Source organism: Plecotus auritus (assembly GCF_963455305.1).
Source record: "Plecotus auritus genome assembly, chromosome: 1".
NCBI classification, from domain to species: Eukaryota; Metazoa; Chordata; class Mammalia; order Chiroptera; family Vespertilionidae; genus Plecotus; species Plecotus auritus.
Window position 1 is genome coordinate 10,001,586 of NC_137770.1, and position 71,637 is coordinate 10,073,222.

The 71,637-nt window shown below is 50.2% G+C and overlaps 1 long non-coding RNA gene across 3 annotated transcripts; it reads left to right on the top strand.

Annotated features, from left to right (window-relative positions):
• Nucleotides 1–18,322: 18,322 nt before the first annotated feature.
• On the top strand, nucleotides 18,323–54,134 carry LOC308246615. 3 transcript variants are annotated; one of them, XR_013960427.1, is made up of 10 exons: nucleotides 18,323–18,469; nucleotides 18,571–18,641; nucleotides 18,908–19,110; nucleotides 21,736–21,840; nucleotides 22,054–22,760; nucleotides 24,364–24,476; nucleotides 28,254–28,415; nucleotides 28,496–28,626; nucleotides 36,990–37,065; nucleotides 53,760–54,134. It is a non-coding gene; the product is annotated as an uncharacterized lncRNA (long non-coding RNA). The 3 variants fall into 3 exon arrangements; XR_013960428.1 differs by lacking the exon at nucleotides 28,254–28,415; XR_013960429.1 differs by lacking the exons at nucleotides 18,323–18,469; nucleotides 18,571–18,641 and having other exon boundaries at nucleotides 18,993–19,110; nucleotides 28,251–28,415.
• Nucleotides 54,135–71,637: the final 17,503 nt, after the last annotated feature.

Here is a 71,637-nt window from a genome sequence, read left to right on the forward strand (position 1 = left end):
TCATCAAATCCTGGCTACTGCCATCCTCCACAAGACAGATTCTCTCAGGGGGTCTCCAGGGAGAACTTCCATCCTAATGGCACATTTAAGTCTTTGAGTGGAATTTTTAGTCATAAAGAACTTTGGCGTATGATTCTTACTACAGGATTCAACCTCGCCAGACCTGTCCCCATCCAGAGCTCGAACATCCCCTTCACCCCACCACCCAATGTCAGCCTCCAGCAACCCCCAACCCTACCCCCGCCGCTCCACCGCTCACCCCCCTTCTCTGTCTCCAGGATTCCGTGCAGGAAGGTTGGGGAGCTGCATACTCCACTTCACCTTGTCGGTGGCACAAAGGCCTGGGGCAGGAACAACGTTGGGGTCACTCTTACCATGGCCACTGCGGGAAGTCAGGTGCCTCCGCTTTTCTGGTTTCGGCGCCTATGATGCTGAAGAACAACAACCAAGCACACCTCTGGGGACTGTGGTGAGGATTCGGTGAAATAAATCCCAAGTGAAGACCCCAGAGATCACAGTGAATTGAAGAGCTGGCAACTGCCAGGCGCCTGGGGTCCCGGAGGGGCTCCTCCGGTGGCTTCCCGTGGAGTGTGGCGGCCCGGATCCGGAGCCTGGAGAGCTGGTGGGGGTGGGGGTGGATCTCCCAGCCAGGGGTGAGGGCTGGTGGGTTAGCCCAGAAAGTCAATGGAAGCAAACGCCCCAGGGAAGGGTGGTCTTTGGACCCAGAAGCTGCTCCAGGGCTATTCCTTTAAGAAGGGGAAGAACTCACTGGGGCTTCAGACCAACAGAATTCACATTTCCCAGAGCCTACCTGGTTGAGCTACCTTGAAAATGGCTACAGCCGAAACCGGTTTGGCTCAGTGGATAGAGCGTCAGCCTGTGGACTGAAGGGTCCCAGGTTCGATTCCGGTCAAGGGCACGTACCTTGGTTGCGGGCACATCCCCAGTGGGGGGTGTGCAGGAGGCAGCTGATCGATGTTTCTCTCTCATCGATGTTTCTCTCTCTCTATCCCTCTCCCATCCTCTCTGTAAAAACTCAATAAAATATATTTTAAAAAAAGAAAAAAGAAAGAAAATGGCTACAGTTGGGAGCTGGCAAGGTTGGAGAGGGGTGTATGACTGAGGCTGGCAGAGCTGTGAGGACTGGGAAATTGGGCCTATGGTACCCTCTGGGGCCACGTGGGTGATGTTTGCCCACTACACTTCCCCTTTGAGCGGAGGGCGTCTTGATGCCCAAATAAATGCCTGGTGGGGCTGCCTGGCGACACTGAAGGCCCCAGACCCCAAATTGGTAGGCAGGGCGTGAGAAGTGACTCGACCTGGCAGAGCCAAGGACTGCTGTGCGCACAGGGTGCTGCGGAGTGTTGGGCACGGTCCTGCCCCTGCTCGTGGTGCCACCGTTGCCTGGCTCCTCATCGCTAACTGGGCTCTGGTACCCACAGGCGCTCGCGGCTACCCGCGCCACTGTGGCCTTGAACTGCCATGTGATGCAGTCCACCGCGTGGGGCTTGGTGCCCCCCACATTTGCTAAAAGGCTGGGTGGGGGGTGGGGGAAAGGCCATGGCTGCAGCCCTTTGCCTTGTGATCATTCCCAGCGGAGGACGTGGCTGCCGCCGCTGCTGCTGCTGGTTTTCCCCAGGTTGGCTCAGCTCAGCCCTCTCCTCTCCCTGCGCTAGATGGACCGGTCTGGGATTCGGCAAAACAGGAGAACTAGAAGACCTACTTCCTAGGTCTGTGTTCAATTAAAGCTGTGGCCCACGAAGAACTATACATGGGGAGAGTGCACAGGAAATCGGCCTCTCCCCAGGTCTGAGGGAAAGACGATTCAGCCGGAATGACTTAGCCAAAGGCGCTCCAGAAATCTGGGGACCCTACTCTGTGGGCCCCCATCAGGGAAGGCGTGGGATGAGTAAGTGCTGGCTCCCAAGAGGATTTGGTAAATTTCAACCTGACACTGCCCCTTTAAGCCTGCTGGGAGAGCCTCTGCCCCTTTAAGAGAAAACCCACCGAGTTGGGAAAGAATTACCATTTTCCCCGAATTACCATTTTCCTGAATTACTAAACTGCCCTCCTGCTGCTTTGTAAATGGCTGTCTGCCAGTGACTGAGCACTGGGAGGGGCAAAGTGTCCCCAAAGAATGAGAGCAGGCCCACCCCTTGGTCAAAGAGCGTGCATTCTCCTTTCAGCCCTGGGGACTATAGAATTGAGCTTTGGGATTCCTGACAACGTTCAGCACCTGCAAGATTTCCCCAAAACACTGAGCCCAGGTGCAAGATTGGGCTGCTGGTGGCTAGAGGGAGAAAGGTTTTTCACGCCTCAGGCCCTAAACGGGAATTACAGAGTGTGCTGGCCTGGGAGAGGTGACTTCCCAGGGGCCGCGGTTCACCCGTGGCCCGCGGTTCTCGAGTGGCCCACGGTTCACAAATGGCACGCGGTTTGCCGGTGACCCACGGTTCACCAATGGCCCGTGGTTCACTAGTGGCCCGCAGCTTGCCGGCGACCCGCAGTTCAATGGAGGCTCGCGGCTTACCAATGGCCCGCGGTTCAACGGCGGCTCGCGGCTTGCCAGTGGCCTGTGGTTTGCCAATGGCCGCGGTTCACCAGTGGTCCGTGGTTCAATGGCGGCTCGCGGTCGCTGGTGGCCCGCGGTTCACCAGTGGCCGCAGTTCACCAGTGGTCTATGGTTCAACGGCGGCTCGCGGTCGCTGGTGGCCTGCGGTTCAACAGAGGCTCGCGGCTTGTCAGAGACCACAGTTCACCAATGGCCCGTGGTTCACTAGTGACCCGCAGCTTGCCGGTGATCCACGGTTCACCAATGGTCCAAGATTCAATAGCAGCTTGTGGGTCACTGGTGGCCCGCAGCTCGCCAGTGGTCCGCGGTTCGCCAGTGGCCCGCGGTTCACCAGTGCCGCAGTTCGCCAATGGCCCGCGGTTCGCCAGTGGCCCGCGGTTCACCAGTGGCCCGCGGTTCACCAGTGGCCCGTGGTTCACCAGTGCCGCAGTTTGCCAGTGGCCCACGGTTCACCAGTGCCGCAGTTTGCCAGTGGCCCGCGGTTCGCCAGTGGCCCACAGTTCACCAGTGGCCGCAGTTCGCCAATGGCCCGCGGTTCGCCAGTGGCCCACGGTTCACCAGTGCCACGCGGTTCACCAGTGGCCCACGGTTCACCAGTGCTGCAGTTTGCCAGTGGCCCACGGTTCACCAGTGCCTCCGTTTGCCGGTGGCCCGCGGTTCACCAGTGGCCCGCGGTTCACCAGTGGCCGCGGTTTGCCAGTGGCCCGCGGTTCGCCAGTGGCCCGCGGTTCGCCAGTGGCCGCGGTTCGCCAGTGGCCCGCGGTTCGCCAGTGGCCCACAGTTCACTAGTGGCCTGCGGTCAGCAGCACCAGCACCGTAATCCTGAACAGATGCTGAGGTTCACCACAGCTCCTCTGGACTCCCTGCTCCACCCCTGACAGACTGCGGTTTGTGCCCATGGTTCACCATGATGCCAGGTTTCACTGGTGTTTGCTCAAATTTCTGATTCTTGGAGTGACGCATGGCCATTCTCCAGATCTGGGGCAAGAGCAGTAGTACACGCAACGCCGCTCCAGGGTGACTTTTGACTTTGGTAAATGTCATCCTGGCGGCAGCTCCTAAAGCTCGTAGAGTATGCTCTGTTCCTTTAAGAAGAGAAAACTCAAAAGTCAAAGAATTCCGGAGGAGGCTTGCACTCCCCTTACTGTTTTGCAAATGACTCTCCTTGCCCGAGGCTGGCCCGCCCGGAAAGGGAGAATGTCCTTGAGTATTAGGGTCAAAGAAATGGAGATAGGGGTCTTAGGGGGAAATTTGGCACCCGCAGCTTCCTCCAAAACCATTAACTACCACTTTGGCCAGAAAGAGCACAGCCAGGTGTGCGGTTGGGGTTCGCCCGTTGCCGCGGTCCGTGGTACCGTCATCCTGCTGCGTTGTGATTGCGACATTGGGTCTGCCGAGCCCTGGCTTCCTGGACCTTCTTTGTTTGGAGGCCGTTCTCTACATAACAGCGCACTGTGATTCACCCACATGCACCCCATTTGCAGCTTCACGGGTCCCCGCAGTTCTCAGATCCACTGGTTCTCAGGGTGAGGCACCGGCCCACAATCATGTGCACCACTCAATGATTTCCTGAAATTCTCCAGTGAGAAGTGTCCCAGGCCTTTGCCCTAACTTAGGAAAATTGTTCACGGGTTTCTCAAAGATCCAGTTCTCCTGCTGAGATCCCATCTGTACCCCCAATTCTTTTCCTGTATGGTTTGTGTGGACCAAGTACCTGGTCAGTTTGTGAGAGAAGCCAGTGTGGCATTCTCCAAAACTTGAAGACAGATGACCCATTTCCTAGCGTTGTTGAATTGAATAAAGGAAATAAATGTCCTGCTACAGTTCCTGGAAACACTATTAATTGTATGAGTGTACCAGAACCACCCCCTCAGGAACCACAGGTGAGGTGTGGGTGATCACACTGGCTTCTCCCCGAGTCTGGGGATGACAGTGTCACCAGAATGGCTTTGTTGGGGCTACTCCTAAGTGTCCGCTCTGTGGCCCTCCCGTGCTGGGTGAGGGAGAGGACAAGAAGAGCGATAACTGACCTCCCACCAAAATGAACTCCATAAATTTCATCCTCAGAGCTGCTCCTACCAACCTGCCTGGGGATGCCCTGTTCCTTTAAGAAGAAGAGGAAGAAAAAGGACTGACTATAGAGTTGAAAAGATCAACTCATCTCCTGAATTCCAAGGATGAGGCTGCCCCCCTGCTGGCCCTGCATTTTGCAAATGACTCTCCCACTGGCCTCATGGGTTGTTCCAAGAATGCGGTCTGGGACGCCCCCCCTCTTTTCGGCCTGGCGCTCAAGTTACTGAGTTTTGGGATCCGAGGAAGTTGGGCACCTGTATCTCTGAGGGTGGGCTGCAGGGCAGCTTGCACGTCAGGGTGATATTCATGCCCCAGTCTCAAATCAGGGATTGTCAGAAGTGTGTGGGTCTGGGAGAGGAGACGGCCATTGCCGTGCTATGGTTCGCCCGTTGCCGCGGTCCGGCCACTTGCCCGCGGTCCCCCAGCGCCTGCGATCCGCCGCGTGGTAGTCCTCAGCATTATAATTGGCCACACTGACCTGCCCTATCCCCCCAGTGTCCTTGGATGGGTTTCTCGGCAGTACGGTGATTCACCGCAATTCGCCATGGTTCGTGATTTCACGGCATCCGGGATTCTCAACGTGGAGGCTTATCTACGGGCCTCGGGCCACTTTGTGCAAGACTCAAGTATTTGCTGAGAGGCTGTAGCAACACTGCTCCAGGCCCTCGTTCTGCACCTCCCCCAACTGAAACTCAGCATTTCAAGAGGAATTGATACTTGACTCTTAGTTGACCCTCCCCCAAGGCTCTTGGTTACCAGTGAATCGACTGCCCAACGTGGGGGATGGTGGAGTCCGAGGGTGGCTCAGCCTCATCTTCCGTTCCCAGGCCGACTTCAGCCCTCGGAGCTGTCTGAGTAGAGGTGGTGCGGTCCTGGCGCGGCCGGTGGTGCTTGGGTACGATGCCAAACTGCGTATGCGACTCTGGCGAGCACCAAGCTGAGCCATGTCATGTGCTGTGGCCAGCCTCACTATGACCCTCGCACACATAAGCAGGCGCACGCTCCATCCCTTTGAGGTGGACCTTCACTATTTCCTAGACACCAAGCTGCTGGGACTCGGGCCCTGTGCTTGTCTCAGGAGGGCCGATTCTTGTTCCCCAGCACTCAATAGAGCCCTAGGTGTTGCTTTTCCGGAAGGGAGGGCAACGAGGCTGTCAGGAGACAGCTGGTGTGAGTAAAGACTGGGGTTCACTGGGGAGAGGTTCTGCACCCCCTGAAAGGCCTGTCTCATCGGGGTAAGGTTCTCACGACCATTGTGTCTTTCCGTGGAGTCTCACCTTGACTAAGTCTCTGGCCCTGGCTCATTGCTTGGGGCTTTGCTGTGTCATTCTGACTTGCACAGGAAGCGCCCCAGTCAGCCCGGTATGGTGCCCTTTTCCTTCGGACATTAACCCTTGACATTGGCCTGTCGCCAGGGATGCCAGGAGGGATTATTACGCAGGAACCCGCATGGTGGGCCCTGACCGTCTCACGCAATTCCCAGGTCAGCTATTTCCCTGGGGCAGTGAGGAGAAATGCTAGACGGTTCATAGCCTTGCCCTCCCCCTTAGCGCTGCCACGTCAGAGCTGGAGTCGGGGCAGGTCTCTGGGCCTCGGGGCACCCTGGCTGAGGCTTATGTAAAAGTGAAGGATGGGAGCTCTGCTGGGCAGAGTTTGAGGATAAAAATGAGAACAGAAATCCGGACCACAATCCTCAAAGTCACAATAAGTTGTAAGAGGAGGCCTGAAGTGTTTCCCTGGGGATCCCCAAAGAGCCCTCCTCGGTAGTGTTAGATGGGGTACAGCCCCTTCCCAGGCCCCAGGAGGCAGCGAGGAACACCCACGGAACCCGGGGGTGCCTTCTCCCAGCCTGGAGCAAGAGGTGGTGTGACTTAGCCCAGGAAGTGAATAGAACTAACTCCCCTGAGGGAGGGGGGTGTCTTGGGTCCAGGCTGCTTCCAGCTGGCCTTGCTCACTGTTCCCTTAAGAAGGCCAAGAGGCCATCCAGCCTGGAGTTTTCAGGGCCCCAGCCTGGTCTTGCTAGTTTGCAAATGAAGGGGTGAGGCTGAAGGCTGCCCATCCCCCTCTCCCCGCTCAGCGCTGAGGACTGAGGAATGAGATTTGGGATTTGTGAGTCTCAGAGGAGGTGTAGCACCCTAGAGGTTCACCCCGAAACTTCCAGAAGCCTTTTGGGCGCTTCTGGCCGGCCACCCTTATCCTTTAAACAAGTGGAAAGATGACTTTGGGATGTGCAGATGCGTGCCTGGGCTGCTTGGTGGCTTTGGAAATGGGATAGGTTGGATGATGTAGCGATTTTGAACCATTTGTGGGCCTGTGAGAGTCCCCGACCGGCACACCGAGGCTCGCTGCCCCGTGGCACAGCAGGGTTCACCACAGTGCCCGGGTCCCAGGGTGGGCAGTGCGCGGGCACTGGCCACACTCAGCCTGGGGCTTTGTGCGCACCGCGACGGCTGACACACACGCACGGCATCGGGCACGTCCCGGGACTGGCGTTCCTAGGGCTTCACCGCGACTCCCTGTGGTGTGACAGGCACCTCACAACAGTCCGATCCCGGGGGCGGCATCACCTCCCTCCTGATATGGCTGAGGGGTTGGAGTGGGCACTGCAGGCCTTCCTTCCTCCCAAGTTACCCAGAGGAATTCTTTGGAAGGTCCACTCAGACTCATTTCTGCAAGGCGCTCCCTGCATGCCGGTGCTGGCCAGGCGCCAGCCAGACGCAGCGATGTCCCCGTCCGGTGCCAAGGAAGGAGCCTGGAAGGTTTATCACATCTGGAGGGGGAGGGAGACACACATAACTCCCGGATTGGAAAATGGTGCTCAGATGACCTTCTACCTCCTTTGAGGTTCTCTGTCACCCTGGGGCCAAGAACTCAGTTCAACATTCTTGGACCCGAGGGAAGCGGGTGACATGTGACTGCAATGCAACAGGGAGAGGTGCCTCCTGGCTCAAACGCTAGGGCTGCTCTGTGCCTCGGTTTCCCCGTCTGCGAACGGGCGTGATAAAGCTCACACCTCCTGGGTGAGGATTAGATGAGCTGCTCAGAGGAACAAGAGGCCCCAAGGACCCAGTCGCCCTGCACCTTCCCGCGAGGCCGTGCGCAAGCGTTTCTGCGGGAGCCATTTCTAGAGGAAATGGCCCGGCTGGGGCTTCTGCGCGAGTCTTTTGTTCCGTGCTGCCAGCTTGCCCTCCAGAAAGTCCTGCTCATTTAGACCACAGATATGGCATCACGTCGATGAGCGAACCTGTGGGTGTGGGGGGCGGGGAGGGGGGAGGGGGGCCTTTTTAAATGATTGGTAAGTCTCCCCGTAGTTTAGTAAAAGAATGTAAATCTTAAATAAACAGCAGTCCTATGGGGACATGCTGATGGGGTCTTCAGCAAGCATTACTTTCTACTTTCTGCAGGCCCCCTGGGGCGTGATGCTGGCCTCTGGGACCTGGCCTCCCATGGCCACCACCCCTGGGTGCTGGAGAGTCTCAAGGCTGAACCTGACTGAGCAAGGGTCAGCCAGAGCACAGCCTTGCTGGGGACAAGAGGATCCTGGCTCCCGGGGGATGGATGGCCCTGGGTTTTCCCCTTTATTTAGAGGGAATATGTGTTTACGTGTGAAATCCTCATCTCGGGAACACCGTCCTGCATCTGGACTTTGCTGAGCATGGACTGCCACGTGGGCAGGGAGGGGGGCAGCTGGGCGCCCAGCCCTCCAGGAAGGTAGCCTTCAGGCTGAGGCTGTCGTGACTGGACTCCAGGGGCCCCGGAGCAGATGCTCAAGTTCTTCCCATCTTGTTTCTGCCTCGAGTTGCCTCCCAATGGGGCTCGAAATGCAGGCACAAGGTAGTCTTTAACATATGGGAGCGTGGCGACAACTTCTGTTGAGCGCCCAGCCCCCCTTCCGGAGACCTGCCAGGAGGCTGGGGCCGCCCAGGGGTGTCCCTGAAAGGCTGCAGTGTCTTCTGGTCCAACACAGACCCTCACACATTTCTTGAGCGGGAGGGGCACAGCCTTGTGGGCTGCCTTCCTGGACCCCAAATCAGGCTCTTAATTCACAACAACCTCATAGATACAAGCAGCAAAATGGTGGTACCAGAGGGAAGGGACGGGGGGGGGGGGGGGAGGGGGGGAGGGGGTTTGAATTGGGGAAAGGGGGTCAAATATACGGTACCAGAAAGAAACAAGTGTGTTGGTGGAGACTATATGCCATAGACTATACAGACGTTGGATTATAATGTTTTACACCTGAAATTTACATAATGTTATTAACCAATGTCACCCCAATCAATTAAATAAATAACATCTAAAAAAAGAATGTGTGGATGCAGACAGTGGTGTGGTGAGGACCTGGATGGGCTGGATGGGGTCGATGGGGGGGGGAAAAGGGAACCTATGTAATACTTTCAACAATAAAGATTTTTAAAAATAAAATAAGATCAATAAAAATAAAAATAATAAAAAAGAATATGTAAGGACCCTGGGGAGGCCAGCCGATGTCGCCCATCGGATGGGGCTTGGCACACACAGGGGTAGCGTGTCCCTCAGGCTCCTGGGCACCTGTCTTCTGCTTTATTTATTTATTTGGGCTTTTTTTTTTTTTTTTTTTTTTTTTTTTTTTAGCCTTTGTTCTCCAGGGAGCACTCCTTTCTGTACGAAAACACCCCGATGACCCTGTGCTTTGACCAGAGACGACAGTGACTGCGCCCGGAAATGGAAGGGCTTCAGGTGGCGGAGCCTGACCTGGTCCTGCTTGTTGGTCCACATTTCTGCAGCGTCTGCCCCTCCCAGGTGGTGCTGGTCTGCACGTCCATCCTCCAGACAAGGTCCCGAGGGTCAGGAGCCTTCCTGCTTCATGTGGTCGTTCTTCCCTGGGGAAGCCCCTCCCCAGAGGGGGCTTGGAGTGGGATTGCTTGTCGTGTTGACCCCTCTGCCCCTGGCCTTACCTTCCTCTCTCTACTTTCTGCCCCCACCGTCACCTGGCTTCCTTTCCAGCCCGGTGGGGCAGGCAGCGTATACCCTTCCTGACCCCCTCAGCCCAGGTCCACTCAGGTTTCTCCAAATAAGGGCCCTGATTTGGGCTGCAGAAACCAGCCATAGGTCCGGCCTGGGTCTGTGCTGGTTGCTCAGGGCGCGTGCGTGCGTGCGTGCGTGCGTGCGTGTGTGTGCCCCAAGTGAACCCCCAAAGCGGGGGCCGGGGTATACACTGAAGCCTTTCAGGACGCTCAGGCCGGGCAGCCAGACAGTTTTGCTTGGATCTGCGGGGCGGCCACGTGGCCATACGTTCAATGCTCTGAGATGTCTGTGCCGGGATCCAGCCAGAAAGTGACTTACAGCCCCAAGCAGGATCTGGAGGCCTCTGCTGGGGGAGGCCCCTCAGAGTAAACAGTGAGATTTCTGGGAAACATACCTAAGGCCAGACTGTCGGGAAAGGACGTGGGCCCAGAATTCCTGATACTCTGAGAGCCAGCAGGCAGAGGTGCCAGCTTTCCATGGCGTCCGAGCTCCCCCTCAGCTGGCCCTCCTAGTTCAACGGACAATCCCCCCCTTGTGGATCCCCTCCCAGGGAGGGTGGGGGCACTCACTGCTCTCAGGGCCCGGACTGAGCCCCTTGTGCACCTGAGGTGCTTGTCCCTCCACTTGTCATGTTATCCCTAACACCGGAAACAGTGCCAGCCCGAGGCACCCAGTGCTCCTTCCTTCCTTCCTTCCTTCCTTCCTTCCTTCCTTCCTTCCTTCCTTCCTTCCTTCCTTCCTTTTAGCTTTTTACTGAAATCTAGTTTAGGTTTATGTTCCAATAGATCTATAATGTGTGCGTGTATATATATAATTTTATTTAAAAATTTTTATTGTTGAGAGTAGGCAAATGTCCCCTTTTCTCCATTGCACTCCTCCACCTGGTTCCCACCCTGCCCCAGTCCTTCGCCACCCTATTGTCTGTGTCCACGTGCAATGCATATATGCATTGAAGTATATAAGTTCTTTGGTTAATCTCTTCCCGCTTCTCTCCCTTCCCTCTGAGGTTTATCTGTCTGTTCCATCCTTCCATGCCTCTGGTTCTATTTCATTCATCAGTTTATTTTGTTCATTGGATTCCACATATAAATGAGATGATGTGATATTTGTTTTTCTCTTATTGGCTTGTTGCACTTAGCATAATAATCTCCTCCATGCTGTCCCAAAAGGTAATAGGTCCTCTTTTTTACAGCTGCATAGTATTCCATTGTGTAAATGCACCACAGCTTTTTTATCCACTCATCTACCGATGGGCACTTGAGCTGTTTCCAGATCCTGGCTATTGTAAATAATGCTGCTATGAACTTAGGGGTGCGTATATTCTTTCTGGTTGGTGTTTCAGGGTTCTTAGGACATATTCCTTGAAGTGGGATCACTGGATCAAATGGCAGTTGCATTTTTAGTTTTGTGAGGAAACTCCAGTTTTCCCCAGTGGCTGCACCAGTCTGCATTCCCACCAGCAGTGCACGAGGGTTCCCTTTTCTCCACATGCTTGCCAGCACTTGTTGACTCGTTGATGGTAGCCATATTTTATGTTATTATTTTCTAATTTTTTAATTATAGTTGACATTTAATATTGTATTAGCTTCAGGTGTACAGCACCGTGGTCAGACCTTTCTATAACTTACAAAGTGATCCTTACGATGGGTCTAGTACCCCCCTGACACCATACATAAGTTATCAGGAGATTATTGACTATATTCTCTACTAGTAAGTGTTTCTTGAATGAATGAGTGAATGAATGAATGCCTGACTAAAGCCTGGAATTCACTTTTTAAAGGCAACAAAACTCAGGCTAAAAGTGTAAAACCTCAGCTGTTTTTTTTTTTTTGGGGGGGGGGGGAGGGGGGACAGCTGGTTTTAAGTGTGTCTGGGCTGAGTGTGCCACCTCCGACCCTGGATGGTCACCCTCCTGGTCCTGCCGCCGAGTGGTTCAGCAGGCTTTTTGTTTTTCATAGTCTGCGAGTCTCTCTTGTTCTGTGTTCAGAGCAAACCAGTGATGCTGTTCATATTTTTGCAGAGGGGACACGGAGGCTCAGTGGGGTGAAGAGGGCTGGTGGGGGGGAGGGTGTCCCAGCAGCCTTCCTGAAGCCCTCCACCGCCAACAGTTCCGAAAGGCAGGGGTGTCTTCAGTTTGGGAGGCAGTGGGAGCAGGCAGGCCCCGGAAAGGCGGCTTCTGTTTGCTTTACTTTATCATTAAATGTACCAGGGCAGCTCCGTTTACCTAAAGGCAGGCGCCTCTAAGCTCATCCTTTCTGCAAACACCTAAAGGGTATGTTGAACATTGAGCCCACGTCTCAGTGGGCGAAGCGTTTGCAGAGCATAAGCCTGAGCAAGCTGGTAGACTAGAAGGGTACAAGGCACCACGGTGACCCATAGTCACCCCCACTGACCTGGATGGTGAAGTCACCCCAGAAAGGGGGAAACAACGCTTTTTGTTGGGCAAAGGCTGCAAGACGCCTCTGCATCCTGGCTCCAGACACGGCGCACAGCAGAGGCTGGCCTGGGGGTGCCTGGCCACCCCAGCGGTGTTGCCACCACCCCTGTCCTGGGCCTCTCAGGACCCAGAGGATCACAGCTCTCCTCTGCCGGGCCCAGATCTGTTCCTCCTCAATCTGGAGGCTGTGGTAGAGGTTTGGGGTTCTGCATTCCTGTGGGGAACGTGGCATTGTCAGATCTGCTCTCCCCAGGGCGGCACGGCTGTCTGCATGGGGTGGGTGGGAGGTGCCACCTCAGTACTGAGCATCTGCTGGGTACCCAGGCTCTATGTGATTTAATCTCCTCAATGGCCCCGGTGGGACTGGCAGAGTCTATCCCCCAAAGTGCAGGGTTCAGCAGCCTAGACATTTTGGAGAGCAGGGTTCTAGGCTGCCCCATCTACATGGAAGGGCACCTATGTGCCCGGGGCAGGGCAACATGGTGCCTTTGCCCTTTGACCTAGCAGTTATTGTGGATTTAATATACTTTTTTAAAATTACAGAATAAATGTATGCTTCTTATAAAATAAATACAAACAGCATTGAAAACCAGAAGGCCCTGGTTTACACAACACACAATTTTTTTTAAAAAATATATATTTTATTGATTTTTTACAGAGAGGAAGGGAGAGGGATAGAGAGTTAGAAACATTGATGAGAGAGAGACATCGATCAGCCGCCTCCTGCACACCCCCTACTGGGGATGTGCCCACAACCAAGGTACATGCCCTTGACCGGAATCGAACCCGGGACCACCCAGGACCCCCCAGTCCGCAGGCTGACCCTCTATCCACTGAGCCAAACCGGTTAGGGCTACACAACACACAATTTTTTTTAAAAGATCTAATTGGCTGTATTATTGGGTAGCAACCCATCTAACAACTAGAAGGGCCCTCCTAGGGGTTGTACAAGTGGAGGGTTTTTATGGGAAGAAGGATGGGACAAGGGAGCTTTGAACACAATAAAAGGATTCCTTTTACTTTTATTTATTTCTCTTATTTTATTTTCAATCACAGCTGCCATTTGGTATTATTTTGTATTAGTTTCAGGGGTACAGCATAGTGGTTAAACAACTATCTACTTTACAAAGGGATTCCTCCCCATAAATCTAATACCCACCTGCCACCATGCATAGTTATTACAATATTATTGACTGTATTCCTTATGCTGTACTTTACATCCTCGTAGAGCACACGATTTCCCCCATTTAATATTCTCACCTGAAGGAGGCACTTATCCCCATTCTAGAGATCATGACAATGAAGTTCAGAGAGGTTAAACAACGAACCCAGAGCCACACAGGCAACAAGTGGCAGGGCCATCAGGCAGGATGAGTGGTCGGCCTGGAGCTGGGAGGAAGCCAGCAGTCTCCCTTGCGATTTCCTGAAGCTATCTCTTCAATTCAGGTGCCAGGAGTGACAGGCGCTGCCAACTCAAGGCGGCACGAGCCACCACACAGAGTGGCACCTGCCTGCCTGCCATGCTCTGCCCTGGGCTGGTTTCTCTCATCTTCTTGCATGCCCTGGATGGCACGAGGTGGTAGAATGAACCATCCCATCTCTTGGTGAAGATACTCCACGTTCCCATCATTTGCTGAGGAGCTGGGTCTCACAAACCTAGGGTCAACTCGCCCCCAGGAACCAGCCCCACGGCCTCTTTGTGCACGGGCATCTAATTGTGGGGGTCCCCTGGGTGCCCTTGACTCTCCACTCGGGAGCTGGTGTCTTCTGGGCCAGCGCTGACACAGCTATCACCAGGCCTGGCCCAGGGAGGTTACTGTGGGCTCTGGAAGGATCCAGACCTCGAATGTTTAAGCTGAAAGCATGCCCAGAATTGGCCCCCTTCCCTTTGCCGTTAAGAAGACAGGTCCCTGCTGTAGTCCTCACTGAAATCTAGTACAAACAAATGTCTTCTCTTGGAGCCTCTTGGGTGGGGTGGCAGTTTTTCAACTGTCAGCAATCTTTTCGTTTTTTTGAAAAAAAAAAAAAAAAATTTTTTTTTTTTTTTTTTTTTAAAGCAAACTTTCCAGTCCTGTTCTACCTGGAATACATTTTCTCCTCTGGGGCCCCTCCCCAGGCCTCTGCGTTCTCTGTCAACACAGTAAAGCCAGCCCCCTCCCTAGCCGCAGGCAGTTGAATGAAGCAGTTCTTTGCTCCACGAAGGAAATATTTCCATGGAGTTGGGCCAAGAAAACCCCTAGCTTGAATCCGGGGCTGGCCCACGCCCAAAGCTAGGGGGGCCCTGTGGGGGCGAGGCTGAGCGACGTGGCCACGTTTTCCTAGTGTCAGGATGTGACTTCTTCTAAAATCCAACCCATGGCGGTGGCCTGCTTCGCCAAGACTCCATTTTTGGCCTTTCTCATTCCCTGGGAAATGGGTTTTTCTAGGCCCTCCTACAGGAACGAAACCAATGAAGTTCGTTTTTTGGTGTTGTCATTCCCAGCCTGGAATTGTTCACCTCTGTGGCGGGTTCAAGAGAGGCCTTCCAGAGGTCTGACGTGGCTGTGGGGCTGGCTCCAGGCCCCTGTGGTGCACGCCCCGTGCTTGAGCCCCTGGTGGGGACTGTGCCCCGAGCTCCTCAGGCAGGGTATACTGAGTGTCTTGATTTTTATTTACTTATCAGAAAAATATTACATATTTGAGGTCCCTAAGGAAGAGGCTCAAATGGCCAGTCTTCCTGGATTGCTACATTAAAAAGATGTACATTACAAAAGCAATATATGCCAATAAAGAAATCCATAAAAAGTAGAAAAAAGAAAAATGGCCAGAATCTATTGTCCGGAACAACTCATGGTTTTTAGGGGTATCACGGGGTAATTTAGGGGTGTTACCTTTGCGTTCTTTTCTCTGTCTGTGGTCATGACAAGTATCCCCAAGGAGCAATGCTTACCCTCTCCCACGTACACGGACCTCAGAGTCAACACGCTCTGCTCTGCCTGGAAGCCCAGAGGTCTACCGGGAAGTAAGCTTTATCCTTGGCCTTTTGCAAAAGGCCGGATTTTATTTGTCTTTTAATATCTACAATTTGGCATACTCCTCTATGCAAAGGTTGGCGCTGCATCCAGAATTCAGGTTTCAGGGGAGCAGAGTGCCCCTGATATCGGGGTCCTGGGTAGAAGTCCAGAAGTGTGCAGGCAGCCATGGTGCTCCTCACTCCCCAACTCCAGGATCACGACATAGCAGGGACCGCCCCCCCGCCCCCCCCCCCCCCCCCGCCCCAATATACAACTCGAAGGGAATTTGGGTGCGAGTTGAATTTGGATAAGCCAAAAGAAGTAAAAAGTGAGCCCATCACATGAATCCTTAAATGTCAGACTAAAGAGGTTAGCCTCTATTTTGAAGGCAAAATCGCGTCCCTGAAAGGCTGTGTGCATTGGTGTACATTCTAGAAGACCCCATCAATCCCAGGACCCTGGGAGATGGATGGGACTGTTGTTTGACAACAACTGAAAGGAGTTTCGGAGGAAGGCCCAGAGAGATCTCTATGGAACACAATGATTTTTTTTTGGGGGGGGGGAGCGGGGGGTGAAAGTACCTAGAAGGCTGAAAAGGCCTGCTTAGAGGGGATGCTGTTCTGTAAAAGCTCTCAGTATAGTTTTGAGAGGAGAGCGCATTGACCCACACCCGGGAGATGGATAGAGAAGGACCTTGTCCTCCGTTCCTGGCTGAATCTTAGGACGGTTGTACACTTGCCCACAAGTATGTACATGTGGATAGGAGACCGCTCACATGGCTTTTGAGGGTTCCCAAGTATGAATTAAAAAAAGAAGAAAAATGTGTGCTTTGAATTAGATCTACGTGAAGAAGGGTGAAAAAAAAAGGCAGCAGGCTAAGCCGTGCGTCTGGGACATGGCTTTCCTCCAGGGCCCTTCAGGAGAGTTGGGTTTCAGCATGTACAGAAAAGACAGCGAGCCGTTCCTCAACCTGGATTTCCTTGTCTGTTTTGCCCTATAGATATGAATCTGAGCCCTCAAAGGTCTTTTTTGAGCGAGGAAAGCATGCCCAATATCGCTCACATTGAGGAATGGCCGGGATCCGGAGATTACGATAGATGGGCTCGTTTAAGTTATTTCTTCCATTGCTTTGGACCAACAAATATTTTAAAAGTTAGGTTCCGAGCTTCAGAAAAGCCAACAAAAACATTTAAACATATGGATTTTTTTATTTAAAAAAAAATATATATTTTTTTGTATTGTGGTTAAACCACACTCAGCAAGATCCGTTTACAGCAGCCTTTTCTTTTTCTATCTTTTTCTTTCTTTCTTCCTTTCTTTTAGGAAGCCAGAAGAATACACATGTTGCCATGGAGTTCTGTTTAAAATAAAATACAATGGAAAGAAAAGCAGCGTGATGAAGTAACCACATGGGCTGCAGGGCACACCTGATACTAATTACTGTCAGGCACAATGTTCTGGAAGACATTTGACTCGCCTGATGTATACATTCAAATCAAGCAAAGCAGGACTGCAAAGCTCCTTGGGGACCATCTTGTCCAACTCTTTCTTTTTTCCAGATGAGGACATAGGGGCCTTGAGAGAAGGGTCTGGACCCCAGCCTCCCCGATAGGAGGGGGCAGAGCTGGGACTCAAACCCGCCACACTTTTGTCAGAAACACATCATTTCCAGGGTCCTTTGGCTTGGCCTGTCAGTTAAGACCCTGAAAAAGAGGAGTAGGGTTTACTGTGAACCTCAGAGCAGCAGGCGAGGAGCCAGGGAGCCCAGAAAAAAAAGCAGAGAGGCTGACTTGGCGCTGGGAGGCCCCGCTTCCCTCGTGGGGCCCAGCCTGTTGGAGAGAGATGCGCATTGCATGTCTGGAGTTTCTCCTTCCACTGGGCCTCCCTGAGGCACCCCAACCCAGGCTGGGGGCTCCTCTCAGAGTGTCAGCTCATGATCTTTGGGGCTGCAGAACTCATGCCAGGAGGCACTGTCTCTAAGACAGACTCCTGGGACCCCGAGTGCGTGACTATTGACGCTCTCTGGTGGCTGCCTGGGCTCCCACACAGGCCTCCCACGCGTGGAGGGCGAGCTGGAGCCCCCGTGACAATGCAAGCCCCTCTCCTCTGCCCGGGAAGGCTAGCAACTCGGCCTGTTGGCGTCTGATTGGCCGAGCAGGCTTGACGACGGGGCTCCTGGCCGCTGATTGGTCCGGGCCGCTCGGGCTGTTTCCTAGCTATTAATACCGTGGCTAATAAATGTTCTCCTGTTGACTGGGATGCTCGGAGCCATGATTTTTTGAAGCTTTCTTGACGTCTGTGGTTGGTGCGGGCCTTCCTGTTGGGGGGCTCTAGTCTCTGAGGCGCCTTGCACGCTCCCCAAGCCATCAGTGGGGTGTTCTTGTCTCCCGCACATTATCTGACACATTAGGGCGGCTCCTGGCCGTGAGCCCCAAAGCCCACTTTGTCCTCGGAGCCCGTGGATCCATGCACGAGCCCGCCGCCCAAGGCGCGGGGTCTCTCGTGGCCTGGTGGCCCATGGTCACCGCCCCGTCACTAGCCGTTGCCTTTACAAATAGCCGTGTCCCTTGGTCTCAGCCCCAGAACACCCCGTCTGTGCTACAGCTGCCTCGAGGGACCGCGGGGCCTGGGGGGGCCACGGGGGGGGGGGCGCTCTCTGAAGCTGCTTTCCACCCCTTCCGGAAGGGCGGGGGGCGCTGTTCTAACCCGATACCTCCGCGGGGCCCCTCTCCCTTTTCCCCTTTGGGACCCATCACTCATTCTCACCCCTCTTCTGTCACCAGGCGCTTCATCCTTGCCCTCCCGGCTGGCACCCACCTGTCACCCTAAGATAGATCCTTAGTCCCTTTCAACAGCATTTTGACCTTTGCGAGAGGACATTTGATTGACGGCCCTGCCCGCTCTGCCCCTCGGTGCCCGGCGGAGCTGCCGAGAGCGCCACCTGTTAGGGATCGGATCTCCGGTGCCAGGTCCCGGCGCGAGGCCGTGCAGCCCTGCTCTGCGGCAACATGTGTCACTGCCCGTCTCCCCGGGGCGGTGCAGGGGAGTGGGGGGCTGCTTTCCAAAGTGAACGTGTGGGCAAATCACCTCAATTTTTTTTGGGGGGGTACCCCATTCATCCCCAGGTGGGACACAGACCTCGAAAAGTACTGTCCCCAGAGGGACAAAGCTCATGCGTAGATTCTTATTACAATCCCGTTAGGGGGTACCGCCTTGTTAACGTGGAGAAACGGGCCCCCTAGCAGAGGAGGGGGTACTGCAGGGTTCTGGGTACACGGGTTGTAAAGCAGCAGAGCCTGGACTCAAAACCCGTTTTTTTCCTCTTTTGGTTTATTTTTTTATTTCATTTTTCTGAGTCGAAGGTGCTGTGCCTAGTGTTCCGTGTCCAAGGTAACCAATCAGAAATAAATGGGTGGGTGGGCTAAAAGGGGGTGACGGGCGCCGATTTACATTTGGGAATCGGTTATCTTGCCCGGGGTTTTATTTTCCAGGACAATACGCAGACAGCATCCTTTTCTTCCCCTAAGATGCCTTCTCTTAATCGAGGTTCCGAAAAAGCCAGGTGCGTGACCGGCTACCCCTGGAGCCCAGCTTTACCCTCGGCCCACCCGAGAAAAAACGTCCCTGGTCCCCTTCCCTCAGAAAATGGTGCCCACCAATGGCCCTGGTGGCGAGCGGGGCTCGTGGAGGGAAAAAACACCAGTGAGCATTGGGTGTTGGTCATGGCGGCGAGGGGCACTGCGGCAGAATTTTTTCCTCCCTTCTTTGCTGCAATCTGGGTGCGGCTAGAGCAATTTGTCATAGAATCTGGGGGGCTCATTTTTCCAGCCAATCACTTTTGGAGAAATGAGCGCATTGCAGCAGAATGCGCTGACGTCAGAGACCACCCCTTCTGCGCCTCCATATAAACCCCACCCAGCCAGCCCCTAGCGCAGACGGCGAAGAGCTGGATGGAGCGCGCCTTGGCTTGCTGGCCTTGGCCGCAGCTCCTCCGAAGAACCGGGGCGCCCACGCGAGAATCTCCCCACCAGGTGAGTAGTTGGCCATCCTTGGCGGAAAGGATGTGCAAAATAAAGGCTACACCCTCATCTGGGTCGGCCTCTGTCCTCCTGGACATGCCGAAGGACAACCGCCGGGACCTTCTCTTAGAGGTGGCCACCTCGCCTGGTCCCGAGCATCGGCAACAAAATGCTGTCAGGAAGGAAAATCTCGAGGCACATTTTTTTTGGGGGGCGGGGGAAATCAGGGCCCCATTTTCGTCCAGTTCATGAGGGTAGGGAGGGTGGTGGGGGCTGAAATGAAGAGGAGTGGGAGGAATCGGACCAAAACCGATGTCGGAATCCAGTGTCCCGTAGTCTCTGGGGTCCAAAACCCCGATTTTCTGTGTCTAAAGCTACCTTTAGAACCACAAATGGTGGGAGATATGGCGGCCGACGCATTCTGCATGCCCCGCGGATTAGGGGGGGAAGGCACCCGAAGAGAAAGGTCTCCTGGGCATATTCCTCCCACCCCCCAGTTTCTGGGTAGCATGTTGGTGGCCTGTGGGCGTGAGTAGAGGTTCGTACCCGTCAGGGATTCCCAAAGCAAGCACACAGGTTTAGTGCAGGGCCCGCTTTAGTGAAAAATTGAGAGTAAAATTTCTAACCGATATCATCTGGTTTCACTCCGCTAGACCTCCTTGTTAACGGTAGAGAGAGATGGCGCCCAAGCCAGAAGCCCCCTATGATCAGTTCTGTAGGAAGGGCGGATGGAGGGAGGGCCAAGTAATTGGGGGTACTGGCAGAGCAGAAAGGGGGGTGGGTTGGCGTGGAGAGAAGGCTGTGTCCTTGGGTCTGGGAAGCAAGAGGGAAGAGAGAAAAAACAGAAAAGGGGGTGTGTTTGGGAGGTCTGGGTGCGGGGAGCTGGGAATTGGGGGTCGGAGGGTCCTTTCAGCATTGCGTGATGGTCTCTGAAAGATTCTGACATGTTGCGGGCTTTTGATTTTTGATAAAGTCTCCGTTTGCCATTTCCTTTGTCCCTATCAAGCCCCCCCATACCACCCCCTCCCCACTCAGGGATGGCGGGCTGCGTGTGTGTGTGTGTGTGTGTGTGTGTGTGTGTGTGTGTGTGTGTGTGTGTGCGTGCACGCGCGCGCGCGTGCATGTGTGTGTGTGGGGGGCGCTAGCGGGTTGCTACGTGGCAGGTTTCTGGAATGTTTTCTTGATGGCCGCCAGAGGGCGCTGGTGGCACTGCGGAATTTTGGGGGGCGGGGTGGGGAGGGGAGGTGGCCTTTGTTCTTCTGCTGGAGGGGGTCAGGCGTGAGATTTACTGGAGAATTCTGTATTCATTACCTAAGTGGGAAATGTTTTAAGATCCCTAGGTTCACTGGGGAACGGCTGCAGGGTTCGCGCTGGGCGGAGATGCCCTGATCCACACTGGTTGCGTGACTTGGGGGTCGTGGAAATGCGTGGACGCGGATTAGTTTATTTCATTCGGTTTTCGGTTTGAGGATCTCAGGAAGGTGTGGCTCATTTGAGCAGGATGAAGAGGCCATGCAGTAGTCAATTAGGCGCCATCATGTGGGGTCTTGGAATTCTTGCTGTGGAGAAGGGAGGCTAGATTGGGGGGGGGGGGGGCAATGGTGGTTTGGATGAGTTTCGGTGGTTTTGGCCGCCTTTATATTATTTTGTAGCAATACCATATTTTGTATCATGTGTCCAGAGATCACTGAAATGAGTGAAAGCGTTGTATTGAGAACCGGGTCTTTTACGTTTTAATTTGTTTAATTGGACTTAACGAAGGTCGGGGCCAAGCTTTCTGTGTTTTTACTTATTAAAAGTGGAATCATGTTCTGGAAAGACCCTTATGGCGAGTGTTTTCTTGATATCCTCATGTCTCTTTGGTGACCCCCACTGCTGCAAGGCACCGACGGCCCTCTGGGCGGTTGCGTGGGGGTGCTGCCGCATGTCTACAGGTGGATTCTGGCTGGTGATGGCGTGCCTGCGTTTTAGGGGAATTAGTGGTCTTGTGTGATGAGCTGGGGTGGGCTGTGCCCACCCTCCTAGCCTGAGACCTGTTGGGTGCTCTCCCGCCCATCCTATGCCAGCTGTTGCCCTGGCAGCTGAGGGCCAGGCAGGGGCGGGGCGAGAGGCGCCCTCCGCAGGTGGCTGTGCTCTTGGGTCTTGGGCTCTGGAGCTGGCTGTGCGCCCCCTAGCGGTCTGTGCCTGCAAATGTTCTCAGCCCGCCAAACCCGGCTTGAGTTTGCGCGTGCGCACACAGTGAACACTTGTGTCCTGTCAATCAAGTCCTCCTTACCCCCTCCCACTTCTCTCCCTCCTCCCCTTCCACTTCTCTCCTTCCTCCCCTCCCATTTCTGCTCTCCCTCCTCCCCCTCCTATTTCTCCCGTCTCTCTGACCCCTCCCATTTCTCCCCTTCTCCCTCCCCTCCCGTTTCCCTCATCCCCCCTTTACCCCTCCTCTCTCTGATTCCTTCCTCCCTCTGTACCCCTCCCTCTTCCCTCCTCACCCCTCCCTCTTCCCTCCTCACCCCTCCCTCCTTTCTCTTCCACTCCCCGCTCCTTTCCCTCTGACAGCCCCCTCCCTCTCTCTGCTGTTCCCTCGCTGGCCATTAGAGGTCATCAAGATGGTTTCTAATCTGGCCCCCTCCCATGCCATAGGTTCTCTCTTCAGGGATGACATCACCATTCGCCTCCTTGTCTTCAAGGACCACCTGTTGATGCCCAGCTGCTGCCAAGGTGCTTGCTGCTCATCTCCACCTTACGGTATGCAACCCCTTCTTGTGGTGGTTTATGCACAACATGGCGGCCAAATCCACCCCTGCCACACTCCTCCCACCACCCCCAGACCCATGAGCAATTAAAGGACAATTTTAAATTTTAACTAATTAGTTTTAGTTATAATTAACTCATTTAAATTTTAATTAGTACCTAGAATTGGGCTTTTAAGTGGTTCCTTTAACCTTTGATCAATTGCAGAAGACATCAGGAGCGCCCATTTTTGGATCCCACCAGCATACCAAGCAGCCACTGATAGAGACCCCCTGGACCAGGACCACTGAGGCCGAAGAGGACCAGAACTGACCAACCAGCTGTTCCTCTTGGCTAAAGACTTAATCCAATGCCCTAGTGAGGGGGCATTGGACATTAACCCCTGACCTTTGCTATGCTTGTGCCTATTGCTATGAGTACTTTCCTGTAAGTCTCTGCTTGTGTTAATATGCCAGCGACCTGGAGTGTTTCCCTCCCCAAGAAGGTGTCAGTTTTTCTCAGCTGACCCTATTGTTGCCCGTATGATGTCCTGAATAGAAGGATCCCTTGGGGAACTTCTCAGGAGGGGGACCTGGGCCAAGGGCTCCGCCAGCATCTCACTGGCAATTCCAAAGCCGTGGTGGGCTTCTGGAATGAGCATGAGCCCTGACGTCATGGGCATCCCTGCCTCTTTTGGGATCTCCCTGTTCTTTCCGGGGAATGGTGATGAGAAGAGCAACCTCCTAGGGTTGTTGTGAGTATTAAATGAGCCAAATTAGCCTGGGGCAGGGCTGGGCATAGAGGAGGTGTTCAGCAAACATTTGTTGTAAGTTTGATAGGTCAGTCCATCCCCATCAGTGTCACTTGTCTTATGTCTCTTGTTTATTTTCCCACAGCACTCCGACAGCCCCTGTCCACGGGGCTCTCCTGCACAGGTAGGGCACCACCAAGAAGGGTGATGGGCTGACTTGAATAGGAACATCAATTATGCATGCAGTCATTTCCAGAGCACTTTCTGTGATCTTTGAATAGGTTATTTCTATGTCAGACATGTAGGTGAGGATCATTTACAGATAAGAATGAATGTGGCCTTGACCTGAGTAATTTTATAAAGGCGGGTGGGGATTGAACGCCCCTTCTGTGGGACAGGATTTATTCACATTAACAGTGAGGGCACTGAGGCTGGAGGAACGTAAGTATTTTGTCATACTGCTGGCAAGACGAGGGGTCAGAGTTGGACCCTGGGTGACATTGTTGCTACCTCTTACCCCCCTGGCCCAGAGTTAGACTAAGAGCTCTTGATTTCTAATCAAGCATTTGACAGCAGGACAGTGTGCTTGAAATCCTAGCTGTCTAGGGTGGTCTTGGGGATCTGGGTGGCCCCAATGCTGCTACCATGTGCTGGCTCCACCTCAATAATGGTGTGACCTTACACAAGTCGCTTAACTTCTCCAGGTCTCAGTTCCTTTCATGGTCTAAATGAGGATTAAAAATAAAAAAAAACCCACCCACCTTTATCTACCCCACACGGTGCTTTTGAAGACCAAATGATGTAACTACTATGAAAGTGCTTTGTAAATTGCTGTGGCAATTGCAAGGTCCTTAACACTCGGATTGTTCGCATGCCCAGCCCTAATAATGGGGCTAGCACCCAGTAGGTGCTGTGAGTGTGTGCGCTCAATAAATAAATTTCAAAATGAATAAAAACAGAATTAATTCAACAAACCTTTTCTGAACACCGACAATATGCCCAGCACACCAGGCCTGGTATGTGACACAGAGATGATGCAAACAGTCTCTTGGAAGCTAATTGGGGTCCTCATTTGACCAGCACTTTTTTCGTCCCCTTTTAAGCCAAGCAGTTTTGTCCAGACAAGACAAAAACAACTCAGGCCGCTTTGAGAAGCCCAGCTTGGTGTAGACAATAGCTCCCGGGCCTCTGAAAGGGCCTGATTGGATTATATGGCAAATGAAGGTGGAGGGGTGACTTGGAAGGTGACGAATGAAGTGGGCGGAGATCTGCTCTGAGTTAATCCAGGCTATTAGGAGGGAACCTTTTGTCTTCCAGAGGCTTTTGCCACTGCTTTTTACATCCTTAATGTAAGGACGCATAATTTATGGTCAGTGAAATCCAGGCCCCAGTGAGATTTGAGTGGGCTGTAAACTCAAGCCTCCCACTACCAGCGAGTAAATACAGTGAACATTTAAGTCTCCCTTTGCCGTTTGCAAAGGCCTTTTTGCAATTGTCAATTCATTTGAACCTCACAACTCCCTGTCCCGACCCGGGGCTGGCCTACCGCCTCCCAGGGGATCCGAGGCTGTCAAGGGGCCCTTCAGATTGGGGTCCACACACATTTGCACCCCCCCTTGCCTCTTGCGATGTAAAAGAAGAGGTGCCCTCTGCACTGGTCACTCCTGTCTCACCTCCAGCCTCCAGTTATCTCCTCCAACTTCCTAACTGCTCTCTCCGCAGCCTGAGCCTCCGGCTCCTCCTGTCCTCCTGTCTGGCCACTACCATCTCTCTCTTTCCTTTCACAGCCAAGCTTCTCCAAAGGCCTGTCTCCACTTGCTGTCTTCCTTCCTCACCTCCAATCTCCTCTTCAACCCACTGCTTCCTGCCTTCTCTACTCCGCCGAGCGGCCTTCACTAAGGTAATGGCTTTTCTGTAGCTTAAACTGGACAGTTGCCAGCTCACGGACACACGGACACATTTCCAGTCTTCCTCTCATGGGGCTCTTGGGCCCTTGTTCACACCTATTGACACGCAATCCCTCTAGGCTCCCCGGGGACACCTGCTCCGCATCCCTTCTTGTAGGACCTCACATAGCCAGAGCTCCGAACTTCTGGAACTTGCCTCTCACCATCTCCCCTTGGAGTTGAGTCCTGGCTAACCCACCTAGTTAAGCTGAGGCCCTGGGGTAGGTCAGTTTCTCCAAGCCACTTTTTCTCAGTTGCAAAATAGGATTAATAATGTTCACCTGGCGGGTCCGGCGAACTATCTTGCAGGTAAGAACCAGACACTATTTGAGGGACTTGAAATAAGGTCATTAAAGTATTCGTGAGAAAATTCAATTAGAGTCGCCATCAGATTTTCTTACAGGTAAAGTTCCCACGGGGAGGACCATAGAGAGGAGAAAGAAGTGGAGGGGAGGGGGGGGGGGGGGAAGGAGAGGTGGGGGAGAAAGGAAAGAATGAGAAAAGGCACCAAAGACAATGAAGCAGGGAAGGGGACTTAGAAAATATTAACATCGGCGGAAAACACATCTAGGGAAAGGTTTCCTCTCGTGTCGGGGTTGGGCTAAAATAAACAGGAAAAAGGTTTTAAATTAATGATCCAAGTGACAAGTCCCAGGAAGCTTTCAAATCAAATTGCCCCGTTTTGGGGTTTTAACTCCTATCAAGTTTAACCTCTTTACCGCCTTCATCCTGGTTAAATCCTCCCCGGACCCTTTGCTGGTGATTAAGTCCTAAAGGTACACATCGTCTTTCAATGAATGAATGGCCAACAGAAAGGGCCCTTCCCCTCCCCCCAGCTGTGTTTTTCAGTTTCCTTGCACTTTCCGCCCTTTCCCCTTAATGAACACAGGGCTAGTCTTGGACCTTGTCAAGGAAGAGGCTGCAGACGCTAATGAGGGAGCTGCTGGGCTCCAGCGTTCCTCATAAGGAGCCTTCTTTGTCTGTGAAGGAAAAACACACTGATTATCATAATGAGGTGAACCGGCGTCTGCAGGGCAGAGGCGATGGTCCCAAGGCCACACTTGTAATTTCGGGGCCGGGGCCCAGGTTTCCTTTGCTCCTCATTTAAGCCTTGGCGAGGCCCACTGAGTGGGGCTGAACGTGGAAGGCGGCTTTGGGGACAGGGCTGCTTTGCAGAAAGTTTCTTTGTTGGGCCCGGCAGGCAGCTGCACTGGGCCAGGGGCTGCCTGCCTGTGGGATTCACTCACAGATGAGGACATGGGGTGCAGGGCTCCCACTCCAGCATGCACCTCACTTGTTTCAGCATCCACTGGACATGAAAAGCATGCCACGTCACAGGTGTAGGACCCGTGGGATCACAAAGGCACCCCCCTGGAAGGGCATGGTTTGGGGTTCACATTTTGGTCCCGCGTTCTGAGGAGAGAGGTTCAGAGAACCAGAGGATTGTCAAGGGGACTTGACGATAGCTCTTGCATCAGAACGTGTCCTTCCCCCTCTCATACGTCCTGCGTCCCACCTGAACCCCCTTCTATCCTGATACTTGAACTCCCCCTGCCCGTTAATGTCAGTGGGTATGGCCAGAGCCTGAAACTTGCCCTCTGTCTCAAGTTCTGGACATTTCCCACCCCCAGGTAGATCAAGCAGTTAAATCAGATTCCTTCAATTCCACTTCAGACTCTGGCCAGACCTGCAGCCAAATGGAAAAGAACTAAGAGGGAAGTGGGGTACTTGGAGCAAGAAAACTTGATTAGTAGGAAACTTACCCCTCTCCCTTCACTTACCTGTCAGCTGAAGGCCTGAATCAGTTCTGCCCTCTTCCCAAGTTAGCAAAACCAGCTCTCATCCGGCTCCCCAATAAAAAAGTTGAAGGCCCTACCTTAGAGGTGACCCAGATGTTACCCAGACTAGGGGACTGGAGAGGAAAAGAACAGAACAATTTCTGGTATTTTTACATGAGAGGATGCATTTTAAATAGGGGGGAAAAATCCAGAGGACTTCTCACCTCAAATTCATACTGATGATTCACATACAAGCCCAAGGTCACCAATATTTCAGCATTTGAGCCCCTGAGGAGGGGTGGAAGGCATGAGTTGGCTAGGATCTTGGGGGTTTGTGTTATTCCTGGAGCCCCGACTGCCTGGCCCTAGGGGAAACTGGCTCCCACATCCCCTCCTGCTTGGGCTTCTGGGCCAACTGGTCTTTAGCTTTTCTGTGTTCACCGGCAGAGGGGTCCGAGCGCATGGCTCCCTTGAGTGTAGGGGTGGCACCTGCTTGCATGCTTGAGCACGTGGGACCCTTCGTCCCACTCTCCCAGCTCAGAGGTCTTGGGTGACTTCCTGGGTTGACCCCTGCTCTCCAGAGCCCACTCTTCACATCCATCCTTAAGTCAACCCTGGCGGCTCCGGTGATGGAGGAGGAGGGTTGAACCAGGTGGGATACTAGAGGATGAGTAGGACCCAGAGATGCTCCCCCTTCTCCAGCTCTTCTCAGCTCTGGTTTTCTGTTTTTGCTTGTTCCCACCTCTGGTCTTCATGCCGCCTCCTCTCTTCCCTCACCCCTCCACCGCCACTTCCTAACCCAGTGTTCTGGGGGGGCCCCTAGGCCAGCCCACACCTCCTTTGGGTGTCCCAGCACCAGCCTGGCACACGTGGGGCTCAGTAAAAGTATGTGGGATGTTTGTTTGTTTGGGCAGGTGAGTCAACGAAGGACCTCGGCTGCTAGAGGAGTTGTTGGGATGCTAGGAGTTAACCTGTAGGTCAAAAGGGTGGAGAGTGGGTTTCAATTTAGGGAGGGGTGGGCACCCCCCACTTGAGCAGGGGCCTTGCCGGTCTTGCCCCTTCATTCACTCACGCGGCCAACCTTCATCCAACAGTTGATCATTACTGAGCTAGCCCATAGCCCGGCCCGGCCTGAGCACCCGCCACGCTAGCCAGTCCCTTGATGGCCTCTGCCCTCGGGAGAGCGGGCCGGGGGGTGTCGTTGCCGAGGGCGGCCTTGGCCTCCCAGCACTGGCGCAGCGACTGCTCTGTAGAAGGCAGGACAGTGGGACTGCTAGGGGCTGGCCTGGTTTGCCTCAGCCCCTCCTGCCCTCTCTGCCTCCCCCACTCAGCCCATAGCTGAAGGCTGACGGCTGTTATGCACCCCGGAATGTGGTATGTGTACCCTTGGGCTCTGGCCTTGCGGTCTCCCTCTTGAGTTGGGGTCCGTGAGCTGGACCCCTCCCTCTATAATACCTGCCTCCCGCCTGGGGCTAAATCCAGCTCCTTTCTTTGGCTGGAGATTGTCCTGTGCACAGGACAAGTGGCTGGGAACCTCCAGGGAGCTCTGTAGGCTCTGCCTCTGCTTGGCTGCCTACCTGTCGCTCTACCTGGCGGCTCCTCCCCTGGTCTGTTGCCCACTTGGAGCTCTGCTTTCCCCCTTCTCTGTGCCCGACTCACCCGGCTTATGACCCTGTGGGCCTCAGCTGCCCAGCCCTCTGTCTTACAGGGTGGCTACCTGCCCCTGCTGCTCCGTCACCCACCTTTCACACCCCGCAGCCCAACGAGCCATTTCTCCCCACTGCTGCCCAGGCTGCCAACAGGCCCCCAGTGCCTAGGGGACAAGCCCCTGCTGGCATGCTGCCTCCTGCAAACATCCTCAAATGCCTACCCGCCTTTGCCTGGCTTCCCAGGGTCTGCGTGACCTTCGGTCCTGCCTCCTTCCCTCACAGATCCCTTGTTGTACCCAAGCAGGTAATCCCATGGCCTGCCCCGCCCCTGTGAGTCCCTGGCCCTGCTCACCCCACGTCACCCCAAGTCTCTAGTTGGTTTGGGAGCTGCCACCCAGGCCTTTGGCTTTTCCCATCACTGCTCATTCCCACGAGCCACCTCCCTCCACCGAAACCCAGACTTCTGGTGAGACTGGGCTCTGCCTTAAGTGGGGCTTTTCTGGGGTGCTGGCCTTGCTGTATTCTAACTTTCTGTCCCTCCCCAAGGTTGACCCGGGGCCGGGTCAGCTGAAGAACTGATGGAAGAGCCCCCGAGGACACCGCCCTGGACCAAGCCCTCCTTCCCAACAGCTGCGTGGCACCCCGCGCCCAGCCTCTCGCCTCCGTCCTGGTTTGGGGTGAGTGTTTTGCTTTCTCGTAACACCAAGATTTCATTAAGTCCACCTCACATTCAAGAATGTACACATTTAGCTTGGGGGCAGGGGTCACTCCCTTCTACTCCAACTCGGGGCCTGGGAATCTGGCTGCTGCCTGGAGCCCCACCAAGCCAGCGTGTGACGGGGCCGCCCTGGTTGACCGGATGCTGTGGGCCCCCCTGTACGGTAAGTGAGGAGCGTCCAACTCTGGTCTGGGCCCCGAGAACTGGCTTGGGTCAGGCACATAATAGGTCCTCAACAAAGCTTCACTGAGCATGTTCATGAGATGAAAAGGGGTGCATCTGCTCTCTCGAGCACCCCCCACTTTTGGAGACATGGCAGCAGGAATGCCTGTCTGCTCTGCAGCTAGAAAAACATTTCTGCCCCAAGCCATGGCAACCTCAGTCCCTGAGAGAATGCCGGCTCCCCGCACACGAGGCTTTGATAATGTCCTTTAATCAAATAGTGGTTTTGAGTGAGTTCTTCTCTTGGCCTCTGTTCCTTCCCCCTGAAATTGCAGCGAGATGGGAATGTTTGTGTTTGTTTACACACAATCAGTGATGGTGGGGAAGAAGAAGAAAGCGGGATGGCAGCCACACACCAGCCCAGGCGTCATCCGTTTCTCCGCGGTTCACTCGTTCATGCCGCCTGGGCGCTCAGGGCGGGGGTCCTTCTGCGGTGTCGGAGACGAGGTTTGCCTTCAGGCCCAGAGGGTCCACTTGGGTGTCCTGGGAGGTCCCACGTAGCGGTGGGGACGGCTAAGCAAGGTGACAGGAAGAGAAGAGGCTTCGCGGCCGGCACCCTCCTTTCTGGGGTCCCGGTGGCCGAGTTCAGGAAAGGTGAAGCCTGAGTCCCGTGGAGGGACACGGGGGGTTTTCAGAGGTGGCAGCCCAGTGGGGCTGTCCTGGTGAGCGGCTGAGCTGCTGGGTGAATGATGAGCGCAGACTGCCAGGCGTCCAGCTGGGAGATGAGGTCGACCTGTAGGCCAGGGTGAATCTGATTCAGTCCCCCAGATGCCAACACTCCCTCCTAGTTGAGGTGGGTCCTTGGGGTCCCACGCAGCACCCACAATTCTTTTGAGGGCATTTTCAGAGCAGCTCCTTCACAGCCCCGCCTCCTCCCCCAAATGGAAATGGGGTGCGGATATTGAAATAAAACGCATCAGTGTAGGCAGAGAGGGGCCGAGGGATGCGGACCTGGGCACTGCTGCCTGTGTGTGCTTGTTCTCACTCCTGGGGGAGCCCGGCAGGCTGGAGAGAGGTGGGGGGTGTGTGCCCAGGGCTCAGCCCAGGGAGGGGCTCCAGGAAGACTGTGCCCTGTGATATTTACTCCACAGCTGGCATTTGCCAAGCCACCTGCAAACACGGTGCTGAGGAAGACAGGCTGGGCGGGAACTTTACACAGAACTCCTGGGGGGTTCGATCCGGAGCTTACCCAAGAGATCCGTGGAGCTAGTCTGAGCCGAATGCCCAGGGCTTCTAGACTCTTCCTTAGGGCCATCTCAGGACTCCTTCAAGGTGGGCTGAGCTGAGGGTCAGAGTCAAGGTGAGAGCAAGTGCCCAGCCAGGTCCAGACTTTGCCCCTCACCCTGCTCAGTAGTTTAGGGTGGTCGGGCTTTGGGCCCACCTGTATGTCAGGTACACTTGTGAATGGTCAATTCCAGGCAAATACACATTTTGGGGTTTGTGTGGCATAAGCACAAAATCGATAATGATAGATCACATTCTCAATTAAAGAAGTTGAACATATTGTAAATCAGCCTTGCATCCCAGCCATCTCAGGAATGGCAGAAGGGCCATTGTTAAGTGTCAGAAAATATTTTCAGGAGACTTCTTTTTTGGCGGGTCGGTCCATCCTTGAGCAGTAAGGAGCAGAAGTGAGACCCCGAACAGCCAGAGGAGACTGTCACTGTGGTGGGTGGCGGTTTTCTGGCCCTTTTGTCCTTATACTAAGCTGTTCTCTGGGGTCTGCTTCTACCCGGATGCTTTCGGATGGGCATAGATGTCGGGGAAGAGGTGGCGGTCTTGTCTGGAAGCTGGCCCTCCCGCCCCGCCTGCCTCCCCAGGGTGCAAGGCAGAGGGGCCCATGTGTCACTCAGCTTCTCTACTTGTGGAGACGAAGAAGGTGCTCCCTCTTGGCACCCCCCAGTTTGCCCACCTGCAGGTTTGCTTGTGGGGGGCTGATTGCAGCCTCCAGGATCCCTGCCCTGGTGCCTCCTGACTCGTGAGTCAAACCCCCAGTGTTTTTCCAAGCACATTTCTCCAAGTAATGTCAAACCCTGGCAAGGCCAAGGGCAGCTCGATGCATGTGTTTCTTATTCATTCATGTACATGCCGAAACGTAGACGTGTTTTTTATGTGCAATCTGACTTCCAGAAAGAAAAGATGAATCTGTCCATCTCTAATGAGCTTGCTAATGAATTTTTCCTTGAAAAGAAGAAGGCGGCTTTACACAGAATTTACACACTTTTCCCTTGGAAAAAAAAAAAAAAGGAAGGTGGCCTTACACAGAAATGACCCAAATGAAGGTCCCATAGGGTTACAGGGCCGTGGCCAATGTAGAAACCAGCAGCGTCGGTTCCGTGTTTCAGAGTCAGGAAAGGTATGAAGGCAGGGAGCCCTCAACAGTACCTCCTGGGTACAAGGCACTGCAGTAGGACAGGACAGGACATGGAGAGGGGTCCCAAGTTCCTCTGGGTCGAATAGAGGTGGGAGGACCCCCTACTTTTGCCAAGGCAAGCTGCCCCATACCTAAGAGGTGCATCGTTGAAGTGCCCATACATCCTGCAATTTCTAGCGCCTCCCTAGTGCATTTTAGACACTTGGACCCATATTCCAGTCTTCATTGGAAAACGGATCACTCCAGCCATTGTTGGGGGAGCTAAGTGTGATTAGAAAATCTCCAGATATGTCTCTAATTGTCTTCTCAGCCCCCTGCCTGCCTAAGTCCTCGCTGGTCATGGGGACCAGTGAGCAGAGCAGGTGCTGGGTGGCTGAGACCGGGGTGGCCCCACCTTGGGGGGATGTGTGTGAGAGAGGAGTTAATTAAGGGAAAGGATGGTGGAGGGTATAGACATGACTCTCTTAATTGCTCTCCAATTTCTTTGGGCTTAGAAAAAAAAAATCCAGATGGAGACTTCTTAAATCCCCCACCCTGGGGGTCGGGGCCAAGGAAGGCTCCCCACCACCTTTTGCTTGGCGTCGCTCTGCGCAGTGAATAGGGTCTTTGGCAGGGGCTTAAGGAGGAGACTCTTAGCCTGGGAGCTCCCAGGGCCGGTTCAGCTGGGAACAAAGGCGCGGGCAGAAAGGAATGTGGGGGAGCCCGTGGAGAACAGCCACCTGGGGTAATTGGGAGGGCTGAGTGCAGATGAGTTTTCCCAGGTCTGTGAATACATTCTTTCAATAGAAGGTGCCTTTTCTTCAGATGAAAAGAAGAAAACCTCAATTACCTTCCCCTGAGGAGGAGGGTGTGGGAGTGTGTGTGTGTCCCCTCTGGGGGCTGCTGCCCCCGCGGGCTCCCTTGCCCTTGTGTGTGTCTTCAGAGACGCAGACAAGAGGCTACACAAAGGCGTGCTTAGCCAGCCATGCCAGCCGCGTGACCCCGGCCATGCTCGCGCTCCGTGTTCTAGGGCTTTCTTTCTGCGAGTTTCTCAGGAGGAAGAATCAGTGGCTGTGCCTATAAACAAGAATTTGATCAAACTGGGCCCGATGCCCGAGAGACAGCCAGAGAGACAGAATGGGGCCAAGGACAAAACTCCAGGATGGAAAGTTGGGGAAGGAGGACAGTCGGGGGGCCAAAGGCTGACCGCATGTCTGTGCCGGCCATCCAGGGCCGCAGCTGCGTGGCCCCTGCTGCCTCCTGGCCCTGTGTTGAGGCCACCCCCCCGAGGGGATAGAGTCCTTCCTACCAGGCTAAGAAGTTGGGGCTGGGGGCCCGGGGATCCATGGAACTGTGCTGGGATCAGGAAAGATGGGGGAGAGTCCGCAGGGGTCCCGGGAGCAGGGACAGCCCGGAACAAGGGGACCTGTTGAGATGGAGGGAAAACAGAGCCACCATTGCCCTAAACTGCCCTGAGGGCTTGAGTCCCCTCCCTTGGAACCAGAACAAAGTCCCTGAAAGAGAGGAAGGAGTCCCGGGTCTCAGTCTTGGCTGGTGTCTTTGTGACCACTGGCTTCCGGACCTCATTTTTCCCACCTGTAGAGTGAGGCAGTAGCCTGTCAGGTGTGCATAATCCGTGGTGGGGCAGAAGGAGAAGCCTGGGCATCAGTCTTGGCCAGGCCAGGCCCTGTTTTACCAGAGGAGGGGTCGGAGGTCCCCCGTGTCCAGAATGGGCCCCCACAAGTCTCCTAGCTGGGCACTGGGATGAAGGCACACCCCTGCTACTTGGGACTGGCCAGGTGGTCAGAGGAGAGCTTCTCGGGACCCAGGGTCAGGCAGCAGCCGTAAGAGGCCTTTTGGACACCTGGTTCCAGCCCATGCATAGCACTAACTATAGTGGGCCCCTGTCTCCAGTCCTCTGGGACTCAGTTTTCCCATCTGTGAAATGGGGCGGTACCTCATCACCATTTTCTGAGTGCCCCTGTTGCTTTGGGACCCTTCCAGCTTCCTCAGTGGTCATCTGTGACCTGTTTGTTTGTTTGCCGGGTCGTTAGAGTCAGGGGCTGAGCTTATTGGTCCATTACCTTCCAAGAGGTGTACTTTAGGGACAAGGAAACCAGATCCCAGGTGGCAGGCCTGGCTGTGAACCTGTTGCGACGCTGGCTCCGCTCGACCAGCCTGGCAATGGGGTTGCAGCCAGTAGCCGGCCTCCCGGTCAGCTTCTCATGAACACAGATGCTAAGAGTGCTCACGTCCCACACTAGCTCCAAGGGACTGTGTGGTGCAAGGATTGCATTTTGTGGAGCACTTTTCCAAACGTGTGGGCCGCCGGCCAGTCCTGGAAACCCTCTGGGCAATGGAGCGGTCACTGTGTAATGAGACCGGCCCGCGGCTGCAGTCCCGGGAGGGTACGGCAGCCACACCTTCCCTGCGGCTCACCCTGTGCCTTTGGGTAACGAGACCCTTGGCAACACACAGTACCCTGGCCCGCTCAGCCGAGAACTTCCTGAAGAAGCCATCGGGGTGGCAAGTTCTGGAAAAGTGATCAGCAACCGGCCCTGTGCCGCTGCCTGCCCCAGCCCCAGCTTTGCAAACATTCCCAGCCATCTCTTTGTGCTTCAGTGGGCGCTAATAAACAGCTCCCGAAACCTCGGTCAGGCTGCACCCGTCATTACCATGGTGGGCTGCAGCTTTGTTTGGTGACCTTGGTTACTACAATACCTGCGAGCTGAAACAAGGAATCAAAAAATTGCCAGCTTCAATTAGACCAGCAGACTGCCTTTCCCAAGGCTGCCTCTGCCATTCTATCCATTAACGGTACCCGCACGCCAAATAGGCCCTAATTCTCTCTAATTGCCCACTCCTGGAGCAAAGAGTGAAATTCCAGGAAGAGGCATATGTAAACATCCTTCACCACCCGCCAAGGGGAGTGAGGCGGCTGAGGGGGCCGGCGACAGAGAGAGGGGACAGGATTTCAAAAGATGTTCCAATTACCGCTCTCATTTTTGTAAATGGGCCCATAATGCACAGGGCCCTGGCCCTCACAAAGGTCCAGGAAATGAGTTCTGCACAGACCTGCGTCGCAGAGCGGGCTCTAACCATCCAATTATTTGTCCCCAAAGACAGGTCAGATCACTTAGGTTCTATGTGCCTCCAGAAAAGAGTGAGTTTAGAAATCTTGGGATGCTGAACTAGAGTGTTCTAACCCCATTAAGCCGGGGAGGAGGTAGGGGTTGGGTCCACGGCGCTTCCTGGGTGGATCTGGAGCTCAGCGCACCCATTTGTGAGGTCTCCCAGCACCAGCATGTGACAGCTGTCCCTCTGGACCCTGTAAGGGGAACTTGAGTTTTCCTGGGGTGCGAGGCACTGGCTCATCTTTGCAGCTTCTCTGACGTCTATTAAGATGACAGCTCACGACCATGTTATTAGTACAACACGCAAATCCAGGGCTGCGTCTTCCCAGGACAGCCTGGGGTCTGCACACAAGTTCATCCAGGGCAACCAGGAACTCAGGGCGCATGGTCCCCTCACCCCCAGCAGAAGCAGGTACCATTAAACTACCTAAAAGACCAGAACAATCCCCAAAGTACTTCCCTGCTCCTATCCTGGGGGCCGTGGCCGTGCCCGTAGTCAGTCCTGCTGCAGTTTCAGGCTCCGGAGTCCCTTTTTCCTCTTGGGGAGCCCTGTGGATGGTGACAGGGCCACCGCAGGTGTCTCAGGCTCCTGGGCAGGGCTGGGCACATCTCAGGTGGTAGGTATCCCACACAAACGGAGGTCCTGGGACCCTTAGATAACCAGTCCGCCTTCAGCCACTCACGAGCTGTAACTGCTTCATCAGCACTTATCTTTAAAAGTCTTTTTGTTTTTTGGATAGAAAAGCAACCACTTAGGGAAAAACAGTGCTTGGGAAGCTCAAGGCCAAGGAAGGAGGTTTGAGGAGGGTTTAGAGGTAAAAAGTGTATCCCCAGTGCCCCGTGCGGGTGTTGGGAGCCCCAGTGAGTGATACAGCAGGGAATGGAGAGGCCAAGGCAGCAGGGGTATCCCCAATGGCTCACATCAGGGCAGGCGAGTTGGCGAGAGCCTCTTCCTTGGGGTTCCCTGGAGGGCCAGGGGTAGCCTGCCCCCTCTCCTTCTCTCCCCAGTCTCAGGCTCCGCACTCTCACCTACCTTCCTGGTCAAACCTCAGCCATTGCAGACTACCTGTTGGCCACACCTACTTACCTTCACTAGACTCTTAATCATTGTATGTTCAAAATCCACTCACTTAAAAATTTGTAATGAAGAGACTCTTTCTTCTGAGTAGTTTTAGGTTTACAGAAAAAGTCAGTGGTGAATCCAAAGAATTCCCATTTCACCCCCACACCCCCAATTTCCCCTGTCATTAGCATCTTGCATTAGAGTGGCACATTGTTACAATCGATGAGCCAATATACGGTTGGCTCTCTGGATCCGTGGGTTCTGCACCCATGAATTCATCCCAACGTGGATTGAAAATATTTGGGAAAATAGTCACGTTGCTGCTGACAACGTGTGTTGTGTCGTGAGGCCTACAGAGGCTGCTGGCTGCCTTTTTTCTTGTTGCCATTCCCTAAACAGGCTTTTTTCTTGTCGCCATTCCCTAAACAATCCCTTGTAACAACTACTTAGGCAGCATTTACACTGTATGAGGCATGACAAGCAACCTAGAGGTGATTTAAAGTCTGCCGGAGAGTGTGCAGGGGTGACACGCCAACTTTACACCACTTTAGGTGAGGGACAGATTTCAGTATCTGAGGGGGGTCCTGGAACCAATCCCCCGTGGATGCCGAGGGACGATTCTAATGACCTACCTGCCATTACCCATCTCACTTTCTTTAAACTCAAAATTTAAGGCAAATGCTTGAAGTCAGAGGCTTGATATGCCTGGTCAGGGCTTTTCATGGTGCTGATTAAAAAGGGTGCACCCTTCACCCTAACCGGTTTGGCTGAGTGGATAGAGCGTCGGCCTGCAGACTGAAGGGTCCCGGGTTCGATTCTGGTCAAGGGCATGTGCCTTGGTTGTGGGCACATCCCCAGTGGGAAGTGTGCAGGAGGCAGCTGATCGATGTTTCTCTCTCACTGATGTTTCTAACTCTATCCCTCTCCCTTCCTCTCTGTAAAAAATCAATAAAATATATTTAAAAAAATAAGTGTGCACCCTTCCTAAAGTGAAGCTGTCTGTCCAGGCACTGTCGTCATTCATCCCATGATGTGTGTGCCCTGGCTTTAGGGAACACTGCCTGTTAAAGACCTCGTGACCCTTAGTGTCACCCACAACCCACTTCTCTGTGTCATCCAGGGCCAGCTGCTCTGCGGGTCACCTGCCCACCACGCTGCACTGTACACATCTCCCTGAGCACACACTGATGGCCGCTGGCCCTTCCAGCCAGGCAGAATGCCCTTCCAGGGAGCATCCCGTCCACGCTTTTGTGGTCCAGCTCAGCTCTCACTTGTGCAGCGGCCCTAAACTTTTGAGTTTCACAAAACAACGTAGTACATGGGTAGCACCAACCGTAGGAGCCATGTTCCATGCTGTCCCCTGCCCTGTCCTCTCCATCGGTGGCTGAAGTTGGGGTGGGGAGCTAGGCAGGCACGTGAGAGCATGACCCAGTGTATGGAAAAGAGAGATGCTTGGTGTCACCAGTTCCATACTTGCTAGAGTCTGGGGAGTCCCTGCTCCATTCAGTCGGGCAAGGTTCTCCTTAGTGACTAGTGCCTTGTCTCTCCAGAGGAAGCCATCGTCCGGAATTCGTCGTGGGATGGGACCTCAGACAAGCAACCCCCGCATCCTCCACCTGTAAAATCGTAAGTTCCCGGAGAGCGGAGCACACACCTATGGCCTTGTCACTGAGGGTGGGGGGCCGCCGCTTTGCACACTGCCAGGCGAGCCTCGTGGGAGGGACTGCTAAGCACTGGTCTGCTTGCAGGGAGGTGGGTGCCCAGCAAGCGAGTGGAATGAGGACCTTGGGGGGCTCATGTTCTAAGGCAGGACCTCCAGCCTCTTGTGTTGTGGCAAAGAATTCTATAGGCGGCTTCGAGGGCCAGACCCTAAAAGAATTTCTTTCACTCCCGAAATGAATGGCCCTTTCATTACTGAGTGTCCCTTTGGCTCTCGTGCTGCAGGGCAGCCTACGATGGAAGTGCCCTTTTGAGCTGGGGGCCTTCGCAGGCCACTGAAAGAGCTCGGGCCGAGGGACCTGCCTTTCAAATGGGCTTGCAGCCCCAATGACCTCGCTCACCTCCTTGAAATGTCTGGAAAACAGAATGGGCAGATTTTCTGTCTTCACGGTGTCCGGCTAAACCTCTTCAAGTTCTTTATTGTTGAGAACTGAGACACTCAGCAATGGTAATGGGTCATTCCTTTTGTATTTGCCTTGAAAGGCCAAAATATTTTTATATTGCTACAAACAAAGCTTCCTATTTAAAAATGAACTCCATATCCGTTGTTTCCCACCGGGGAGACCGTGCACGACGTGTGTGTCTCTGTGTACTCCCGGGGCCTGAAACTGCTTTCTCCTGGGGATAGCCATGCACAGGGCCTGGGGGAAGTGCCCGCCCTGTCCCCAGTGCGTCTAGGATACACAAACTTTGACTATACCTGTGCCTGCTCCTGCCATGTAAATGTGTTAAGGACTGGGGGTTGTGCACACCTTGATCTTGGTGGTTAACTCGGTAAGGTAAAAAAAAGGCCTAAGGTATGGTGATCTTATTGGTTCGATGAAGGAATTAATAAATAAATAGGTAAAGAAGCAACGAGCCAGAATGAGAGTGTACGCTGAACAAGATCCAATGTGATGCATGGAGATCAATATGTAAGTCAACAAAATACTGAATCAATGTGTACATAAGGCCACACACGAACTGGTATCAGGTCATTATGGACCAAGGAATATTTGTCATTCAAATATAGAGCACCTAAAGTTTTTCAACAAAAGAATAAAAGGTAAATAAAGGAAAGAAGAAGTAAGTAGAAATGTATAAACCAATGGTGACTGTCCTGTATTGTATGTGTAAAAGCTTGCTAAGGGGGTGGATTTTATGTAAAGCATTCTTATCATAATTAGTAATAATACATACAAGGGTGAGAGGAACCTTTTCAAGGTGGAGGACAGGTTGTAGTGATGGTTTCACAGTGCACACTTACCTCCAAATTCTGATGTGCATGCGTACATTTATTGTGCAGCTTTTTGTCAAAAAGGTAAAAATTAAAATAAAGAGAAAGTTACTATGGAAAACCCCACAAACAGTGGTGAGGTTCCGAGACCTGTCCAGGTGGGAAAGATGCTGGAGAGACAGGACAGGTGATTGAAAGGGAGAGAGAAAATGGCAAGAAGCAAAATAAAATAAAGGAAGAAATATAACTTTTAAAAATTAGGAGATGAGTAAATATATAAGGAGGACTAGGTCAGGTTATTTTAAGCTGATTAATTCGAGTTTGTGCTCCTGGCATAGAAAAATAAACAACAGAGAAAGTTAAAAGAATAGTTAAAGAGGAAAGAGTATTCAGGGGACCAAAGATGAGAAATAACTTTAACCAATAGTTGTTTTTTTTTTTTTTAAACTCTGGGTACATATAAATAAATAAATACTGAAATGAAAGAAAGCCAAAGAGACAGGAGAAATAGAATGGCTGAGTGAGCAGTGAGATACCCGGCCCTGTGTTGGGAATGTGGTGTGAGGGGCTTTGAGTCATCAGGCCCCGGGAGCTGAGGTCCGTTACATGAAATGATGAAAGAATAAGGGGATAAATAAAACATCTAAATACAAGTCCAGAAATAGAGAAGAAAAAGTAGCAGGTGTTAGGTACAGAAGTACATTAATGGGTGTATTGATGCTAAGAGGAGAGGTAAAAGACTGTCACGAATCAAGAGTTAGGGTGAATCCAAGTCTAAAACTGCAGCACTGTCAATAAAATAATAAGCATATAAACAAACTAGTAGAGGAGACGCTAAGGAAACAAAGGTGGGATGGGGGAGGCATGGCCACAGCTCTCCTGATGAGAGGTTGGTTGGGTGTGTGTGTGTGTCATGAATTCCCTCTGGACAGAAGCTCTAGGAGAATGAAAGAAGTCAAGTGAGAAAGAGGGGATATAGAAAGCTCTAACAAAAGAGACAGGAAGAATAAAAAGTTGACAGTGACTAAATGAACAAGTGGGTAGATCCTCAGGAGAGGGTTAGGCTAGGACTGGTAATGAGGGGCCCTCACAAATTGGATCACAACTGGTCCAAATCTGAGCCCTCCATTCACTAGAAGAGGAGTAAATACCTAATAAAAAGAAAGAAAACAGGAAGGAAGAATGAATGGATGAGTGGTTGAAGGAAGCACAGAAGGAATTAATGAGACTGGAGCTGTGGGGGCCATGTGGGTGTTTGCAGGTGGCAGTGGGATTTAGCCGACCATGGCAGCTGAGCTCCAAGAATGAATGAAAGAAAGAAAGAAAGAAAGAAAGAAAGAAAGAAAGAAAGAAAGAAAGAAAGGAAGAAAGGAAGAAAGAAAGAAAGAGTGAAAGGGAGAAAGAGTGAAAGGGAGAAATAATGAAAGTTGGAGAGAAATGTAAAAATTATCTAAAGAAGAAGGTAATTAGGTAACAAATAAATAAATACGTATACAAGAGAGAGCCATTCTAGGAATAAGAATGAGGGTGCATGAACCAAACACTGATTAATTCACATCTGTGCTTCTGACATGGGCAACCACCCACCCAGGAAAGAGTTCAAAGCTGACACACATAAGGGAGGACCACCGTGAGGCCAGGGAGGGGAGGACCCATTGACTACAGATTATCATGTATCCAATTAGCTGCATCTGTCATCCAGAAGCAGAAAAACAACAATTTAAGTAGAAAGACTAAATGGATGCATGAAGGCATGAATGAGTGAAAGAATGAGGAAAAAGATTTGCATTGACTGATGAGGAGGGGGTTGTAGAGGGGGTTAGGGTTCAGCCAAGCCCTGGTGCCTGGTCTCCAAAAGAATGAAAGGCAGTAAGAAAGAAAGAATGAAAGACTGGTAGAAAAACCAATTAAGATGGGGAAAAAATCAACATAAACAAAAGAAGTAAGAAAGATAATAAATAAGTATGCCAAACAACTACATGTATGAGAGAGGACTGGTTTAACACTGATCTTCCACATTAATTCAAATCTGTGGCCCCGAAGTTTATAAATAATAAAAACAATACCATACACAAAAGACACAGTGAATAAATCCATGTGTTCCATGAGAGAGCAAGAAAAAGAGTTTGAAAATAAAGGGAAAGACTAGGAGAAAATTATGTAGGAAAAGAAATTAAAATAGACTTATAGGGGGAAAGGCACTTACTAGGTAAGTATTTAAATATAATGAACAAATATTCATTAAATATAATTAGTAATAAAAAGCGAGTTTCTACAGTAAAAAAACACCAAAAAACCCAAGTGGCTAAAAAGAAAGAAGGAATTAGCAGAGGAATGGTTGTGTGAATAAATGAATAAGAAATGATGATTTGAGAAAACAAGGAATGGAGGCATAGAAAATTATGACAAGATGAATATAAGCAATAAAAACATTAAGTGAATATATATGTATATATGTATGTATACACACACACACACATATGAGAGAGAGAGAGGGCCATGCTAGAACAAAAAAATGAGACAATATCTTGACACCCAAATTATGACTGATTGAAAACTGGGCTCTTGATGTAATTAAATAAACCCTAAAGCAAAGCACCAGTACAGGAAATTAACAAGCAAAAGGGCGCCCCCCGGACAGGTGCTGAGAAGGCTCCAGGAACCACAGATGATGGTTAATCCAATTCTGGGCACCTGAGGCCCATAGATAAAAGGATAAATATTGAAATAAAGGAGTGACAGGAAGGATGAACAGATATCTGAGCGGCTGCCTTAGAAACGGCTGTGCCAGCATCAGCCAGGGCAGTGCTGCACATGGGATGGATACTCATGTCACTCTAGGGAGCATGTCACCTGTGTTCCCTAAACATGAACAGATGCAAGAAAAAAGCATCAGAGTTAAAGAGACAAGGAAAGCAAGATGAAATTAAGTGAAAGAGAAGGAAAAACACCCACCAAAAAACCTGTATAAAGGTAACATGGGTGCGTCTCAAATAGAAAAGACTGTTGGGGCTGGTAATGGGTCATCATTACTCCTAAAGATGGATGAGATCATCCGATCCTATGTCCAGGGCAAGGGAAAATGAGAATAAAAAAAAGGGAAAGAATAAATAAACAAACCAAAGTGATAAATGGCTAGTTAAGAGGTTGTCTGAACAGGGATTATAATTGGTTTACATACATACCCCTTAAATAGATAAATACATTACACCTTTCAAAAAATAAATTAAAAATTGAGGAAACACTGGCCCAAACCAAAAACAAAACAAAACGAAAACAGCCACTGCAGTAAAATATATGCAATCAAGGTATATAAATAAAATCATAAATACTGAATGTAAAAGGTGACTAAATGCAGGGAAGAAAAATTGCGAGGGAAAATAAATACATGGGCCAGTGAGGTTCATTTTACACATGGGGTTTTGACTAATGCAATTTCACAGGAGACCTAATAAGTAAAAGAAGACCCAGAATAAGAAAGAAAGGACAAATGCATGAGTGAGTGAATGAATGAATGAATGAATGAGGATTGGAGCTGCATAGGCCAGGGATGAGGATGTAGCATGTAGGACTCTGGTGCATCATATGCACCTGAATTTATAAGAATGAGAGAATGTACAGAAAGGTGAGAGGAAGGGATAAAGATGAAATTTGGGAAGAAATAAAAAAAATAATGAGGAATAAAAATTATACATGAATGAATAAAGAGGACTTGTGAAAGGAGGGCTTATGAACTAAGGGCTATGATTCATTTAAAGCTGTGGTTCTGAAGTCCATAAATAAAATAATCAAATCTAATCTGATTTGATTCAAATGAGTGAATGGATGAGTGACTGAAGGAAGGAAAGGAGAGAGGAAACAGGAAGGGAAGGAGGGGATAGGAGGAAGAAAGGGAGGGAGGAACCTTCCTTCCTGTTTTGGGCTTCCTGTGATCTAGTCAGTTGAAGAAAGTGGGAACCAGGGAAGACGTCTCTTGGCAAGTCATGTGCCTGTTACATGCACTGTACCTGGCAGGGAGGCGCTGGCTCAGGAAGCTGTCAAGTGATTGCCATTGCTTGGTGTGTACTCCATTTTACTTCAGCTTTCTCATCCTCAGTTTCTCCATCTGTAGCCTTGGAATGGCATCAGCTTCCCACTTGGATTGATCAGGGTGTGTGTGGGGGGGCGTGCGGCAGATGCTCATATGCCTATTGGCAGTGCTCTATGACCTAGATAGGCAGAAGGGCTCAATGCAGGGCCCTGCAGAAGGTTGCATGAGCAAGGGGTGTTGGGCCAGGTGGGTGTCTTGGCCCCTCCTTGGGCATGAGTCACCTGTGAGGATGGAGGATGGAGGATAGAGGTTGGGCCTCTGGGTAAGACAAGCCAAGGGCCTCTTGTGTTCCTAATATAAACAGTATAAATGGCACATGACCTAGAGAATGAGGTCATCCATCAACCTGACATAGCACCCATCTTTCTTTATCCCCTTCAAATTCTTGTCTAATGCACACTTTTGAAAAATGAACATCTTTTTTTTAATGACCTAACTGCCTTTCCTCACCACATACACTGTTTTTATGCCCTGCCTTTTCCATTAATATGCTGTCATCAACAATTTTCTTGCTTGCATAGTCTTCATCACCTCACTAGATGCATTGTGTCTTATTATTCACAACACCTACTTGCTATTGTTATGCATAGCATCTTTCCTTTTAATGTTATAAATTATGTCACAGCTAATGGCTTAGCACACCCACTTTCTCTCATTCTTATGAATTATCTTCCTACACCCAGAAATGATCATTGCTTCATAGGCATGTCAGTTTCTCTTGTTAGACTGTGAGCCCCTAAGGGCAACAGAACGTTGAGTTGATCTTTGCATCTCCAATGTCCAGCATGTTACAGATACTAAATATTGCTTTGTTGGATGATTAGATGGAAAGATGGGTGAAAATCTGAATGAGAAGATAAATGGTGGGCTGATGGATGAGAAGATGGAAGGTTGGATAAAGATGTAGTGACTAGGCCTTGGCTGTCGTGTTTCAGTGTTTAGAGTGTCAGCCTACACAACTGGTGATCACAGGTTCCATTCCTGGGTCAAGGGCATGTACCTGGGTTGCAGACTCTATCCCTGCCGTGGTTGAGGTGTATGGAAAAGGCATCCAATTGATGTGCCTCTCTCGTGTTGATGTTTCTCTTTCTCTCTCCCTTACTCCTCCCTCCCCCATCCCTTGCACTCTTTCTGAAAATCAATGTAAAAAATATCTTTACTCTTTGGGTGAGGATTAAAAAAAGATGTAGTGACTGGGTGATTGGTTGAGAGGATGAGAAGATGAAAGGGGAGATGAAGCTGCAGTGAGTGGGTGAGTGGTTGACTGATGGATAAGAGGATAGAAGGATGGATGAATGTAGTGAGTAGATGACTGGTTGGCTGATGGATGAGAGGTAAGTATAAATGAAGATGTGAATGAATAGTATGAATGAGAGGATGGAAGAATGGATGAAGATGTAATGGCTGGGTGATTGCTTGTCTGAAAAATGAGAGGATGGAGGGATGAATGAAGATGTAGTGAGTGGTAAGTGATTGACTTATGAATGACAGAATGGAAGGATGAAAGGATAGATGAAGATGTGAATGAATAGGTGAGTGGCTAGTTGATGGAGAAAAGGATGAAAGGATTTAAGATGTGAGTATGCGTCAGTGGTTGAATAATGGGTGAGAGGATGGAAGGATGGATGAAGATATAGTGAGTGGATGATTGTTTAACTATTCAATAACAGGATGGAGGAATGGATGAAGGTGTAGTGAGTGGTCAGTAATTGGCTAATGGATGAGATAATTGAGAGGGAAAGATGGATAAAGATATGAGTAGGTAAGTGTCTATTGGAAGAGAGGATTGATGAAGGGAACAAGATGTAGTGAGTGGTTGGCTAATGCATGACAGGATGGATGTTTGGATGAAGGTTTAGTGGGTGGTCAGTGTTTGGCTAACAGATAATAGCATGGATGGATGAAGATGTGAATGAGTGGGTGAGCAGTTGGCTGATGGATGAGATGATGGAAATATGGATGAAGGTGTAGTGAATGAATGAATGATTGGATGATTAATGAGAGGATGGGAAGTATTGATGAACATGTAGTAAGTGATCAGTGATTGGCTATTGGATGAGAGGATGGAAGCATGGAAGAATGGAAGAAGTGAATAGTGGGTAAGTGATGGCTGATGGATGACAGGATGGAAAGATGGGTGAAGATGTGACTGTGGTTCATAGTTGGTTCATGGATGAGAGGATAGAAGTATAAATGAAGATGTGAATGAGTGCTCAGTGGTTTACTGGATAATCAGAAGGAAAGAGGGATGAAGATGTAATGAGTGGGTGATTGGTTTGCTAATAAATAAGAGAATGGAGGACTGGATGAAGAATGTAGTGAATGGTTTGTGATTGGTTAGTGAAGGAGAAGATGGAAGGAAGGGTGGATGAAGATGTGAATGATTAGGTGAATGGTTGGTTGATGGGCAGGAGAATGAAAGGATGGAAGGATGAAAGGATCAGAGGATGGATGTCTGGATGAAGATGTAGTGAGTGGGTTAGTAGTTGATTAATGGATGAGATATGGAAAAATGGATGAAAGTGTAGTGAATGAGTGATTGGCTAATGATGAGAGCATGGAGGGATGGATGAAGATGTAGCAAGGGCTCAGTGATTGCCTAGGTGATGGGAGGATGGTAGAATAAAAGGGTGGATGAAGATGTGAATGAGTGACTGGTTGGCTGTTGGATGAGAGGATGGAAAGATTGAAGATGTAGTGAGTGGTCAGTGATTGGCTCATTGATGAGAGGATAGAAGGGTGGGTGAAGATGTAGTGAGTGGGGTGAGTAATTGTCTAATGGATGAAAGGATGGGAGAATGGAAGGATGGATGAATGTGTATTGAGTGAATGTCTGATTGACTGATGGATGAGAGAATGGATAGAAGGATAAAGATGTAGGAATAGTCAGCAATTGGCTAATGGATGAGAGAATGGACATGTGGATGAATGGGTGAAGACCTGAATAGTGGATAAGTGGATGGATGATGGATGTCAGGATGGAGGATGGGTGAAGATGTAGTGAGTGGGTTTTTGGTTGGCTGATGGATGAGATGATGGAAATATGGATGAAGGTGTAATGAGTGATGACTGACTGATGGATGAGAGGATGGAGGGATGGATGAAGATGTGACTGTGGGTTTGTAGTTGGTTGATGGCTGAGAGGATGGAAAGATGGATGAAGATGCAGTGAGTGAGTGAATAATTCTCTGATGAATGAGAGGATGTAAGTATAAATGAAGCTGTGAAAGAGGTCAGTGGTTGACTGATGGATAATAGGATGGAAAGATGAATGAAGATGTAATGAGTGGGTTACTGGTTGGCTAATAAATAAGAGGATGGAGGGATGATGAAGATGTAGTGAGAGCATGATTGGCTGATGGATGATAGAATGGAGGAATGGATGAAGGTCTAGTGAGTAGTCAGTGATTGGCTAACAAATCTAGAGCATGGATGGATGAAGATGTGAATGATTAGGTGAGTAGCGTCTGATGGAGGAGATGATAGAAATATTGATGAAGGTGTAATGAGTGAATGGATTATTTGATGATTGATGGAGGGTTTGGTGAATATGTAGTAAGTGATCAATGATTGACTATTGGATGAGAGGATGGAAGCATGGATGAATGGATGAAGATGTGAGTAAGTGGTGGCTGATGATGATAGTATGGAAGGATGGATAAAGATATAACTAGGTTCATAGTTGATTCATGAGAGGGTAGAAGTATAAATGAAGTGTGAATTTGTGCTCAGTGGATAATTGGAGGGAAAGATGGGTAAGATGTAACGAGTGGGTGATAGGTTTGCTAATAAGAGAATGGAGGGATGGATGAAGTTGTAGTGAGTGGTCTTTGGTTAATTAAGGAGAATTTGGAAGTAAGGGTGGATAAAGATAGGTGAATGGTTGGTTGATGGGTAGGAGAATGAAAGGTTAGATGCAGATGTGAGTGTGGGTTAATTATTGGCTGATGGGTAAGAGGATGCAAGGATGGGTCAAGATTTAGTGAATGATCAGTGATTTCCAAATGAATAAGGGGATGGGTGGAAGGATGAAGATGTGAATGACAGGGTCAGTGGTTGCCTGATGGATCAGAGGATGGAAGACTGGATGAAGATGTAGTGAGTGGGTCAGTAGTTGACTGATGGGTGAGAGATGGAAAGCTGAATGAAAGTGAAGTGAGTGAATGAGTGATTGGCTGATGAATGAGAGGATGGAGGCATGGATGAAGATGTAGCAAGTGGTCAGTGATTGGCTAATTGATGAGAGTATGGAAGAATAAAAGGGTGGATGAAGATGGGAGTGTGGGTCAATAGCTGGCTGATGAGAGAGAGGATCATAGGATGGATAAAGATGTAGTGAATGGTCACTGATTGGCTAATGGATGTGGTTCTCAACCTTTCTAATGCCGCAACCCTTTAATACAGTTCCTCATGTTGTGGTGACCCCCAACCATAAAATTACTTTTGTTGCTACTTCATACTGTAATTTTGCTACTGTTATGAATCGTAATGTAAATATCTGTGTTTTCTGATGGTCTTAGGCGACCCTACTAGCAGTTCTCAACCTGTGGGTCATGACCCACAGGTTTAGAACCGCTGCTGTAGAGCCTAAGACCATCAGAAAACACAGATATTTACATTACAATTCATAACAGTAGCAAAATTACAGTTATGAAGTAGCAACAAAAATAATTTTATTCTTCCAGCAGTGGTTCTAAACCTTTGGGTCATGACCCACAGGTTGAGAACCGCTAGTAGGGTCGCCTAAGACCATCAGAAAACACAGATATTTACAATACGATTCATAACAGTAGCAAAATTACAGTATGAAGTAGCAACAAAAATAATTTTATGGTTGGGGGTCACCACAACATGAGGAACTGTATTAAAGGGTTGCGCCATTAGAAAGGTTGAGAACCACTGGATTAGAGGATGGAAAGATAGAAGGATGGATGAAGGTGCAGTGAAAGGTCAGTGATTGCCTAATGGATGAGAGGATGGAAGGGTGAACATATGAAAGACTGTATCAGTGAATGGCTGATGGATGAGAGGATGGAGGGATGGATGAAGATGTAACAAGTGGTCAGTGATTGGCTAATGGATTAGAGGATGGATGAAGATATAGTGAGTTGGTCAGTGGTTGGCTGCAGGATCAGAGGATGGAAGACGATGAAAATTTAGTGAGTGGGTCAGTAGTTGACTGATGCATATAAGATGGAAGGATGGATGAAAGTGTAGTGAGTGAATGAATGATTGGCTGATAAATGAGAATATTGAGGGATGGATGAAGATGTAGCAAGTGGTCACTGATTTGATTGGCTAATAGATGAGAGGATGGAAGAATAAAAGGGTGGATGAATATGTGAATGACTGAGTGGTTGGCTGCTGGATGAGAGGATGGAAGGATTGATGAAAATGTAGTGAGTGGTCAGTGATTGGCTGATTGATGAGAGGATGGAAGGGAGGATTAAATTTTAATGAGTTTGTGAGTGGTTATCTAATGGATGAAATGATGGAAGAATAGATAAAAACGTAGTGAATAGTCAGTGATTGTCTAATGGATGAGAGGATGGAAGAATGGATGAATATGTATTGAGTGAATGTCTGATTGACTGATGGATGAGAGAATGGATAGAAGGATAAATATGTAGTGAACAATCAGTGACTGGCTAATGGATGAGAGGATGGAAGTGTGGAAGAATGGATGAAGATGTGAATAGTGGATAAGTGGATGGATGATGGATGACAGGATGGAGGATGGGTGAAGATGTAGTGAGTAGATGAAAGGATGGAAGAATGGAAGGATGGATGAATGTGTATTGAGTGAATGTCTGATTGACTGATGGATGAGAGAATGCATAGAACGATAAAGATGTATTGAATAGTCAGCAGTTGGCTAATGGGTGAGAGAATGGAAGTGTGGAAGAATGGGTGAAGACCTGAATAGTGGGTAAGTGGATGGATGATGGATGACATGATGGAGGATGGATGAGGATGTAGTGAGTGGGTTTTTGGTTGGCTGATGGATGAAGGTGTAGAGAGTGAATGACTGATGGATGGGTGGATAAAGATATGACTGGGTTTATAGTTGGTTGATGGCTGAGAGGATGGAAGGATGGATGAAGATGCAGTGAATGGGTGAATAGTTGGTTGATGAATGAGAGGATGTAGATATAAATGAAGATGTGAATGAGAGGTCAGTGGTTGACTGATGGATAATAGGATGGAAAGATGGATGAAGAGGTAATGAGTGGGTTATTGGTTGGCTGATAAATAAGAGAATGGAGGCATGGATGAGGATGTAGTGAGTGGTCTGTGACAGGTTAATGGAGAAAACGATGGAAGGAAAGAAGGGGAGATGAAGATGTGAGTGAGTAGTTGAGTAGTTGGTTGATGGATAGGAGAATGAAGGTTGCATGAAGATGTGAGTGTAGGTCAATAGCTGGGCTGATGGGTGAGAGGATGGAATGGTGGAAAAAGAGGTAGTGAATGGTCAATGATTGCCTAACCAATGAGGGGATGGAAGAATGGGCGAAGAAGTAAATGATAGTGTGAATGGTTGGCTGATGGGTGAGAGGATGAATGAATGGATGAAGATGTAGTGAGTGAATGAGTGATTGGCTGACAGATTAGAGGATTGAGGGATGGATGAAGATGTTTTGAGTGGTGATTGGTTGGCTGATGCCTGAGGGGATGGAAGCATGGATGCTGGTGTAATAAGTGGTTAGGGATTTGCTAATGGATGATATGGTTGAAAGATAGAAGGATTGATGAAGATGTGATTGAGTGGGTAAGTGGGTGTCTGAAGGATGAGATGATGGAGGGATGGATGAAGATGTGATTAAATGGATATAAGGAGGGATGAAGATGTAGAGAGTAGGTCAGTAGTTGGCTGATGTATGTCAGGTTGAAGGAAAGATGAATTTGTAGTGAGTGAATGAGTGATTCACTGATGTATGAGAGGATGGAAGGATAAAAGGATGGCTGAAGATGCAAACGAGTGGTTGGATTAGAGAATGAGAGGATGGAAGAAGATGTGAGTGGGTGATTGGAACAAGGATGAAAGGATGAAAATATGAGGAGGTGAGTGGTTGGTTGATGAATGATAGGATGGAGGGATTAATGAAGATGTGAGTGTGTCAGTGGTTGGCTGATGGATGAGACAATTGAAGGATGGATGACAGTGTAGTGAGTAAATGAGTGAATGGCTGATTGATGAGAAGATAAAGAAATGGATGCAGATGTAGTGAGTAGTCAGTGATTGCTAATGGATGAGTGGATGGAAGGTGAGAAGGATAAATGGAGATGTAGTGAGTTGGTGAATGATTGGTTCATCAATTAGAGAATGGAAGTATGGTATAAAGTGTAGCGAGTGAATGAAAATTAGCTGATGGATGAGAGTATGGAAGGATTGGTGCATAGGTAGTGGGTGGGATTTTGGTTGGCTGATGAATAAGATGGAAGGATGGATGAAGGTATAGTGAGTGAATAAGTGAATGCCTGATGGATGAGAGGATAAAGGGATGGATGAAGATGTAGTGAGTTGTGACAATTGGAAAATGGGTGAATGCATGGAAGGTTAGAAGGATGCACGAAGAAGTAGTGAGTGGGTAAGTAGTTGGCTGATGGATAGAGGATCATCGAAAGATGGATGAAGGTCTAATGAGTAAATTAATGATTGGCTGATGGATTAAAGTATGGAAGAATGGAAGGATGGATGAAGATTTAGGGAGTGGGTTTTTAGTTGGCTGATGGATGAGATGAGGAAAGGATGCATGAAGGTGTAGTGAATGAATGAATGATTGGTGGTTGAATGAGAGGATAAAGGGATGTATATAGATGTGAGTTGTCAGTATATGACTAATGGATGAGAGGACTGAAGGATAGAATGATGGATGAAAGTGTAGTGATTGAGTGAGCGGTTGGCTGATTGATGAGAAGATGGAGGGATGATGAAGATGTAATGAGTGGGTTTTTAGTAGGCTCATGGATAAGACAGTGGAAAGATAGATGAAGGTGTAGTGAATGACTGAGTGATTGGATTATGGATGAGAATATGAAAAGATGGATTATGATGTAGGGAGTAATCAGTGATTGGCTAATGGATGAGAACATGTAATGATGGAAGGATGGATGAAGATGTGAATGAGTGGGCGAGTGTTGGACTGATGAATGAGATGATGGGAAGGAGAGATGAAAATGTAGTGAGTGGTCAGTGTATTGTTAATGATGAGAGGATGGAAGGATAATAAGATGGATAGAAAATAAGTTGGATGATGGATGAAGATGTTGTAAGTGGGTGAATGGTAGGATGATGGGTGAGAGGATGGTAGGATGGATGACTGTATAGTGAGTAAATAAATGATTGGCTGATGGATGATAGGCTGGAAGAAAGGATGAAGATGTAGTGAGTGGGTTTTTGTTTGGCAGATGGATAAGACAGTGTAAGGATGGATGAAGGTATAGTGAGCGATTGAGTGATTGACTAATGGATGAGAGGATAGAAAGATGGATGGAAAGAGGATAGAAAGAGGATGGAAAGACGGATGAAGGTATAGTGAGTGAATGAATGATTGGCTGATTGATGAATGGAAGGAAGGATGAATGGATGAATGGAAGGTGTAATGTGGTCAGTGATTGGCTAATGGATGAGATAATCAAATGATCAAGTAGTGAGTGAGTGGGTAAGTGATTGGCCTATCAATTAGAGAATGGATGAATATGCTGTGATCTGTCATTGATTGGCTAATGGAAAAGAAGATGGCAGGATGGATGGATGGATGGTTGTAGATGTAGTGAGTTGGTGAGTGGGTGGCTGGATGAGAGGATGGAAGGATGGATTAATGTGTACTGAGTGATTGACTGATTGCCTGATGGATGAGAGGATGAAGGAATGAATGAAAGTGTAATGAGTTGTCAATGATATACTTGGGAGGTTGGCGATGATCCACCCATCCATCCATCCTTGAATTCGTCCTTCATTTCTTGATGTGGTGTTTTGGCCTCTCCCATTTCTGAAAGCAAACCCCTTCCTTTGGGTGTGGTGTGTAGTGCCATGGGCTGTGATCATATAGCAAACATCATATTTATAGCTTCTTCCTCCAGAATCACTGCTGTAAGCAAGTCCCAGCTGAATCTCATTTGCCATTGTCACCCACATGGCTTCCTTCTGCATGGTGCTTTCCCATGCATCACACACAGTGATGAATCCAGGACTGGGGTCTGAAAGAGGCCCCTGCCCACCAGCAGAGACATCCTCCCCAGGCCACCCTGTCTGGTGGTGCATGGTCCCTGCCATAACCTTTGCCTTCCACCTTCCAGGTTCCTCCACCAGATGTCCGTGGTTGTAACCAAGTCTTTCATCCCTTAATTCCTTCATTCCTTCACTCCCAGTCAACACACAATTTTAAAAATCAGCTAGTGCTATACTAGGGCCAGCTCACAAGGATTCATTCTGACATCTCCTTTAAAGGAGAGCTGAGCAAGTTTGCAAGGGGCTGTGTTTGTGTGTCAGTCATCAGGTGAGACCCTTATTCAGCTGCCACTTCCAAGTCTGAGTTCTGTTGAAAGTTTGATTATCTTTTCCAACTTTGTTCCTTACAAAACGAGGTTGATTAGTAATCAGTAAACTGTGTTCCCTGCGTGCTCAGAAATCACAGCCCATATTTTCAAGAGGCTCGAGTGAGAGCCAGGGGGCCTGAGTTGAAGGGCTGGTTCCAGCCGCGAGCAGGCTTTCAAGTCATTAGCGCACCTTGGTCTGGCGCCACAGAGGAGATCTTAGAGCCATTCCTGCCCCATTTGAGATTAGTTAATGCTCAGCTCTATTTAGAGAAAATTGGGGGAGATGATTGCTCTTGTGGATGACAAGGACCATGCCCTGTGAGGGGTCTGTAAGGAACAACTCATCAGTGAAGCAGGGTGTCCAAGGCACATGGCACTTTGCAAACCCTAGATGCAGCCCCCAGCATCCATGCTGGTCCCAGACCCAGTGAGACCCCCCTTACCCCATTCTTCCCAGCATGGGACAAGATTTGGGCCTTGGGGACACTACTGAGAACTCAGCGTTTTATTTATTGCATTGAAGAGTAGGTAGACTGGGCAAAGCCAGAACCTTGGAGCTAGACAAATATGTGGCGTTTAAACTTAAGGTGACTGCTTGGGTCTATCTTCGGTGGGAGGGGGGCGGACGGCGGGACCTAGCACCCACCTTGCAGGGCAGATGTTGAGAGGTGGGGCTCTAGAGGTCTTGCCTATTTAGTCTCTGGTCCTGGTGTTACTATTTGCCAGTGTAGTGGTCTTTGGGCAGGTTATTTAAACCACCGCGAGTCTTGGCGTTCCCATCTGTAGATTGGGTACATCATGATTATGTCGTCTAGGGGATGCTGGTGGACACTGAGAAAGGTGACTGTGCCTGGCTGCACCCCGTGTGCTGGTTCCCAAGAATCAAGATCTGGGTTTGAGGCTGGCCCAGCACCTTTTTAAGCATGTTCGTTTGTGGGTGTGTGGGTGGGAGCTATGTGAGCTTGCTTACTGTAACCTGGAACTAGTCACATACCTGACATGGTTTTTGCTTCAGTGAGGTTATTTATATGAAAATAAATGCTTTGTTACCTGGCACACAGAAGCCCTCGCCCTCCTGGGGGCTTTGAGGCTGGCCATGTGTCCTGCAGTCTGTGGGCGCTGGTCACAGAGGACTCTGGCCAGGGGACTGTTGGACAGGGTGGAGGTGTGGGAGAAGAACCTGGCCAACTCTGGGGAGACAGTGAGGGAGGGAAAGGGTTACTTTTGCATACAGAGGTTTAACAGGTTTGGGGAAGAGAGGCCAAAATGGGAAGTTCAGGGAGAATTTCTAGAAACCCCCAGAGTAAGATGAGGCTGATCTTTTAGACAACACTCAGGTTTAATTGGAAATGGGTTGGAGAGCTGGGGTGGTCTTTGGAAAGGCTAGGAGTTCTAGATTTGGGGTTAGTGAGGTGAGCACTGTGAGAGGAGGCTGGTCGGGGCGGGCGCCATGACCAGAGTTGTGCTTCTGGAAGTCTGTGTGGGTGGAGGAGACCCAGGTGATGTGCAGGACACCAGAGGCTGCAGGGCACTAAGTAGACAGGCCTGAGCTGGTGGCTGGGTGCTCCCCTCGACCCCACGGCTGCTGGGAGTCAGGGCCTTTCCTGCGCTGTCCAGGTTCTCAGGCGCCCCGTCTGGTAAGCAGAGGGGTTCCTGTCCTCTCTGCGCTCCTGACCTGCCTGTCTGCATGAGAACTCTTGTTAGCCAGTGCGAGCGGGAGTGGGTGGCCTTCATCTGCACCTGTGTCTCTCTCAGCCTCCACAGCCACGGGGACGCCCTGCACACATCCCCTCGGGACAGGCTGGACCCAAAGACTCTGGACCCGGCTGCCCCCTGCGAGGAGGGGTGTGCCCTCCTCCTCAGCCTCCCCTGCGGTAGTCGCCCACCCTTTGCGGATGGACTTCACTGAGCTGAGGGTCAGACACGTGGGCTTGACCCCTGCCCACACCTTACGAACCCTGAGACTTAGGAGACTGGCTATGCCTTCGACATCCGCATCTGTGAAATGGGCTCTGCAACCTACCTCACAGGGTTGTTGTGAGGAGCCTGTGATGCGGTCTGAAAGTGCCCAACCTGGGGCTTGGCGCACCCTTTTGTGCTGTCAATAAATGTCTTTTTTGCCTTAATGAACACAGTAATGGATGTGCTACTAATGTAAGGATGGGTAAGTGTTAAATGTGCCTCTCACTGGGGCTTCTCTCTTTGGGCAGTGTGATGGGTGGGGAGGGGCAGGGGAGCCAGCTCCAGTCCCCACCTGTCCCCTACCCATCTGGCACTCAAGGGTGATAAGATGTCCTGAAGCAGGGCTGGCCTGGTGGAGGTTCTGGGACTGATGCACATTTGGATGAACTAACCTGGTTGGTCCCCCTTGTAATGGTCATAGGATGCCAGGGTTCTTTCCAGAAAGGAATATACAGAGATGGCGGAGGAAGTCTGAGTTGAGCTCACTGTCCTGGCTTCTGCAGCCTCAGAGGGGCTGCCCCCAGGGTTACAGCTCTTTTCCTCCTCACACATTGTGGTGGTGGAGGGAGGCCTCTGGCCAGGCAGTTACCATTTTAGAACTGATGGCAAGTGGATGGCCAACCAGGTACAGTCTCAAGCAGGACCCTGAGCCAACACTCATTCCACAAGATGGTTACTGAGCAGGACCCTGAGGGGGCTGCAGAGGCCAAGCCTTAGATGCTCCTCTGCCCCATGGCAGGGCCACCGAGTGCTGCTCAGACTGTCAGGCTATCGGACAGCAGCTTGTGTCTGGGGCTGGATGAGGGCAGAGAGCTTTGTACTCAAGTCTACACAGAGTCCTCGGGCCGGCCCACTTGGAATTGCTGAAGCAGATGAGCTGGACACACAACCCATGGGAAGGGAGAAGCTCACTGCCATCACCACTATTGTCACCGTCAAAGCCGAAGCCACAACCACCACCATTGCTACCTCTTTCTCCTTCCTTTCTTTCCTCCTTCCTCCTCCTTCCTCTTTCTCCTTCTCCTTTTTCTTTTGCTTTCTCCTTTCTCCTCCTCCCTTCTTACTCGTCACCGTCCTCTAGTGAGGTGACTTAGAGAAATACAAGTGAATACAGCCATGAGTGCACAGGCATAATATAGCTCCTTTTCAAAGAGAAAGAACCACCTGGATAAGTCAAGAAGACCTGACCCCAGTCCCCGATGGCAATGGATACATGGATGGTGCTGAGTGATGGTCCAGGCATCAGTGAGACCAGGAGGAGACAACCTCCAGAGTATGCCCCACACAAATGAGTCTATGCCCTACCAAGAGAGGGTAGACAGTCCAGGATAGTGCTGTGTGTGATGGGTAAAGCTGAGTCATTAAGAATGAGGGATTTCTAGATGTTCCAGAGCTGAGACTATAGCTCCAGCCTCCATTGAAGCTCAGAGGTCCATGATGAGTGGCCCTCATGATGTTCCAGATCTGAGAACCCAGCTCCAGCCTCTGATGGAGCTCAGAGGTCCATGATGAGCAGTCCTCTTGATGTTCCAGATCTGAGACTCCAGGTCCAGCCTCTGAAGAGGGGCCATCTTGATATTCCAGAACGGAAAACCCAGCTCAAGTCTCCAATGAAGCTCAGATGTCCATGATGAGTGGTCCTCCTAAGGTTCCAGATCTGAGAACCCAGCTTCAGTCTCTGATGAGTGGCCCTCTTGATGTTCCAGAACTGATAACCCATCCCCACCTTCCGATGAAGCTCATATACCGATGAGTGGCCCTCTTCATGTTCTAGAACTGAGACCTCTGCTGTAGCTTCTGATAAAGCTCAAATGTCCATGACGAGTGGCCATCTTGATGTTCCAGAACTGAGAACCCAGTTCTATCCTCCAATGAAGCTCAGGTGTCCATGATGAAGGGTCCACTTGATGCTCCAGATCTGAGACCATAGCTCCAGCTTGTGATGAAGCTCCAAATGTCCATGATGAGTGGCCTCTTGATGTTCCAGAACTGAGAACCCAGTTCCAGCCTCCAATGAAGCTCAGATGTCCATGATGAAGGGTCCTCTTGATGTTCCAGATGTGAAACCCCAGGTCCAGCCTCTGATGGAGCTCAGATGTCCACAATGAGTGGCCCCATGATGTTCCAGATCTGAGATTCCAGCTTCAACTCCAGCCTCCGATGGAGTTCAGATGTCCACGATGAATGGCTGTCATGATTTTCCAGATCTGGGACCTCAGCTCCAGCCTCTGACAGAGCTCAGATGTCAACAATGAATGGCCCTCTTGATGTTTCAGATCTGAGACTCCAGTTCAAGCCTCTTCTGAAGCTCAAATGTCTATGATGAGTGGCCATCTCAATGTTTCAGAACTGAGACCCAGCTCCAGCCTCCAGTGAAGCTCAGATGTCCACGATGAATGGCTCTCATGATTTTCCAGATCTGGGACCTCAGCTCCAGCCTCTGACAGAGCTCACATGTCAACAATGAATGGCCCTCTTGATGTTCCAGATCTGAGACTCCAGTTTAAGCCTCTTCTGAAGCTCAAATGTCTATGATGAGTGGCCATCTCAATGTTTCAGAACTGAGACCCAGCTCCAGCCTCCAGTGAAGCTCAGATGTCCATGATGAATGGCAGTCATGATGTTCCAGAACTGAGAGCCCAGCTCCACCTTTTGATGAAGCTCAAATGTCCATGATGAAGGGTCTACTTGATGCTCCAGCCTCTGATGGAGCTCAGATGTCCATGATGAGTGGCCCTCATGATGTTCCAGATCTGAGAACCCCAGCTCCAGCCTCTGATTGAGTTCAGATGTCAGCAATGAATGGCCCTCAGATGTTTCAGAACTGAGAATCCAGCTCAAGTCTCCAATGAAGCTTTGATGCCCATGATGATGGCTCTGCTTGATGTTGTAGAGCTAAGACCTCAGCTCAGACCTCTGATGAAGCTAAGATGTCCATGATGAGAGGTCACTTGATGTTCTAGAGTCAAGATCCTAGTCCAGTCTCCAAAGAAGTTTTGACATGCACAACTGGTGAGAAATCTTCAAAGCCATGGATTTGCTGGGAAGGAGTAGATGTGGCTGAGGTTTGACTTGATCAGAGATGGCAGAGGAGACTCTGCCCTTCACTCATGCCTTGTGGCCCTCCTCATTAGCATCATTGGAGGTAGCATTTTAATCTGAGGGAAGCTGGGTTCCAGATGCATAAGGAGACATGTGCACTGGGGACTCCTGGCAGGAGGATGGGTGTTAAGAAGAGCATGGTAGCAGAAATCAAGGATTGTGTCTGGGGAACTGCCTACAAAGCCTGCCCATGGGTGTGTATCTCTCCAGCAAAGTACGGTTTTATGTCTTTTAGTTGTGCTAGACTCACAGCTGGCCACACACCAGCCTTGACTCATAGGGCTGCCAAGTTGGCTGGACCCTGGAATGTAACCCAAGCTCATTTCTGCGGCTTAGCTGCTCTGCCAGGGGAAGGTGCTAAACGCCCACTCGCCTGCCCGGCGTGAAGCTGAAGTCTTGGGGCTGGTCAGATCTGGTTGCCTCTTTCCAGCAACTGAAGTTTATTGAGAATTGGGACTGGGACAGGGCTGGACCATCATGATGGGCACGGAGATGGCATGGATGGCAACTACATGGGGACAAGATGGCAGCTTTGCAGATGTAGCTGCACTTTAGGCTTGGACCTTGCCCTGAGCACCTTGACCATAGCTGTGCTCCTTCAGGAACTTGGTTGACATCAGACTCTTTACTTGGTTGGAAAGAGATGACAGTTAAAGAAATAAGGCCCAGAATATTGAATTGCTCAGAAACCATAGAATGTCATGGATAGACATTGAGGTGAAGCTATGAAAAGTGTCAACTTCGGGAGGAGAGACTACTGGGTATTATTCTGGGCATGCTGACTCTGAAATCTCAAGATTTGATGGTTCTGAAAATCTGATATCATCAGTTATGTCATTAAGACACAGCTCCAATAATATATCCCAGGAACTGATGTATTTTATGCAGTTGTTGTCTGCACGAAAGGGAGCAGCTAGCAAGAGTTTTTGAAAAAAACAAAAACAAAATGAGCACATCTTGACGATGCCAACATCATTTTGGTGATATTTCCTGGAAATTCATTAGACTTTGGAACTATGCACACAGAAACTTTTATGAGTAATTGGAACTCAAGACTTCAGATGGAATGAAGGAGAAATGTTTTAGAGACTGCCTCACCCCACCACCACCCTCATTTGACCAAGTTATTTTTAGGAGAGTTCCAAGAACAAACAATTATTAGAATCACTCATTACTGATTTCCTAGAAGTCCAGACAACAAATTCGAAGCCAAATGCAAAACGGATGAGCCAGGTTTGTGATGTCTGTGAAGAACATGTGAAATTTGCTCCCTAAAGTCATTAGTTTAGGGAGATAGGCTCCAAGTAGAATTGCAATAGTGGCAGGAGGGATGGGTGGAGCCTGTGGATCACCAGGTAGCATCTCCTGACTTGAGTCAGATAGATTGGAGGTTATTACACAGCCCCTCTCAGGAAGGTCGTCAAACTCCAAGATGTTGGGGATGTGTGCTAGGCATTGTGCTGAGACTCTGGGGGCAGAGATGAATGCAATTCAGAGCCTGCCCTCCAAGAGGGAAAGGTCAAATTCCAAATGGTGCTGCTATGTTCTCAGCATAGGGCCCATAGTGGTCTCCCAGTTCACTCCCCCATTTTACAGATGAAGACACTGAGGCCGAGAGAAAGGTTGGTTCCTGATGTTCCTTAAGACCAGACCTCTCTCTGGAGGCCATGGAACCACTATACCCTATCACAGCCTGCATCTGATTTCGCTGAGATTCAGGAAGACCCCGGAAGCCTGAGTGGATCACCTTCAGTCATCCATCAAGAGGGCAGAAATAGGAAGGCTTGGCTCCAGATCTCCCACCGCTTGGGCAGAGTCACTTTGCTGGTCCCAGTGCCATGCTAGAAGACCAGACCACATGGTGCGAGGATGCTCTGGGAGGAATTTCATCTGGGAGTCCTGGGAACCAGGCCCCGCCGTAATTGGTCTCCGACTCTCTCCCTCAGGGCCTCAGTTTCCCCTCCACTCACTTTGTCTTGCTCCTGTTTGTTGGAGGGACATTCTCTGGTGGGAGTCACCACTCATACTTTGTAAGGAGCAGCCATTTGACTAAACGGATCAGTGGCAGGGAGAGTGGTGGTTACTGAGGAAGAGGAGGTCCTAGCCTTCTTCCTTCCCAGAAGGGACCAAGCTGGACCTTAGGGTTCACTGACACTCCCAGTTCAGCCTTTAGGAAGCAAGCAGGGCATGGAGATGCCCTGGCTGTACTTTCCCCCGCAAATGACTATAATTTTCCCCTTCTCCTGACCAGTGGCCGCCATTACCGGACTGTGGAGTGGCGTGTGGCAGGGTCAGGTATCTGAGCAAAGCTTTCTCTCAAGCTCCCCTCACAGCAGCCACCTGGGAGGCAGTGCTCCTAATACTGCCCTCCCTGTGCTACTCAGGGGACACTTTGGACCCTTCCCCCGTGGCACCCAGCTATCAAGGAGGGCCTCCAGGGAAGCCAGCCATATGTGGGTGGAGGTGGCTTGGGCAGATGAGTGGGCACCACAGTGGAGAGCAGGACAGCAGCTCATTGGCACAGAGAGTGAGGCCAAATTCAGGCCAGATGTTACTCGATTAGTCTGCAAAGGAGGGGGCCCCTCTCACCCCAGGGAGACAGTTATTAGACTAATTCGCTTGTGGGAAAGACCAAATTCCAGGGGGTGCAGCTGTGGTCTTAGTGTAGGGCCCATAGTGGTCTCTGTGAGCTCTGTTGCAGCTGAGGGGCCTCTATAGGCAGAACGTCCTGGGGGTGGGGGGGTGGGGGTGGGGTGGGGGTGGGAGTGGGTGGGGGTGGGGCTGGCAGGGTGATGTGGAGTATTACCTATATACCTGCACTTTACAAAGCACTTTATCTGTTTGCTTGGTGTTGGCTGGAGATGAATGGAGTGAGTGTGACTACCAGTGGACTGTGTGCTCGTCAGTCCCTCAGGTCAGGGGTGGGACCCTGGACTTGGAGAGGGGCAGAGGCTGCTCTGGGTGGACTCACATGTGAGTCCCCGAGGTCTGGGGTTAACCTCCTGTGGTCAGGAGGGGACTTTCCTGCGACATAATGGCGGGCCTCGGTGCCCCAGAATCAGAAGGCCATAGGTCTAGGAGGAAAGCCCCTCGCTACACCCCAGACCTAGCCTTTAGGAACTATTATTACCCAGCCTGGAACTCACCTCCCTCTACTTAGAATTGACCAGGACCCCAAGGGCCAGGCCTTAGCCTACCCTCCTCGCCCCCCCGCCACAGCCCGTGCCCATCACTTTCCAGCATGCGGCTTCCAGAGGGCTTCTGCCATCAGGGGCCATGGTCCGGGGATTACTAATAGCTGTATTCGTCCACCAGGTAGGCGCCTAGTGTGGGTGTTGGGTGACTTTCCTGGGTTAAGATCAGGTTTTGTCCTGGCCTAGGGAGGGCTCAGTGTGCAGGGAACCCTGGCCTGGGGGTAGATGTTTGCCTGTGCTTGCCTGGGTGTTGTTGTTGTTGTGTGTGTGTGTGTGTGTGTGTGTGTGTGTGTATGTGTGCGTATGCATGTGTGTGTTTCCATGTGTACCTGGGTGTGCATGTGTGTGCGTGTGTGAGTGTGCATGCATGTGCAGCCTGTGCTTGTGTGTGCATACGTGTGTGTATGTGTGTGCATATATGGCACATGTGTGAGCTTGTGTGTATATGTGTGTGAGGGGAATAGATGTTGAGTGAATGGAAGTGAGAGACAGAGTGGGTCTCTCCCTAACCCCAGACACCTAGCCTGGATTTCACATCCACTTCTCCCCAAGACCCCTGCCCTCAGTCACCCCTGCCACATTTCCCTCAGAGCTTTGTCCACTAGCCCATCTGTGCATCTAGTTCTGCCACAGTGGGCAGAAGAGTGGCACCTCAGTCCCCAGCCCCTTATCCTTCACTGTCCCATCCGCCCCCCACTCCCATTGCCGCTCCTTGGCAATGCTGCTATGGGTGCGGGAACTTGCTCCCATGAGCTGCTAATACTCCCTCATCAGCTCTGTCCAGTCTACCCAGGTAGCTTCTCCCTTCTGTGTTCTAGAATGGAGCCTTCCCCTCCCATAGCCCCCCAGCTCCTACCCCATTGCTTGGGGTTTTGACCAACCCCCCCTCCCACCAGCCCTTAGACCCCAGCTTCTGGGCAGCTTACAATAAACACTGAGACACCTCATGGATAGAGGGACAAGAATGGGTTGAGCACGGTTTGGCTGGGGCCCTTTGCCCAGCCTCCGCAGCCTCCCCAGCTCCTCCAGCTGCTGCCGGTGGTGTCTGCCACCCGGGGGCGCTGGCCAGCTACCTCCGAACCAGACACTGGCTGCTGTGCCACACCCTCAGCGGAGCCTCAGAGCTGGAGAACACCTGTGCGCTCGGACCAGATGCTGCACCGTCCAGGTCAGTTCCCACCGTGCTCCACGGTACCCCACTCCCTGTATCACTCAGGTGACTACTACCTGAAATTCGGACTCCAGAGGGCAATGTTTGTCCTCACTGATGCAGAGGAACACATTGACTTGGATTGCAAAGTGACCTAAATCAGTGGTCGGCAAACGCATTATTCAGCAGAGCCAAATATCAATAGTACAACAATTGAAATTTCTTTTGAGAGCCGAAAACCGACTTCTGCTCATGGGCCACGAAGTTTCAATCACACTGTACGTGCGTGCCCACACGTGGTGTTTTGTGGAAGAGCCACACTCAAGGGGTCAAAGAGCCACATGTGGCTCGTGAGCCTCAGTTTGCCGACCACTGCCCTAAATGACATCAGACTTTCTGATGAGAGTACGTTTTGTCCGATTGGCTTGCCAGTGCGTAGGGAGTGGACAACTCAAATGAGCTTCATTTGCAGCTCTGAGGTTGACAATTATCTAGGTATGTCACATATAAGTTATGCTATATGCAGGAGGCTGCATCGGTGCAACTCTTTAAGATTGGCATGAAAATTTTTGCTAATTAAAAAGGGGCTGTACGAGAGGGGGATGGGGGACTTTTCAAAATTCCTCTATGAGGTGTGCAAGCAAAAATGTTTGCCCACCCCTGTTATAGGGCGTCCGCTTTCCCTCACTGGCAAGGTTCTTGGGCTTGGTAATTGTTCTCCAAACTTTGCACATGATGGATATTGTGATAATGCAAGGGGGCGGGATGGGGTGTTGAATGGGACACTGGGTTGGGCTGTGACCTTCAAGAGCCTTTTTATGTTCCACCTTGACCTTCAGAGGTTTCCAGGCCCAGTGTGCGGGTCCTGGATTCTTCCTCCTCCCACTCTAGTCTTTTGGGGGTCCATCTCATGCATGTCTGTCACCATGGGCTCCATCCTCATGGCTCTCATCACCCAGCACTGCTTACTGTCACCTACAACTACCAGGTCCCAGGGCCTGGTCCTTCTTTCCCCATGGGTGGGTCATCTCGGGCTCCCCTCTCCTCCATTTGGCCTCTGTCATCCTGGGTGAAGCATCTCATCTCCATCACTGTGGACCTGGCCATCACCCATCTATCATCTACTTCACCTCCATCATCCTCGCTTCAGGCTCATCTGGCCTCTAGGGCCTTGTACATGGTAGGCTTTCATTCATTCGTTTGCACATTCGGTGAAGGTCTACTGTGTGCCAGGCCCTGTGCCAGACATCGAGTAAACGGACGTTGCCCTTGAAAAAGTGCACACCTCGGGGAGACGGACAAGAGTCGGCGGATGGCAGAGAGCCTGGGCCAAGGTGGCTTGGGGAAGTGTTACAGAGAAGGGCCCACCTGACTTATTTGTGAGGCAGGGAGAGGGGGCGGCCCAGAAAGGCGAAATTATGTGTGCCTTCTTTCCCGCTGGTGGCTGACATCTCAGAAATGGAGCCAGGAGCCCTGCCCCCCTCCCAGGTCCCTGGTATGGTTCCTGCCTCTCCATGAGCTTTTGGCTCCTCTCACTCTGCATCCCATTCTCTGGGCCAAGCCTCCTTGCTGTCTACTTTATTGGAGATTATCCAATCCTACCCAGATCGTTTGATGTTGGTTACATCTTTCCCTTGTTTCCTAATAGATGGTAAAACTGATGCTCAGACAGGTTTCTTGAATGTCACATGTAGGAACTCAGATGGAGGGTTAAGGATCAAATTCTTTCCACCAAACAATTTGGTGGAATGAATAAATGCATGAATGATGGGGGAGTTGTGGGGGAGGCAGACCTTGCACAGCCCTGGAGTTATTTAAGGCAGAGTTCAAGAACAGGAATGTGGGTTGATTGAGGGAGAGTTTTTGGGAGAGGTGATGGGTGGGTTAGTCTGTGATGGGACTGGTCATGCTTCTGGGCTAAAATCAGAAAATGGAAGACTAGATTGTGAATTGTTTGTAAAGCAAAATTTGTTCTATTGTAAAATTCTGAGCTATGTCCTTGCTACTCTGTGCTGTTACAATGTACTTACATTATCTAAAATGATGGTGGTCATGATGGTGTTTTGTCTATTGATTTTAATGTCTTTGGCTGTCAAATATCTATTTTTGAAGTTTCTAGGTCCTGGAGAGTCAGAATCTTGGACCCTGTACATGAAGACCTTGTGGATGTTCTGGGGGGAGGGGACACGAATTTGTGGGGTATGATAGTGGCTCAGATGTCTTACAGGTCTCCTTTAATAATTGGGGTGGACTTAGTTTAGGGAACTTGGTGGTCTTCAGATGTTTCAGGATTGCTAATTTGGAATTCTACCTTTGGTAGATGAACTTCTAGAACGTTTAGGCTTCTTTAGTTGTCTGTTTCCATTTGATTATGAATCAGAAATCGGGTGGTGTGTACAGACTGCCTAGGGACCTGTAGGGTTGTGGTGGCACCCTTGGTGTCCAACCTTCACCTCAGCATGGCCATACTGTGGTAGAGACTGTAGCTCTGGGATGTTTTTGAGGACAGATACCAGTCTTAGGTTCCTGTGTCAACTAGGCCCCTCCTCCACTCATATGTCACACTGAACCCCACCTCCATTCATATGTCACACTGAGTCCCACCTCCACTCCTGTGTCACAGTAGAGCCACTTCTCCATTCATATGTCACACTGACCCCTCCTCCACTCACCTTAACAGGGAGCTCCTCCTCTACTTATGTGTCACACTAAGCCAGTTCTCTATTCATGTGTCACATTGAGCCCCTTCTCTACTCAATTGTCACACTGACCCCTCCTTTATTGATATGTCACACTGAACCCTCCCCTACTCATAATTAACAAGATGCTCCTCCTCTAATGTGTCATATTGAGCCCTTTCCCCATTCGTAATTAAAGGGAGATCCTTCTCATGTGTCACACTGACCTTCTCTTGTACTCATATGTCATAGTGAGCCCCTCCTCCACTCATATGTCACACTGAGATTCTTCTCTACTCCTGTCACAGAGACCTTCCTGTACTCATATGTCACACTGAGCCCCTCCTTCACTCATATGTCACACTGAGCCCCTCCTTCACTCATATGACACACTGAACTCCTCCTTTACTCATATGTCACACTGAGCCCCCATCCACTTATGTGTCATACTGAGCTTCTACTCCATTCTTATGTCACACTGAGCTCATTCTCTACTCATATGTCACACCGAGCCCCTCCTCTACCCATATGTTACATTGAGCCCTCCCTCTATTCAATTGTTACATTAAGCCATGACTTCACTCATGTGTCACACTGAGCTTCTCCACTCTTAAGATAGACTGCGATCTTCCTTTATCCTTATGCTACACTGAACTCCTCCTCTACTCATGTCAGCCCGAGTCTCTCCTCCACTCATATGTCACACTGAGCCCCTTCTTTACTTAAGTGTCACACTGGGCTCTTTTTCTACCCATATGTCCCTCCTCTACTCATGTTTCACCCTGAGTTCTTCCTTCACTGATGTGTCACACTGAGCTCCTCCTCCACTGTGTTTCACAGTGAGCCCCTCCTCTACTCATATGTCACACTAGTGCATCCTCTACTTATATGTCACACTGAGCTCCTCCTTCACTCATATGTCACACAGAGCTTCTCCTTCACTCATATGTCACACTGAGCTCCTCCTTCACTCATGTGTCACACTGAGCTCCTCCTTCACTCATATGTCACACTGAGCTCCTCCTTCACTCATGTGTCACACTGAGCTCCTCCTTCACTCATGTGTCACACTGAGCTCCTCCTTCACTCATATGTCACACTGAGCTCCTCCTTCACTCATGTGTCACACTGAGCTCCTCCTTCACTCATGTGTCACACTGAGCTCCTCCTTCACTCATATGTCACACTGAGTTCCTCCTTCACTCATGTGTCACACTGAGCTCCTCCTTCACTCATATGTCACACTGAGCTCCTCCTTCACTCATATGTCACACTGAGTTCCTCCTTCACTCATGTGTCACACTGAGTTCCTCCTTCACTCATGTGTCACACTGAGCTCCTCCTTCACTGTTTCACACTGAGCTTCTCCTCTATGCATCTGCCACAATGAACCCCTCCTTTGCTCATGTGTCACACTGAGCTCTTCCTGTACACACGTGTTACATTGAGTGCCTCCTCTACTCATGTGTCACACTGAGCTCCTCCTTCACTTATGTGTCAAACTGAGCTTCTACCCCATTCTTAAGTCACACTGAGCTCCTCCTTTACTGTTATGTCTCACTGAACTCCTCCTCCATTCATGTATCAGTCTGAGCCCCTTCCCTACTCATGTGTCACACTGAACACATCTTGTACTCCTCCTCTACCCATGTGTCTAATTGACCTACTGTACTCATGTGTCACACTGAGCTCCCCTTCTACTCATATGTTACACTGAGTTTCTTCTCTTCTCATGTGTCGCATTGAGTCTTCCTTTACTCGTGTTCATTTTGCTGCCCCTCCACTCAAATTTCTCACTGACCTCTTCCTCTGCTTTTGTGTCACACTTAGCTCCTTCACTATTCATATGTCACACCGAGCCCCTTCTTTACTCATTATCACATTGGGCCTCTCCGCCAATCATGTGTTACACTGAGCCCCTACACTACTTATGTCAAACTGAGTTCAGCCTCTACTCATGTGTTATACAAAGCCCTATCTCTAATCATGTGTCACACTGAACCCCTCCTCTACTCATGTCATACTGAGCTTTTCCTCCTCTTGTGTCACACTGAGCTTCTCCACTCTTATGGTAGACTGAGATCTTCCGTTACTCTTATGATGCCACACTGAACTCCTCCTCTACTCATATGTCGGCCTGAGTCTCTCCTTCACTCATATGTTACTCTGAGCCCCTTCTTTACTAAAGTGTCACACGGGGCTCTTTTTCCACCCATATGCTACACTGTGCCCCTCCTCTACTCATGTTTCACACTGAGATCTTCCTTCACTGACGTGTCACACTGAGCTACTCCTCCACTTGTGTTTCACAGTAAGCCCCTTCTCTACTCACATGTCATACTAGCACATCCTCTACTTATATGTCACACTGAGCTTCCCTTCCACTCATATGTCACATTGAGTTCCTCCTTCACTCATGTGTCACACTGAGCCCCTCCTCTACTCATCTGTCACAGTAAACCCCTCCTTTGCTCATGTGTCACACTGGACACCTCCTTCACTCATGTGTCACACTCAGACCCTTCTCTGTTGGTATGTCACACTGAGCCCCTCAACCACTCATGTCACACTGAACCTCTCCTCTACTCATGTGTCATACTGAGCCCATCTTACACTCATATGTCATATTGAGCTCCTTCTCCACTCTTATGTCATACCAAGGTAGTATTCCATTCTTATGTCCCACTGAGCTTTTCCTTCACTCATGTCACTCCATTCATCTGTCACATGAGCCCACTTCTCTACTCATATATCACCTTGAGCCTGTCCTCTATTCAGCTGTCACACTGAGCCCACCCTTCACGCATGTGTCATACTGAGCTTCTCTACTCATGTGTCACATTTAAATTCTTCTCTACTCAAGTATCACAGAGACCTTCTTCTACTCATATGTCAACTGAAGTACTCCTCTATTCATGTATTGCACACGAAGCCTTTCTTCTACCCGTGTGTCACAGTGAGCACCTTCTCCACTGAACTGCCATGCTGGGCCCAGGCTTCACTCATGTGTCATACTGAGCTTCTTCTCTTCTCATGTGTCACATTAGCTCCTCCTTTGTACATATGTCATACTGAGCTCCTCCTTTCATATGTCCACTGAGCCTTTCCTGTACTCATGTGTCCCATTGAGCTCCTCCTCTACTCATACGGCACACTGAGCTCCACCTCTCCTCATGTGTCACACTTAGCCTCTTCTCAACTCATGTGTCATACTGATCTCTCCCTTCACTCGTGTTATATTGACCTCTTCCTCTACTCATGTTTCACACTGAGCTCCTTTTCTATTCATATATCATACTGAACTTCTTCACTCTTAAGTCACACTGAGTTCTTCCTCCACTACTATGTCACACTGAGCCCCTCCTCTAATTGTGTCACACTGAGCCCCTCCTCTAATTGTGTCTCACTGAGCCCCTCCTCTAATTGTGTCACACTGAGCTTCTACTCTACTTTTGTGTCAAACTAAGCACTTCCTCTACTCATATGTCACACTGAGCTCCTCCTGTACTCAATGTGTCATATTGAGCCTCTTCTCTACTCATATGTCACACTGAGCTCCTCCTCTACTCATGTCACACTGACCTCTCCCACTCTACTAATTTGTCACACTGAGTTCTTCTCCTACTTTTACTTTCAACTGAGCTCTTTCTTCACTCTTAGGTCACACTAGGCTCTTCCTCTACTCATATGCCATTCTGAGTACCTCCTCCACTCATATGTCACACTGATCTCCACGTCTAATCATGCATATATTGAACCCCTTTCTACTCATATAATATTTACCCCACCCCCACTCACATGTCACACTTAGCCACTCCACTCACATGTCACACGGAGGTCCTCCTATCCTCATGTGTCACACTGAGCCACTTTTCCATTATAAGTCACACTTAGCTTCATCTCATGTGTCACAGAGATCTTCCTTTACTCATGTGTCACACTGAGTTCCTCCTTCACTCATTTCACAGTGAGCTTCCCCTCTCCTCACGTGTCTCCCTTTGCTCCTCCTCCACTCATGTATCACACTGAACTCTTCCTTCACTGCTGTGTTATACTGAGCTCCCCTCTACTCATGTGTCACAGTGAGCCCCTCCTCTACTTGTGTCACACTGAGCTCTTCCTCTATGATAATGTCTAATTGAACTCCTTCTCTATTCGTGTGTCACACTGAGCTCCCCCTCTACTCATGTATTATACTGAGGCCATCCTCTATTCACATGTCCCATCGAGTTTCTGTTCTACTCATGTACACTTCTTCATTGATGTGTCACACTTATCTTCTCTTCCACTTGTGTTTCACAGGGAGCCCCTCCTCTATTCATATGTCATGCTATCCCATCCTCTACTCATATGTCACACCAAGGTCCTCCTGTACTCATGTGTCACACTGAGCTCCTCCTCTATTCACGTGTCCCATTGAGCTTCTGCTCTACTCATGTTTCACCCTGAGCTCTTTCTTCACTAATGTGTCACACTTAGCTCCTCCTCCACTTGTGTCTCACAGTGAGCCCCTCCTCTACTCATATGTCACACTATGCCATCCTCTACTTATATGTCACACTGAGCTCCTCCTCTTCTCATGTGTGAAATTGAGCTTCTCCTCTAGTCATGTGTCACACTGGGCTCTGCTGTCACTCATTTGTCACACTGAGCCCCTCCTCTACTCATATGTCACACTAAGCTCCCCTTCTACTCATGTGTCACACTTATTCTCTCCTACACTCATATTTCGCACTGAGCTCTTCTACCTATATGACACCTTGAGCCCCTCCTCTACTCATATGTCACACTGAGCACCTCCTCTACGCAGGTAACACTGAGCTCCTCTTCTACTCATGTGTCACACTTATCCCCTCATTTGCTCATGCGTCACACTGACCTTCTGTATACATGTGTCACATTGAGCTTCTACTCCATTCATGTTTCATATTGAACTCTTTTTTCACTGATATGACATACTTAGCTCCTCCTATAGTGAGCCCCTCCTCTTCTCAAATTCCTCACATGTCACAATCAGCTCCTCCTCTACTCATGTTTCACAATTAGCTTCTCCTTCACTCATTTCTCACACTGATCTCCTCCTGTACATATGTGTCACATTGAGCTCTTTCTCCACTCATGTTTCTCGCTGAGCTCCTCCTTCACTCATGTGTCACACATAGACCCTCCACTCATATGTCATGCATCCCCTCCTTTGCTCATGTGTCATATTGACCTCCTTCTGTACACATGTGTCACATTGAGCTCCTACTATACTCATGTTACATACTGAGCTCTTTTTTCATTGATGTGTCATAGCTCCTCCTCCACTTGTGTTTCACAGTGAGCCCCTTCTCTGCTCAAATGTCCCATTGAGCCTTTCCTCCACTCACATGTCACAATGAGCCCCTCCTCTTCTAATGTGTCAAATTGCACACCTCCTCTACTCATGTTTCACAATTAGCTCCTCCACTCATTTGTCACACAGAGCTCCTCCTGTACATGTGTCACATTGAGCTCTTCCTCCACTCATGTCTAACATTGAGCTTCTGCTTCACTCATGTGTCACACTGAGAGTCTCCTCTAATAATATGTCACGCTGTGTCTCTCCTCTACCCATATGTTACACTGAGCCTCTCCTGTCCTCATGTGTCACACTGAGCCACTCCTCCACTCATATGTCACACTGAGCTACTTCTTTATTCAATTGTCACATGGAGCCCCTCCTCCACCTATATGTCATACTTAGCTTTATCTCATGTGTCATAGAGACCATTCTCTACTCATATGTCACACTGAGCTCCTCTACTCATGTGTGACACTGAACCCCTTCTCTACTTATATGTTATACTAAGCCCCTTTCTACCCATATGTCACACTGAGCCTCTCCTTTATTCATTTGTCACACTGACCTCCTTCTTCTCTCATATATCCACTGTGCCTTTACTGTACTCATGTCACACTGAGCTTCTTATCACCCATATGTCACACTGAGTTCCCCCTCTCCTCACATGTCATACTTTGCTCGTCCTCCACTAATCTCACATGGAGCCTCTCCTCCACTCATGTGTCATACTGAACTTTTCCTTCACTCATGTGTTATACTGAGCACCTCCTCTACTTATGTGTCTCACCGAATCCCTTCACTGCTCATATGCTATACTGAGCTTCTCTTCTGCTCCTATGTCCAACTGAGTGAAGCGCTCTTTCTTCACTCTTATGTCACACTGGGCTCCTCTTCTACCTATATGTCACACTGAGCCCTTTCCTTACCTATGTGTGACCCTGGGCTCTTTGTCCATTCATATGTCACACTCTGCTCTTCTTCTACTCATTTATCACATTGAGCCCCTCCTCCACTCATTTGTCATACTTATCCCCTCATTTGCTCATGCGTCACACTGAACTTCTGTACACGTGTCACATTGAGCTCCCACTCCATTCATGTTTCATATTGAACTCTGTTTTCACTGATATGGCATACTTAGCTCCTCCTATAGTAAGCCCCTCCTCTGCTCAAATTCCTCACTCACATGTCACAATCAGCTCCTCCTCTATTCATGTTTCACAATTAGCTTCTCCTTCACTCATTTGTCACACTGAGCTCCTCCTGTACATATGTGTCCCATTGAGCTCCTAAACCCAACCTCTACTCATGTGCCCCATTGAGCTCCTACTTTATTCGTGTTTCACACTGAGCTCCTCCTTCATTGATGTGTCACACTTAGCTCCTCCTCTACTTGTTTTTCACAGTGAGCCCTTCCTCTATGCAAATATCACATTGAGCTTCTCTTCTACTCATGTGTCACAATGATCCATTCCTCTACTTATATGTCACATTGAGCTTCTCTTCTACTTATATGTCACACCGAGCTCTTTAACTTCTCATATGTCAAATTGAGCTCTTCCTCTACTCACGTGTCACACTGAGCTCTGCCTTCACTCATTTGTCACAATGAGCACCCCCTCTACTCATGTGTCATACTGAACCCCTCCTTTGCTCATTTGTCACACTGAGCTCCTCCTGTACACATGTATCACATTGAGCTCTTCCTCTACTCATGTTTCACACTGAACGCTTACTTCATGCATGTTATACTGAGCTCCTCCTCTACTCATGTGTTACAGTGAGCCCCTTCTCTATTCATATATCATACTGTGCTCCTCCTTTATTCTTAAGTCACACTGAGCTCCTCCTCCACTCACATGTCACACTTTTATGTCACACTGAGCTCTTCCTCTACTTCCATGTCACACCGAGGCCCTCTTCTAATCATGTGTCACACTGAGCTCCTACTCTACTCATAAGTCACATTTAGCTTCTATTCTACTCATGTGTCACATTGAGCCCCTTCTCCACTTATGTGTCACACTATGCTTCTATTCTATTCATGTGTCACCTGATCCCTCCTCCACTTATATGTCACACTGAGCCCTTCCTCATGTGTTACACTGAGCCCCTGCACTCTCATAGGTCACACTGACTCCTGTAAAACCCATGTGTTATACTGAGCCCTTTCCCACTTGTGTGTCACATTGAGCCGCTCTTACACTAATATGTCACACTG